The following is a 72,089-nucleotide window of genomic DNA, read 5'->3' on the forward strand; positions in this document are numbered from 1 at the left end:
GAACCAGTTCCAGGGGCACCAGCCCTGGCCTGGGGAAAGTCCGGCAGGGGAGAGGGGTGTAACTACCCCCCTTCCTGGTCCCACCCTTAGGGCAGGACCTAGTCATGTACCCACCCCTTTTCTTTAGAATAAAGGCCGGAGCGGGGACCCTTCCAAATTAGATCATCTTTGAATCAAGAACTACTTTCTACGAAAGGACACTCAAGACTCTTCTCAAGATTTCTCCCTTGTGACTAAGGAGTAGTCACCCTGCATCAGCGGGCACCACCTAAGAACTCTGCGGTTTGCTGTAAGTCCTTCCTCAAGGAATCCGACGGCCCAGCTCGACGAGAACCGGCTTCCCTGGCACCTCTGACCTCTACCCACGTCATCAGCTCAGCTGTGATCTGTGGGTGCGACGAGACCTCGAGGGACCGGCCATCATCAGAACCTGCACGCTCTTAACCAGCACGACCTTCGAAGCAATTCCCTGGTGAGTGCTCTGGGGTCCGAGAAGCCCCGACCCTGAGCCGCTCCAGCACCGAAGTGCAGTCCCCCAGCATCTCCACGATCTGCGTGGGGCCCTTCTGCTCGCTGCTCAGCACGTTGTCTGGTCACTAGCCGCTGGCTTGTGCCCTTCCTTGACGACGACCGACAAACAACTCTGCTGGTCTGGTTGCTCCAGACTGGCCCTTGCTTCCATCTTTTGCGAGAAGCACCCCGGACCCTCCTGGTCCACTCACGACGCCATCTTAGACCCACCACGTGGCCCTGAGATCTGCCAAGGCTTGTTGCCCCATCCTGGGCCCAGCGACGCCGACAGCATCATCCTTCGTGGGACAGCTCGCACCTCCGCCGTGGTCGCCGACAACGCCTCCTGGTCCGTGAGACTGCAGAGCCTAGCGTCGCCCACTCACCCGGTCGAGGTGACGGCCAACCGGTGCCTTCCTGGTACCCTCTGACTACTGGCTAGTAGTACGAACTTGGTCCCCTCTGCTTTCAGGTATCATCAATCTCCGATCCAGGCTTGGATCTCTACGAACTATTCCTCACTGGTCGCCGGCCAGCAACTCCTTTTCTTCCGGCTCCTGGTTCGTCAGCGAAGACCCCGACGCCTGTAAGACTTGTGCAGCCGCAGCCCTCGTGGCTAGGTAACTCGGCATTTCGGTGCCTGCATAGCCTCTTTACTCTAGGGTCCCGAGTCCCTCGCTTCCGACTTGCCTTATCGGGTCCGCCCGAGACCTTAAACTTTCCGTGTCCTCGGACACTTGTTTTAATTGTGCACTTGAAGTATTTTCCTAAGAGATTTGGTTTGTGCTTAGTACCCTGTCCTCATAAAGAGTACCGGGCTGTTGTGATTCTTAATAAATATCCTGTTTATTTTCATAACACTTGTGTGGTGTCCTTTCACTTGGTGTTCAAGGGGTACATGTGTGGTAAACAGCTGGCTTAACACGCCCTCTCGAGTCTTTAGCCTTAGACTGCTCGTATCCACGCTACTAGGATAGCTGGTCTATAGGTTGACTTACAACCAAACACCATAAGGGTCGTTGGAACGATACATAGCGGTCGCTAGAATAGCGAACGTTGCATATCGGGCCAACTTCTCACATTGGTGAGCAGCGGTTGGGATTTGAGCTTGCTGTTGTTTTACCACACGTATCCTAAGAATATCTTGTTGAAAGATCACATAAGTACTATTAGTACATATAACTAAAGCTTAAAATACTCTGAGTTCTACTGAACCAGCTGTTGCAGCTCCTCAAGGCTTAGCACACCTTGGCTGCAACTCTTAGCAAGGGAACAGTAGGTAAACCCATAGTGTAGGTAGGTGCATCACTTACACCACACTAGAAACAGTATGTCGGACAAAGGAGGAAACTCTGAGTCTCCCCTTGTGTCAGTTGACCCTCCACAGGTCATCCCTTCAAGATATACTGCGCTTAACTTCCATGAGTTACGACAAGTTTGTACCTCTAGGAAGATTAAGCAAGGGGCTAACCCCACCACCTCCTTTCTGATTGGTCTCCTAGAGACTTATGATGCCAGAAAGGCTGAGAAGCTTCTTAGCCCTTCTAATCCAGAAGGAGACATGCCTCCCCTCGAGGGAACCAGAGACGATCCTGACCTCATCCACCTCGCAACTGAGAACGAAGATGTGGAGGATGATGAGGATGAGGATCCCTCTGGGGATGAGGCAGATAAGGGACAGGTAGAAGTCGTCAGACTAAGCAGGTCCAACTTAAGCAAACATGACAGTGGTACTGGGGGACTCCTGGGGCCACTATCAGGTCAGCTTAACATTGGGAATGGACGAGCCAGATCTCTGTCAAGAGGCTCTGGCAGATCCCTTCAAACCAATGGCTCTCACAACTCTTCGCAAAGATGGGATGACGTCCCCTCAGCGGAGAGTGTACGAAGCTAAGGAAAGGGCAGCTAATCTGAGGATCGAAAGGGAAGAACTTGCCCTGGCCAAAGAGAGGCTTGCCTTTGCAAGAGAGCAACAGTTAAGTGGGGCGGTCCCCACTGGTGGCAGCATTATACCTAGCAATAGGGAAAGGAGTTTTGATACAAAACACCTTGGTAAGATAGTGCCCCCCTTTAAACAAGGGGACGACATCCACAAATGGGTTACTGCTTTGGAGAGGGCCTGCACTGTGCAAGGTGTACCCCAGAGTCAGTGGGCAGCTATCTTGTGGCTCTCCTTTGAAGGAAAAGGAAGAGACAAGCTCCTCACCACAAGGGTGGAGGATGCGAACAATTACCAAGTCTTGAAAAATACACTCGTTGAAGGGTTCGGCCTAACCACTGAGCAGTACAGGGTGCTGTTCAGGGATACCCAGAAAACGCAGTCTCAAGATTGGTCTGATTTTGTCGATTGTGCCACTAAGGCTTTTGAGGGCTGGTTGCTGGGCAGTAAGGTTACTGATTACGAAGGATTGTATAATTTGATGATGAGAGAACAAATTTTAAACAATTGTCAGAACCAGTTGTTGCATCAGCATCTTGTCGACTCGGATCTGACCTCTCCCCAAGAATTGGGAAAGAAGGCAGACAGATGGGTTCGTACGAGAGTTAAACAGAACCAGGGCCAGAATCAAGGTGGTCAGAAGAAAGCAGACCAGAAGGGTAAAGATTCTAAAGGGGAACAAAATGACCAGAAGTCTTCGACAGGTCCCCAACAACCCAAAGAGGGTGGGGGTCAGGCTCCCCAAAAGAAGAAAGAAGGCCAATCCAAAAGATGGTGCCAGTACTGTAAAAGTAAATCTCACTGGTTTAGTGAGTGCACCAAGAAAGGAGGAGGGCAGACTCCTGCCACTGCAGCCCCTAAGGCACCTGTGCCCCCTAGTACAGTCAGCAGTGGTAGTGCGCCTCCCAAGGGTTTAGTAGGGTTAACCCTGGGTTCTGAGGGGCGTGACAACTTAGTTGGCACACTCACTCAGGCTGTCCTTGTCAGTACAGGGGACGCGGACGTGTCCCCTGACATAAGTCCCAATACCTTGGGCAAATACCGACAGACGCCTTTCATAAATGGAAAGATGGCTCAGGCCTATAGGGACACTTGTGCCAGCGTCACCATGGTGACGCCTAACTTTGTGGACCCTGGACAGATCATGCCAGGTACGGAATTCCTGGTGACCAATGCAAGCAATGTCACTACCAATCACAGTATGGCAATTGTAGCTTTCTCCTGGGGAGGGGTAACTGGCCAAAAGAAGGTTGTAGTTAGTCCAGACCTCCCAGTGGATTGTTTGTTGGGCAATGATTTGGAGTCATCACAATGGTCAGAAGTGGAGCACCGGACTCACATGGAAATGTTAGGTTTGCCAGCACATGTGTTCGCTGTGACCAGGTCACAGGTCAGGAAATGCCCCACTGAACAGGTGCTGGATCCTGGAACAACGGACCAGACATCTCCCAAGAAAAAGAGCGGTAGGGTTAAGGCTGCGCCTTCCCCCTTGCCCCAGGTCGTGGATCAAGTCTCAGAGGAGGCTGACCTACAGGAATTGAGGGAAACTGAGCCTAGGGAGTTCGAACTTGATCAAGTTGAATTCTTGGGTTCAGGGGGACCCTCAAGGGAAGACCTGGGGAAGGACCAGTTAGACTGCCCTTCTCTTGAACCCCTCAGACAGCAGGCTGCTGCTGAGGCTGCTGGGAACGCCACAGGTACCCACAAGGTATACTGGGAAGATGGACTCCTGTACACTGAGTCAAGAGACCCCAAGCCTGGCATGACCAGGAGGCTGGTTGTACCCTTGTCTCAGCGTGGTTTCCTACTTACCTTGGCCCACGAGATTCCCTTAGCAGGTCACTTAGGCCAGACGAAAACGTGGGACAGGCTTGTCTCACACTTTCACTGGCCTCATATGAACGAAGATACCAAGGAGTTTTGCCGCTCCTGTGTCACTTGCCAAGCCAGTGGTAAGTCAGGTGGCACGACAAAGGCCCCCCTTATACCAATGCCTGTGGTGGGGGTGCCCTTTGAACGGGTGGGGATCGACATCGTCGGTCCCATGGAACCACCGACAGCATCAGGGCACAAGTTTATACTGGTGGTAGTGGATCATGCCACCAGGTATCCTGAAGCTATTCCCCTTAGGACCACTACAGCACCTGTTGTGGCAAGAGCCCTAGTTGGAGTATTCTCCAGAGTGGGCTTCCCTAAGGAGGTCGTTTCCGACAGAGGTGCAAACTTTATGTCGAGCTACTTAACTGCTATGTGGAAGGAATGTGGTGTCAACTACAAGTTCACTACACCCTATCATCCACAATGCAATGGGCTTGTTGAGAGATTCAACAGGACCCTTAAAGGGATGATTCATGGACTACCTGAAAAGCTTCGGCGTAGATGGGACGTCCTGATCCCCTGCCTCTTGTTCGCCTACAGAGAAGTCCCACAGAAGGGGGTTGGCTACAGCCCTTTTGAACTTTTGTACGGGCATCCTGTAAGAGGACCCCTGTGTTTGGTGAAGGAAGGATGGGAGAGACCTCTCAAAAAGCCTGCAGCCAACATAGTGGACTATGTGCTTGGCCTCCGCTCGCGGATGGCTGAATACATGGAGAAGGCATCTGAAAACCTTAAGGCCAGCCAAGAACTCCAAAAAGCTTGGCATGACCAAAAGGCTGTCTTGACTGTTTACCAGCCCGGACAGAAGGTGTGGGTGTTGGAGCCGGTGGCCCCAGCAGCACTCAAGGACAAATGGTCCGGGCCCTACACCATCCTGGAGAAAAAGGGAGAGGTCACCTACCTGGTCGACCTGGGAACTCCCCGGAGCCCCCACAGGGGGCTTCATGTCAACAGGCTCAAGGCATATGTCGACAGGAAGGACATGAGTTTGCTCATGGCCCTAGATGAGGGACAGGAAGAAGAGAGTGACCCACTCCCCGACCTGCTCACTCAGAACCCTGACGATGGATCGGTAGATGGTGTTGTCTTTTGTGGCAGCCTCTCCGAACATCAACAGAGCGACTGTAAACAGGTTCTTCAGTCGTTCAGACATATGTTTTCTCTAACACCCAGTCAGACCGATTGGTGCACCCATGAGGTTGACACTGGTGACAGCTTGCCCGTTAAGAGTAAAATCTACCGGCAGCCTGATCACGTTAGAGACTGCATCAAGAGTGAAGTGCAGAAAATGTTGGAGCTGGGAGTCATTGAACCCTCGGATAGCCCTTGGGCTAGTCCCGTAGTTCTAGTGCCGAAACCTCACACCCAGGGTGGTAAGAGAGAGATTAGGTTTTGCGTAGACTACAGGGGTCTCAATGCAGTCACTAAGACTGACGCCCACCCAATACCAAGGGCAGACGAGCTTATCGATAGATTGGCTTCGGCCAACTACTTAAGTACGTTTGACCTGACCGCTGGGTATTGGCAAATCAGGTTAGCTGAGGACGCCAAGCCTAAAACCGCATTTTCAACCCCTGGTGGGCATTATCAGTTCGTGGTGATGCCCTTTGGTCTGAAAAATGCACCTGCCACCTTCCAAAGGTTGGTGAATCAAGTCCTTACTGGGCTGGATGACTTCTGTGCGGCATATCTTGACGATATCGCTGTCTTTAGCTCCACCTGGGAGGATCACCTGGTCCACCTGCGGAAAGCGTTAGAGGCTCTGCAAGCAGCAGGCCTCACTATCAAGGCCACCAAGTGCCAGATAGGGCAGACACAGGTTGTATACCTGGGCCACCTTGTAGGTGGAGGCCAGGTTCAGCCACTGGAGAGCAAGATACAGTCAATCAGGGACTGGGCTCCTCCAACCACCCAGACTCAGGTTCGAGCTTTCTTGGGCCTGACTGGTTACTATAGGAAGTTTGTCAGGAACTATGGATCCATCGTGACACCATTAAACGAACTGACAAGTAAGAAAATGCCAAAAAAGGTTCAGTGGACAGCGAGCTGTCAAAAAGCATTCGATGACCTAAAGCAGGCCATGTGCACGGCGCCTATCCTCAAGAGTCCGGACTACTCCAAACCATTCATTGTCCAAACAGACGCTTCTGAGTTGGGTGTGGGAGTAAGCATGAGCGAATTTTGCGGATCTCGCGTTCGCGAATTTTGCGGATTTGCGGATTCGCAATCCGCAAAATCCGCGAATTCCCGCGAATTTGCGGATTTTTTTTTTTTTTGTGTTCGCCCGTGTTTCTGCCAGTTCGCGAGGGTTTTGTACACTTTCGCAAATTGCGAACTTACCTGTCGGGTCGCAAGTTTCGCGAACTTGTTGTTTCTACGTGTCCAGCCTGTTTGGGACACTCTTCTTCATCACTGCCACTCTCTGTCACCACTGCCACTCTCTGACTACTCATGCCACCCTCTGGCCCACCCATGCCACCCTCTGTTTCATCACCACACCCTCTGGTTGTCCAGTGTACATTATTTTCGGCAAAGCAAAGCACACCTTCCCTGCCTCAAGTGACCTGAATTAATTTGGGGCTGATTCATGTGTCACAGAATATTTTTTTAGCTGGCACCTGCTTCCTTAGTGCGCCCTGATTAGTGATCTTTTGCACTTGCTAAGTGCTTTCATTGTTGCAAAATTAGTTACAACACCTGCCCTGCCCCAACTGACAATAATGAATTAGGGGCTGATTAATGGATTTTAACTTCCAGCCTGGCTCCTGCTTGTCTCCCTTAGCTGTAATTCAGGACCTTTGTGGCATATGTGTAACTATTCTGAGGTTCAGAGCAGGGTCACATACTAGTTTCAACTGGCAACTGAACTCTGGAGGGGCCCCTCAGGAAGCACTCCAGGAAATGGCTACTAATGATGAGCCTGAACTTTTGAACCTGGTAAGTAGTTACTTTCAGTTTTGCTAAAATCGTATTTCTGCAATTTTGCACTTATTCGCGGGGCGCGAACTCACGCGAACAGTGCGAGCAGTGCGAGCAAAATCCGCTGCTCGCGGATTTGCGGATTTTGCGGGAAATTCGCAAATCTCGCGGATTGCGGATTTCCCGAAAATCCGCAAAATCCGCGAGCGGAACGGATTTTCCGCCCACGCCTATGTGGGAGCTGTTCTTTCTCAACTGAATTTTGATGGTCAAGACCAGCCCATTGCTTTTATAAGCAGAAGGCTGACCCCTAGAGAGAAGAATTGGTCAGCTATTGAGAGGGAGGCCTTTGCTGTGGTTTGGGCCCTGAAGAAGCTGAGGCCATACTTGTTTGGCACTCACTTCAAGATTCAGACCGACCATAAGCCCCTCTTATGGCTAAATCAGATGAAGGGTGAAAACCCCAAACTGCTTAGGTGGTCCATTTCCCTACAGGGGATGGACTTTACAGTGGAACATAGACCTGGTACTGATCATGGCAATGCCGATGGGCTCTCCAGATATTTCCACTTAGAACAAGAAGACTCACCTGGTCAAGGTTAGCTTATTGTTCCGACGTTTGGGGGGGGGTCATGTAGGAGAGTAGGGTCTGCAATCCTATGATCACCCAGATTTTTTGCTTTTGTTTCACTGGTTTACGACTTTCTCTGGCTGTGGGCCTGCCAATCAGACCCACAGCCTGGCTGTTCTCTTTCTAAATTACGATATGTACCCTAGGTGCATTTACCAATTGGTACTGGGCCACCTTATCAGACCCCGTAACGCAGGGCATAGGTGTACCCAGGGCCGCCAGGGGCTGCAGCATGTATTATGCCACCCCTGGCTGGCCTCCTAAATTTGACACAACTGGCTGCATGACAGCTGGGGCAAAGTCGTGTAATCACCCTTTGCTTTAGGTATAGTAGCTCTATATCTAACCATACAATGGACACCCGAGTTCCTATCAGTCACTCCTATGGCAGGCCTTAACAATCCTGAAGGCAGAGTGCGTGGGCTCGTGTGAACTAGGTTCTGGCCCGAGCCGAGCCCGGTTGCAGCTTGCGGAGTCAAGATCCAATGGCTGTTCCATGATAACGTGTACCACAGCGGTAACTTCGGTGTCGCGTTATCAAGGCATGTCGAGTAAGGTGTCATACGAATCGGGATGCTGCCCCCTCACCAATTCTGGCGACGAGGTTGGCATTCCGCCCTTCTAGAGGGACACGACATGTACGTAACTGTGAACCCCGGTTAAAGTTAACTAAAGCCTCAGCTCCACAAAATGGATGCTGCCACCACAGACACGAGTCTGACCTCCTGCTGCTGGGAGTCCTTCCAGCGAGGAGAGCTTGGACAAAGGGTTTCCTGTCGAGGGCGGTGTTCGCACCGTCCCAGACAGGGTTTGTGTATTCTGGGTAGGTAGGGCTTTTGCGAGAAGGTGACTGCGGAGTGGCACCCCGGTGCTCACTACGCATCTGCCGGTTAGAACCAGTTCCAGGGGCACCAGCCCTGGCCTGGGGAAAGTCCGGCAGGGGAGAGGGGTGTAACTACCCCCCTTCCTGGTCCCACCCTTAGGGCAGGACCTAGTCATGTACCCACCCCTTTTCTTTAGAATAAAGGCCGGAGCGGGGACCCTTCCAAATTAGATCATCTTTGAATCAAGAACTACTTTCTACGAAAGGACACTCAAGACTCTTCTCAAGATTTCTCCCTTGTGACTAAGGAGTAGTCACCCTGCATCAGCGGGCACCACCTAAGAACTCTGCGGTTTGCTGTAAGTCCTTCCTCAAGGAATCCGACGGCCCAGCTCGACGAGAACCGGCTTCCCTGGCACCTCTGACCTCTACCCACGTCATCAGCTCAGCTGTGATCTGTGGGTGCGACGAGACCTCGAGGGACCGGCCATCATCAGAACCTGCACGCTCTTAACCAGCACGACCTTCGAAGCAATTCCCTGGTGAGTGCTCTGGGGTCCGAGAAGCCCCGACCCTGAGCCGCTCCAGCACCGAAGTGCAGTCCCCCAGCATCTCCACGATCTGCGTGGGGCCCTTCTGCTCGCTGCTCAGCACGTTGTCTGGTCACTAGCCGCTGGCTTGTGCCCTTCCTGGACGACGACCGACAAACAACTCTGCTGGTCTGGTTGCTCCAGACTGGCCCTTGCTTCCATCTTTTGCGAGAAGCACCCCGGACCCTCCTGGTCCACTCACGACGCCATCTTAGACCCACCACGTGGCCCTGAGATCTGCCAAGGCTTGTTGCCCCATCCTGGGCCCAGCGACGCCGACAGCATCATCCTTCGTGGGACAGCTCGCACCTCCGCCGTGGTCGCCGACAACGCCTCCTGGTCCGTGAGACTGCAGAGCCTAGCGTCGCCCACTCACCCGGTCGAGGTGACGGCCAACCGGTGCCTTCCTGGTACCCTCTGACTACTGGCTAGTAGTACGAACTTGGTCCCCTCTGCTTTCAGGTATCATCAATCTCCGATCCAGGCTTGGATCTCTTCGAACTATTCCTCACTGGTCGCCGGCCAGCAACTCCTTTTCTTCCGGCTCCTGGTTCGTCAGCGAAGACCCCAACGCCTGTAAGACTTGTGCAGCCGCAGCCCTCGTGGCTAGGTAACTCAGCATTTCGGTGCCTGCATAGCCTCTTTACTCTAGGGTCCCGAGTCCCTCGCTTCCGACTTGCCTTATCGGGTCCGCCCGAGACCTTAAACTTTCCGTGTCCTCGGACACTTGTTTTAATTGTGCACTTGAAGTATTTTCCTAAGAGATTTGGTTTGTGCTTAGTACCCTGTCCTCATAAAGAGTACCGGGCTGTTGTGATTCTTAATAAATATCCTGTTTATTTTCATAACACTTGTGTGGTGTCCTTTCACTTGGTGTTCAAGGGGTACATGTGTGGTAAACAGCTGGCTTAACACGCCCTCTCGAGTCTTTAGCCTTAGACTGCTCGTATCCACGCTACTAGGATAGCTGGTCTATAGGTTGACTTACAACCAAACACCATAAGGGTCGTTGGAACGATACATAGCGGTCGCTAGAATAGCGAACGTTGCATATCGGGCCAACTTCTCACAAGGAGTAGTTGTAGAAACTGACTCCAATGTATGTAATTCTCCTATCATTCCGATTCTTAAACGAACTGACCCAAATGCACCTCCGGTCTATCGACTGGTGATCGATCTTCGAGAACTCAATAAATGTATAGTACCACAGTATCCAGTAGTCCCAGATATTTCGTCACTATTGACTGCCATTGATTCCGAAGCTGCGTTCTTTACTGTAATTGATCTTAAGAACGCCTTCTTTAGCGTCCCCATTCATCCTGATAGCCAATACCTTTTCGGATTCTGTTTAAATGGCCGAAGCTTCAAATTTGCACGTGCACCTCAAGGGTTCACGGAAAGTCCGAGTATTTACAGTCAAGCATTGAAAAGACAACTAGACAGTATTCACATGCCTACTGACACTGCTCTACTACAGTATGTTGATGATCTACTGATCACAGCACGGACCGAACGTGACTGCGAGCGCGCGTCACTGACAGTTTTGTATTTTCTGGCCGAAAAGGGGCACAAAGTGTCCCCTTCGAAGCTCCAGTTCTGTGCCCAGCAAGTGGTATACCTTGGGCACTTGCTGTCCAAGAGGGGTAGACAGTTGACACCAGATCGTATCCAGTTAATTGCACATCTGCCACAACCCAAGACACAAAAGGAAGTACGGGCCTTTATTGGCCTCACTTCGTACTGCAGACAATGGATTCCCCAGTATGCATTTCTAGCCAAGCCACTCATACAGTTGACAACACAGGAGGCAGCGACTTCGACTGTCCTCCCTTGGACTCAGGAACATACACAAGCTTTTAATGACTTGAAGAAAGCATTATGTCAAGCACCAGTTTTAGCGACACCATGTTACAGTAAACCTTTTACACTTTTCGTCACAGAACGTGATGGCACAGCATTATCTGTTCTCACACAAGATCAAGCAGGACACCATAAGCCTTGTGCTTATTTTTCTAGTACATTGGATCCATTAGCCCAGGCTCTGCCTGCGTGCTTGAAATCAGTTGCAGCAACAGCTCTAGCTATCAGACAAAGCGATGCAATAGTGTTAGGACATCCCTTGACAGTACAGGTTCCACATTCCGTGGAAGTTCTTCTGAACCGCACCCAGACTCAGCACTTGACCATAGCACGACTGACAGGTTATGAATTGACACTGTTCCAGCCACACATAGAAATCAGACGCTGCAACATACTTAATCCTGTCACATTGTTACCCTCGAGTACAACCGATCCAGCACCACATGACTTTGTAGAAGTCATTAATACAGTGACGAAGCCCCGACAAGACTTGACAGATATTGCCTTGACCGATCCAGACCTGACACTTTACGTGGATGGTTCATGTATTATAACAAGTACAGGAGAATTAGTGGCCGCATATGCAGTGACCACTGAAACTGAAGTCATAGAAACACACCGTATTGACACCCTATCTGCTCAAGCTGCAGAGCTCATTGCTCTGACTCAAGCCTGTATAGTAGCCAAGAACAAGAAAGTTAACATATACACAGACTCACAGTATGCATTCGGAGTCGTTCACGACTTCGGAGTCCTTTGGGAAGAGAGAGGTTTTTTAACTTCTCACGGTACCAAGATCCAGCATGGTCCCCTTATTCAAGCCCTGTTAGAAGCAATACACTTGCCTACAGCCATAGCCATTATGAAATGCAAGGCACATACCAAAGTCACTGACACTATTTCCCAGGGTAACGACCTGGCAGATCGTACAGCCAAATTCACAGCTCAGACAGACATTCCGACTGACATGACAAAGACTGATATAACTACACTGACACATTGCCTGACAGTTAAGGATCCCACTCTAGATGTACTCGACATACAGACACATGCCACGCCCGATGAGGTCAGGAAATGGACTGAACAAGGAGGGATCCAAACAGATCAGGGATGGATGACGAAGGGAAGGGCCACGTGGTTCCTCCCCGACTCTATGGTTCAAGTCATAATTAACACAGCACATAGTCCAGCACACTTAGGAGAGAAAGCCATGTTAGACAGTTTACAGAATCTCTGGTACAACAAACATTTACGAGCAGCCGCAAAACAGAAAGTGCGTACTTGCATGATCTGTTGTCAGTTTAATCCAGGAAAAGGTGTCCCCGTGGAACAGGGTGGATTTCATCCTCCTGACCATCCTTTTGAAGTCCTCCAGATGGATTATATCCAGATGGACCGATGTCGAGGATTCAAGTATGTCCTCGTAGTTGTATGTGCTCTATCCCGTTGGACAGAAGCATATCCAGTCCCCGATTACACTGCTGTAACCACTGCCAAACAGCTGGTACGTGAGTTTTTCCCGCGGTACGGTTTGCCCCGTGTCGTGTACTCTGATAATGGACAGCCATTCTCGTCCGAGCTTATGAAGCAGGTATCACTCCTGTTAGGTTACCAGTGGAAGTTCCATTGTGTCCGACATCCTGAAGCCGCAGGTCTTGTAGAGAGACATAATCAGACCCTGAAAACACGCCTAGCCAAAATATGTGCCGAGAAAGGTGTAGATTGGATAGTTGCCTTGCCAGTTGCACTCTTTTACATGCGAATGGTAGCTCATTCTAGGACAGGGCTATCCCCGTATGAGGTGGTCTTCGGTAGGCCTCCGAATATGTGGGGGACGCCTATGCCCCGTAAAATTACTGATGTTGACAGTTGTATGCTGACAGATTACCTGGCCTCCTTGATGTCTGCACTACAATCTTGTCATTCACAGGTCGCGGCTGCCTTTCTGGACAACACCCAAGTAAAACCGCATGAAGTCCGCCCTGGTGATCTGGTCCTCATGAGGAACTTCGACCGGAAGAGTCCGCTGGAACCCAGATGGAAACAGCCAAAATTGGTTTTATTGTCAACAAGGACTCTAACTAGAAGGAAGGAAGGGATGGCTGCATTCGAGCCATGTGAAAAAAGTGCACGGACTGTGTCCAGACTCTCCGATTAAGGACTGCCCACTTTCAGAGACTGATTCTAAACTCCCCCTGCTAGAGAAAACTCCCCAAGAGGAGTACCGTGCTAAGCTAAGGTCTAGTAAGTCAGACAGCGTTTAATTGTTTAAGTCCCCCCCTGGGTGAAGCGGTTAGACAGGTTTCTGACATGTATAGAATAGACCCAAGTAGTCAGAGAGATAGGCCTATCGAGAAAAGAAAAAAGTACTGTAAAGTTTTGCACAGCAGATGCATAATTGCCTTGATCTCGATGTTTCTTCTGAGTCTTACGATTATATGCATTAGTCTAATGTTACACGTTTTTTTCCCTCTTGATTCACATGTACATGCTTCCTCTAATGACACTGTGGAGCACACTTTTAGTGATCTGCCCCCACATGAACTATCCTATCGTTTAGCCATGCGCAACAATACATTCATCCGTATGTTACATCATTCACACCAGACCAGCAATGCCACTAATTGCTGGGTATGTGGCCGACTCCCTCCCTATCAGAAGTACAAGGGAGCTCTGCCCCTCTTTCCTTATCCGTTCACACATAATGGTTCGTGTGGTGCATGGTTTACTTTAATGTCCTCTCTAGATAGTAAGTCCACGGTTTCCCAAGGCAATTGGATATGGGGGAACCTGAATACAGTCATGAATAGAATATGTTTCCCAGACCAAGAAGGTTTTCCCCAGAGGACAGGGACCGATCTAGAAAATGAAGTGTATGGATTAGGTAATTTTACACTTACCCTCATGATCCTGAACGTGCAGTCTGAGACTAATTCGGACTCGCCGTTTATTACAGTTCTGCCAGTGAAAGGTGAATTATGTGTCAGAAAGAATGGTTCAGTACATCTAGGACACAGTGATTGTAATACTGTTGTCGAATTCAGTGATAAAGGAAAGTCTACTTTCAAAGCTTCTCGCCATTCTTATTTCATATGTGGCCAGACAGCCTATGTACGTCTGCCATTGGATTGGGATGGGACATGCTATATTGCGTTCCTATTGCCACCTGTTTTCCTAGCCCCGCCTGATTATCACAGAAATCCAAACCTTGTGCATGTAAGACAAAGAAGGGAGATCAAGACCCCGATTGTCGACCAGACTGAAACCACATGGGAGCAATATACAGATTTCAATAAAGGATTCTTTTTCTTTGTAGGTCCTGTCCAGAATAGTAAATTGATACGCAAATTGACTAGGACTTTAGAGGCAGTAGTGAACGAGACTACTTCTGCTTTAGGAAACCTGACCGAGGAAGAGTCTGCTATGAGACTTGTTGTTCTCCAAAATCGCCTTGTCCTTGACGTCATCCTGGCAGATAGGGGCGGGGCTTGTAGAGTCATCGGATCCAGTTGTTGCGTGTTTATTCCAAATAACGCGCCATCCGTGTATAAGGCCATTACTCGGCTTCATGAAATAGCTCACCTGATACACCAGAATCCAGGCTCCTGGACTTGGTCCGGTTGGTTCTGGAGTGTGATATCCGCCTGGGGATGGAAATTGTTGTCATTCCTAGGAATAATATTGGTCATAGTATTCAGTTGTTGTCTCTGTCTGCAATGTGGGCCAGCGATTTGCGGCTTGTGCGCCACAGCTTGTATTCCCCGTCCAAGTACACGTTCCCGTTCCCGAATAAAGAAAGAAGAACAAATGATGTTTTATGAACAGATAGATGGTCTCATGAATATAGATATATCCTAAAGGGTGTAGTAGGGTCCAAGGAGGGAATGAGGTAATAGAAATTTTCAGGTAGCTAATGTGTCCCCCACTCGCACCCTATCCATGCACCCATGTTCCATGTATGTCGTGTAACTTCTGTTCTGTACATGCTAGAAAGACGCAAATACATTTGTGTCCATCCTTAACATGTTAGCTATCCAGTCATGCAAAGTAATCCCGTTAATTAGGCTTCTAGGCATACGGTGCCAACGTCTCTACATGGTGCACTTCTGAATTTCGCACACGTTTTCTCCATGTTTCCTGGCCCAGTCGAGCTAGGCCCTTAAACGAGGCCTCTTTGCCTCATCTCTCCTGTCTCCGAAAGCTGTACGCATCCCTGACCCCTGCCTTACTTCCTGCCAGCGCAGCGGTGCCCGGCTCGGCCTGGACTACCTGCCAAATTCATGTTTTGCCTACAGTTATCTGCTCAGCCTCCTCGAAAACACATTCCAGTCTAGTGAAATAGGTAAACATATTCCCGGCTGCAGAGCAAAGGGCCCGGCTTTTTCTGTCCTCCTTGCAAGTGATTTACTGAATCCGTTACCATGGTAGGCCCATGGCTCCGCACGTTGCACCAAGACACGTATGCACGCACCAGCTTTCAGTATTGGATGGCCCCTGCCCGAGAGACCTTTTACTTCAGACACTACATCCTCCAAACATAAGATACTAGATATGTTATAGGTACAGGTTGCCCTGACACTCCAGACACCAGTCTCCTCCACCAGTGCTAAAGTCAAAGCCCCCCAGTTACACGTCATGCTAGTTGCGCGCGCATGCAGGTCAAGGGTTTCTGCTGATCCTGCAACTTTCCCTATGCATCCACCCACATGTGATGTTTCTTGTGACGTTTCTCTGACATGTACAGTGCACGCCCATGTGTACGCCCTTTTTCACGCCTCCTATTACGCACATGTGTTCTTATCTCTCTCTTTTCACCTGCTACGCCTACTGTATTGGATTCAATTGTGTCATTATACTATATATAATGTGTAATGCTAATAAAACGTTGAATGTCCCTTCCTGAACCTTAGAGGTGATGGAACATGATATCCCATCCTCGAGGATCATTGTCCATTGAAGCCCGTATGACTCAGATACCACGGACTCTGCCTCTCATTTGAATGAGCTGTCTTGTATTGATAATTATACGGAAAAATGCGTAGGTAAATTTATTTACCACAGGCCGTAGGGGGTAACTGGGTTATAACAGAGGTTCTAAGTATGCATGAGCTAGACAGCTATGAAAAAACCAACAGGCAATGGAAGGAACACATACGCCCGCCAAGGAAAAAGAAATTACAAAAAAGACATTGGGTGCGCCCAAAACCCAAAATGAAAACCAGGGATTTGAATACAAAAAACTGTCTGCTACATCACTAACTCAACACAATCTTGTGACACTCCACCCCAGCGAACGGAGCAAACTGGACGTGAGCGATAATCTGGATAATCTTTCAGACTTTGACAAGGAAGAATGGGAGGCACTCCTTGAAATCTACTCTCATGACAACGGTAGGAACAACACCAAAGCAGATACAGAGGTAGAGGAGCAAGTGGGGCACATGTCCCAGAATAGAGAAGAAATGCCGAAAGCAAAAACAAACATACCTGGATGTCTAAAGAGTGCACCCGAGAAACAATCCGAAAACATGCATCAGTCAGATAATGGGAATGCCTGGGCAAGTTTGCTAAAAACAGTGCAATTCCTGGTAGAGGCCCTGCAATATCAGTCCGACAAAATGGACACCCAACTAACTTTAATGAACACCTTGGCAGTGTTTGTGGTTGCAATCAATTGACAGCTAGCTAGGTACACTGAACACCTCTCTGCAGAACATTCAGGATTATGCTTTAGCCAACAGTCAAAGCTGCTGATGCAGCCCGATTGTAGACAAACTAGCCACTCTCCCGACAATGTTGAACGATCTATGAGTACAAGTAAAAAATGTTCAGATAATAGCCGCTCTGACTCGATAGTGGAACAGCCCTCAATTAGAAACTAAAAAGACATGACAATTTACCAACTTGCTTCCATTAAAGGTGAGAATTAAACCACTATTACTAAACCAACACAAATCAATAGTAATAAAATGATCGGTCAAAGAACACAGATTGAAAATAAAGTGCCAGAGACTTCAGGAGAGGAGAAAGGGGAAAACAAATTGAATGCAAAACAAAGACTAGCACAAAAGTGAAAAGGTCAGAACCAAAGACAAATCTGTGACAAAAATGGATTTATGCACCTCTTCGGTAAAACAACAACTGAGAAAGAGCTTGACCAAGAAAATCCATTGACACCGGAGACAACTAAAACTAAAGGATTTAATATGAAGGCAGTAATAAGTCATAATCCCAGTTCCCGGTTCCTGGTTCTAATGCTCGCCCGCTCAGGCCCGGCTCGACCCAGCTCAACCCAGCTCAACCTGAAAGGCTATGGAGGGTTCCACCTTCCCACCGATGCAATATACTGAGATTGAATTAAGGTTAAATTGGAGAGTGGCTGGGTTAGACTCATCGGAGAATGACTTCACTTGGCATTTATTTGCTTAGCACTGCACTGCAGCTTCACCACACTGCTCCTGTGCTGCTCTGCACTACTCCTGCACTGTTCCTACTGCTCTCACTGCTTTAGGAGATAATCTGCAGATTTTTTTGCACACCAAATTCAAGGCTTTTCCAGCTCCAGCTCCTGATGCACTCAAAGAAAGAACTTGCAGCTCCTACTGCCCCCGTGAATTTTTCTTTTGCGCCAGAAAAAGGGTTAGCAGCTCCTGCTGCACTGAAAATGAACTGGTGGCAGATGTTTCTGCCTGTGAGTGTTTTTTGTCCACAGTAGTGCCGCCTCGCAGCTTTTCCGGAAGTAAGAGGCGCTGTGCGGCCCCGGGGGGGGGGGGGGAGTCTTGCGGTGTTAGCAAATGACCGCTAAAACCCTCCTGCTGCGCTCCCCCTCCGCAGGTGGCTCCTGCTCTGGGGAGCTCTCGCCGCATCCACCCGCACCGGGCAGCAGGCAGCAGGCAGGCTCCCGCCGAGGACAAGGGTGGGGGTCAGAGGAAAGGAGCTTACAGCAGCGTTTTAGAAAGGTTCGCGGCTCCTGCTGCGTCACAAGAACACCCTCGCGGCTCCTGCCGCGTCTGGAAATGTTCGCGGCTCCTGCCGCATTACAAAGGCACCCTCGCGGCTCCTGCTTCGGCCGCATTTGAAAATGTTCGTGGCTCCGGCAGCAGTTTGGAAATACTGTGGCTCCGGCCGCGATTTGGAAGTACTTGCGGCTCGCGGCTCTACCGCTATCTGGACTCCTCGGCGGACTGAACGGTCTCTGCTAGAGTCACTTGGTAAAGTTCCCCAAGTATAATCTGCTCAGGAGCCACAAGGTCTTGTGTCTCCATTTAGACACTAGCCCCTGTGTCTCTATAGGCCATAGCCTACATTCCATTGATCAAAGGCTACTGTCTGTATTTGCCCTAGATATTGGGACTAACAAAGGAGGACATATCCATGCCTCCATCACAGATCAGTACAGCCTGAGTTGGAACTCTGACTAGGCCAGAATCCATCTATGAACCCAGGGTCAACCCGACTACACCCTTATTCCGAGTACCATCAACTGGAGCTGAACTAGGGGGAACAGTTGCCTAAGGGGCAATGGTGGCTGGAGTTGAGTCTTTCGGCCTAGTGCAATCACTAGTCCAGTGGATGTTCTGTTTACAGATTTTACACTATGGTTTCTTTTGGCCTTTCTTCTTTCTCCCTTCTCCTGGGAGGAGTCCCTCCTATGAGAAGAGACAGAGGTCCTATAGATACACCATAATGGTCAGACTGCACAGAAGGAGATCTGGGCCTTCTAGGTGTACCCTCAACTCTTCCTGGGGGGACAAAGATAGGGCCACCTTGGCCTTCTTCCTCATCTCCAGTAGGAGCTGCATTGTACAGGTCAAGGTTATTGTTACCTTCCTGGCCAGCATCAGAGTCTATGTCCTGTTGGTTTGTACCACTGGGCTTTGCCTCATCTGCGCCCCATCCCCATTGCCTGACCCTTCAGGCTCTGAAGCCTTTCTAAGATGATCTAACAGTAGTACCTCCTTGAGGAGTTGTGTATTGGCACTTTTGCCTATCTTCAATTTCCTCATAGTACACAAGGCCCTCAATTCTAAGAATGGGAATGTGTCATACTTGGATACCAGTAACATACTGACATCTGGCAGGGACCCACTGGTTCCTGGCCTTGAAGACATCACTAGTGAGGTGTGGTGTATGCACCTACCTACTCTAAGTTGTCACCTACTAAACTCTCTTGAGTTGTAGAAAGAGTGTGCTAGGCCCTTATAACACAACTCTAAGTTCAGTAGAACTTACTGTATTTAAGCTTGTATTATATGTACCTCTGGTACCTTTAGTGGTTTTCAAATAGTTAATTACTTGAGATTATCTGGTAAAACAATGGCAAGCTGGAACCCCACACGCTGCACACCAATGTGAGAAGTTGGCCTGGCATATGCTGTCCACTATTCTAGTGGGCACCTTGCACCAGTCCAAATGACCCTTATTGATGATAGATTAAAGACAACCTTTATAGAAAGCTATCCTAGTGGTAGCTGTGGAGAGCAGCCTTCAGGCTAAGTCTTGGAGGAATGTAAAGCAGCTTGTTTTACCAGTCTATAATCTCGTGAATGACCAAATGAAAGGAGAACCACACCAAGTATATATATAAAATATATGTGTTTATTCTAAACACATCCCACTAGTCCCTTTATGAGGCTAGAGGCAAAAGTACATTCAGTAAACTTGATAACACACAGCAAATTAGCACAATACACGTTGAACCCTAGGGGCATACCAAACCATATATTAAGAAAGTGGTATAAGAACCACAACTAGCATAGACACAAGGCCTAGAGCCTGTAGTACCACTGGGGCCACCAGGAACCACCCAAGGAAGTGACACAGGGGACCCACGGGGACGCGTTTAGTGTGTGAACACAGCCGCGAATCACCATAAACTTCTATGGGGAAAGTCGCAGTTGGAATTTCAAAGAAAAAGGACACTTAGGAGAGGGCTTGAAGCAGACCACCTAGACTTAAGGGGTTCTAGAGCCAACGCCTATGGGAGCACTGGCGTACTCGAGTTACCGGGTGCATAGGTGCCGAGTTTCGTCGTCGTTTTCAATGGCAATCTGCTGCAAAGTGCTGCTGCCGTCCAAGTGGAAAGTGTTCTGGATGATCCAAGCCTGGATCGAGGATGAGAAGAACCTGAAAGCAGAGGGGACAGAGTCTGGGTCACTTGCCAGTGACCATGGGCATGATAGTTGAATGTCCACCGATGTCGGGTGATTTCAGTTGAAGGTGAAGCTTGACTCTTCAGCCACGAGGACCTGGAGGCGTAGACGATGACCAGGATCTGGAATCGATCTGTCCCATGAAGGATGTCGAGTCTTGTGATGTCGGTGCCCGGATTGGACCCAATGAGTCTTGGCAACAGCAACCCATGCAGGAATCAAAGAAATGCTTCAGTGTGGACCAGCAAGGTCCGAGGGACTCACAATGTGGTTAGGAGAGTCAGGGCACGTCTGGAGCAACCAGGGAAGCCCAAGGAAAATCAGACTTGCCTTCATGGAGACCCACCAGTCGACAGACCAGGGATCGTGAAGGAGCCTAGAGCTGAAATGCAAGCAGTAGGCTCATGGAACACTTGTGGAATGTAGGTCCACAATCTTTGGTGCAGATGGTGCTCGGGCTACAAGTAACCCAAAGTAAAACTTCAAGGAATGTCAAGAAGTCAATGCACTAGCAAATGTGCACGGTGTCAGGAGTGAAGTAGTGTAGTAGTGTGGCTCACTGGTTAGAGGCGGCAGACCCGAGAGCAGAGGACGGCCCGGGACCAGGGTTCGATTCCCGGCGCGGCAGGTTTCTGGACCAGGGTCAGCGGACTCGATAATTCTCTCGCCTCGGTGCCCACTCTGATCAGCGATCACACTCGGCAACTCTGGGCATTAGCTTGCCTCATCTTCACTAACGGCCCCACCAGACCGCCGGGGATGCCTGGTCTCACCCTGGAGATACCCATTAAGGGACCATCTCTCAGGGAAGCCAGGAAGGGTTTCGCAGCGGTTGAAGCGCCTTGGGACCCTACGGGTAAGTAGTGCGCTATATAAATGCCAATACATTTACATTACATACACATACACAAGGTTCCAGTTCCACGTCACTTGTGAGGACTGCGGGTCTCAGCTTGGCTGGGGACTCGTGTCTGCCTCTGAGAAGTCTGGAAATCCTCTTCCTGTGTTGCAAATAGTTCAGAGTCCGGCGGGAGCTTCGGAATTGCAGACTGGCAAAATGCTTTGTTGGTGCCTGCTTGAGCGGGGGAGTCACTCCTTGACCCCAAGGGAGATTGTTCTATCCTCTAGCCTTTAGTAGAGCGTCGAAGTTCCAGGATTCAGTTTTAGAGTTTGGTCCAGGTGTAATCTAAAGTCCTGTTGTCAGGGGTCCCTTACTTATACTAAAGAAAGGGGTTGGACATACTCTGGGGACCCACCTATGGGAGGGTCTGAAAAGAGGGGTGGTTACACCCATTTCCTTTGTCCAGTTTCACACCAGAGCAGGGGCTGGCAGCCCCTGCAACCGGTTTGAACTGGACTATGCACAGGGACACCAAATGTGCCCCCAGTGCAGACTTTCAGAGTACTCATGGAGTGCACCCACCCAGCCCCAAAACACTAAAGCCTGTCTGGGAGGTGGTTACACCTCCCTGTGACAGGAAATGTATTGTCCAGGCCTTCCCTGCCGGAGTTTCTGTCAGCAGCAGGAGGCAAGACTCGTGTCTGTGTCTGCAGCATCCATTTTGTGATGCCAGGGCTCTTTTAAACTATTACTGGTTAGACCAGTGTGTACATGTCTCTCCCTCTAGAAGGGTGGAATTCTACCCCCGCCGCCAGGACTGGCGGGGGTAGGATTCTAAAGTGTTTGACACCAGAACACAACATGTTTGCATGTAGCTATTCCAAAGTTAGCATTTACCGCGATGGTATAATGCACTTAAGAGTATATGGTCTGGCTGCATCATAGAAGAGCCTCAGAGAATAGGCTCCGAAAGCTGCAGAGGGGCCCAACTCATGCATGGGCACCCTCTCACACAAAACCAAGCACTCTGCCTTCAGGATTAATAAGGCCTGCCATAGGAGTGACTGATAGGTTTATATGTGTCAGTGATTAAAGGTAGATGTAGGTAATATACTATATCTTAGTAAGGGATGCATGCACTACCTTACCCAGGCTACAGTAGCGGTCCTGTGGTGCCATTTTGGAAGGCTGCCCAGGAGTGGCATAATACATGCTTCAGCCCCTAAAGCGCCTCTGGGGTACCTATGCCCTTAGTACCTAGTGTACCATATTCTAGGGACTCACAAGGGTACCCTAGTAACCAAACTGGAGAGTACCTAAAGTACATGCAATCAAATTATAGAGGAAGCAGCTAGGCTGAGGTCCTGGATAGCAGGTCCCTAGCCAGACTAAAGTCGAAAAACAGTGAAACACCAGCAAAAAGTGGGGGTAATCATAGTAAGCAGATCCTACTCTCCTACAGACAGCATACATTTCTATTTCTATTTCTATTTTGGGGGTTTTGTAAAGCGCATGGTGACGCAACAACGGCGTGTCCCCGCGCTGAGGAGCTACTTTATTACTGGACCATACAAAACGGCACACCTACTAAGCGAATAGAGCAGTTTTGAGCTTAGCTCTAAAAATTGACTCAGATGGCTCTAGTCGTAACACCATGGGCAGCTTGTTCCATCTAGCGGCTGCAAGGCATCTGAAAGATCTACCCCCCATCCGAGCTCTGGATACCTTAGGGACAGCCAGGAGTCCAGAGCCAGAAGATCTCAGAGAGCGGGGAGGCTCATAAGGTGTCAAAAGTCCTTGTAGAGGAAGAGGGGATTTCCCATGAATGATCCGATGGCACGTGCAAAGTGCTTTAAATTCTACCCTGCTTCTGACCGGGAGCCAATGCAAGGACCTGAGAGCCGCTGCAGAAGCAGCTCTTCTGGGTAGTCTAAGCACCAATCGTGCAGCAGCGTTCTGTAGGACCTGTAAGCGGCTGAGATTCTTCTCCAGGGTTCCTAAATAGAGAAGGTTGCTCTAGTCCATCCTCGATGTGACTAGTGCATGTACCAAGGTCTGTCGGCTCTCACAGGCAGGAACTTCAGCGTCTTCCTGAGGCTTTTAAGGGTCCCAAAGCATTGTCCTACCACCTGGTTAATCTGAGGACCAAAGGTGAGGGCGGCATCAAACCAAATGCCCAGATTCCTCGCTTTTTGGCAAGGAATGGGTGTTGGGCCCAGGGAAGATGGCCACCATGCCGACGTCCACGCAGACTGGCAGCCCCCCACGACCAGCACCTCGGTCTTGCCCCCATTAAGCTTGAGGCAATTGGCGGACATCCAGGCAGCCAGGTCTTGCATGCATGCTCTGAAGATGTCCGCCGAAAGACCGGGTGCGCGCGATAGGGAGATGACCAACTGCGTGTCGTCGGCATACGACACCAAGCTGAGGCCGTGACTCTCTACTAAGGTGGCAATCGGAGCGACATAAAGATTGAAGAGTGTTGGACTCAGGGACGAGCCCTGCGGCAACCCCTGGTCCAAAGGAATTCGCTCCGAGTAGTGGTCACCCTGCCTCACTTGGAAACCCCGGCCAGTGAGAAATGAATAAATCCATTTCAACGCTGCCCCTTTCACCCCGACCTTGTCCAGACACTGTAGCAAGATGGAATGTGCCACAGTGTCGAACGCGGCGCTAAGGTCTAATAAAATTAAATGAAATGTTTCTGATGTGGCTTCCTGGGACCTAGTAAAAAATCCCTGAAATCCACATCCTGTGACCGTAAGGATAAGTGTTGTTTCACCTTTGTGAGTTTTGAGGTTTTTAGCCAATCAAGGCACAACTTCCCAACACTGTAGGATGTCACTACACCTGGATGTTCTCTCTGTACATAATGTGGATCTGGCCTATGGATACTAAACCCTTCAGTTTTACCCATGAATCTCGCCTGACAACTATTAGTGTCTGTGGGTCAAATCAAACATTTCTTCCAATCGGGTCTGATCTGTTGTATTGTATAATGTCATCTACTGTAGTCTCTTTCTGTGATGTTAAGTTACCCTCAGTGTGTGATGGAGTTGGCAGCCGAGGTGTGTTCAAGTCTTTGTTCTTGGCTAGTCCAAGGCAAGACGTCTGTTGCATTGTCTCATTCATAAACATGAGCTGTTGAGGAATAAGGCGTGCTCTAAACAAAGCTTCCGTTCCCTGAACTTGCTATTCCCTAGTACCCCAGACTGATTTTAAGTCTATGGTGTCTTTCCATAAGTCGAAACCTTGTTCAGAGAACTGGGTAATAAAGGAAGCAGAGTAAATCTGTTTGGTGTTTGTTAACATATTTTTGTATGCTGATGTTGGTGCAACCTTATAATAATATGAGGCCGGGTCAGATATATTAAACCCTGAAAAATATGGAAACTTTTGTGCAAATGTTTTTGAACTGCCTTTTGGCGGTGTTGGACAATGTTCCCACTGGTGTTATGTTAACATATTTCTAGGGTTAGCAGATTTATGCAAAAAATTATGACCATAGTGTTGATAACAATACATTGTTTCAAAATCTGGTGTGCTTTCCAATGTTTCACTATTAGAAAATGAACCAGATTTTTGTAAGTCAGACAACATATTATTTACAGTTTCAAAGTCCCAATCATCGGAAAATGTACTTGAGGTAATGATATCACTCAATGATATTTTAAATAAATGAGGAATTCTTAAAAGTTCGGTCTGACCAACTATATCGAAATCAACCTTGTCCCACACTATACCATCAGGTATAGGAACTGCTGTAATGTTCACTGATGACAAGTCTCTTTGTTCTCGATGAGATGATTGGTGTGGTTTAAAATTAAATTCACCTTTTAGGCTGCAGGGCTTTGTCGAAGGTACTTTCCATTAACAAGCATGCTAAAAACTATTACTAAGCCTAACAAGAAAAGAAAGAAAAGTGTCCCGATAATTACCTATTGTTCTACCTAAGGTGATACCAAGTAGGTATTTTTAAGAATGTTCAGAAAGTCTTTAACTTGCTGCTTACGTGATTGTTGGGCTGGCAAAGTTTCAGGTTTTCTTGGATCGAAATAAAACGTATCAAAGTTTATGAAGTGGCCAGAAGCAGTTCAATAAATTGTTGGTATTGCATCAGGATTTGTGGAAATCGTAGTTTGCTCTTGTCGAGGCATGTTGATGTAGACATCAATATTTGGTCGAATTGAAATTTGTCTTACATTTTGATTCTGAATTTGAACTTCAGGTTCAAGAGGAACAAGTTCCATAGCATTATTGCATAGTCCATCATTCTGTGCAGGGTACTCTTCGAACGTGATGAGTCTTTCCGTTTGAACTTCTTGAATTGTAGCGAGTGGAGGGTGTCTTCTACTTTGGAGTCCACGTGGCCTACTTCGCAGTATTGGCCACATAGTGTGGTTTGATTACGTCGATTGAGACAAATCTTTCATCCTTTTTTCTGGCAAAAGGCGGTAGAAGTACAGTGCTTGTTTCTTCAACTGCTTGGACCTGTACAGGATTTCTGTATGATGGCCCTAATTATTTAAGTCTGCTCTTTTCTCTCTGACCAGATCCCTGACTTTTGGGATCCAGCCAGGTCTTGCAGTGACTGATTTGACTTCCCCAGTGGTCGTCTTCTTCATATGGATATTACTTTGTTGTGTCCTGGATTCATTTAGAGCCTGTAAAACAGCAAACGTTCATGGATGTCAAAAGGCATTGCATCCGCCACTGCGCCTTCACAATCAAGATCATGTACCCACATTTGTGTCCCAAATAGGACCTCATATGGAGTGACCCCCCCCGGAGAACTTCTTGGCATGTTATTCATTGGTCGCTGCACTTGTATAGATGTTTTACCAAACTCTCACCCGTGCCTAATACTCTAGCTGTTAAAGATTGTTTTAAGTCTCTGTTTTTCCTCTCCACACCCAAATTTCCCTTGGGATCGTATGGAGAGGAGTACCAGAATGCTACACCCAATCCTTGCATGCATGGCCTCCTTGTAAGCCTGAGAGCTAAACGCAGGACCCTGGTCAGAATGTAATGTGCCAATTGCGTATGTCCCTATAAAGACTCACAAATCCTTTATAACAGTTCGAGCATCAGCCAAGCGTTGGGTCCACACCCAAAGGAATCTTTAGCAGGAATCCACTGCAAGCATGATATACCTGTAAGCCCCATCTCTTTGTAAGGGGCCACAGTGGTCCAGGTAAACACACGCTAGTGGTTTGTCTGATATCAATGAAGGTGTATTTGCTGGGCGTGTTACGGGGGAACCTTTCATCTGTTTGCAGATGTCTCATTTCAAGACATAGGGGTCGATTAGGATGGCGGACGGAAACGGGTCCCGTCCGCCAAGGACGCGTACAAAATACTCCCGACCGCTCCAGGGATAAACCGCCGGTGCGATTAGGATAATAATGTCAAGAAACTCCGACCGCGGCGGACGGACCACATCAAACTCTGTCTGCGGCGGACAGAGCACACCAAAGACCGCCGCAAGCGGACGGAACCAAAGAAACACCCTCCGCCGCGGACGGACATGACCGTGGGAACAGGCACAGCCACCGCAATACCTGCGAAGGCTCCGGCCTCGCGATTAGGATCACGCCGCCAGTCCAACGAAACTCACCTCCATCTCCGACCGCAGCGGAAACAATGCATCGAAAAACGGAGCATGCCAGCGGAAGGACCACACGAACACCATCCCTTCCGTCAAACCGATTACAAAATGGCTGACGGAAGTAAATACAAAACACACTAAACAGGACACCCACCCACCTGAAACACCCACAGCAATTACACGCTACAATGACACCCCCCATGCAACCAAAAATGCACACAAGTCAACACACCCACCGAACACCTGACTGGCAACAACCATTGGGACACAACCACGACACAGAGTATAACATGGATCCCTCCCACCACCACAATCCTTTGCATCACAGCACAGCTGCTAGCAAGAGGCTGAATACCACGAACAGCAGACACACAAAAACACACATACAACCTGCACACAAAAACACCCACCACACAAACACCCACCATACCATCGCTACATACCGAAAACCAGCACATCCCACCCAACTCCACCAACACCTTGCACATCACACACCATGGCACCAAAGAAAAATCCCAAATTCACAGACAGTGAGTTGAAAGTCATGGTAGATGAAATCATCCGTGTCGAACCCCACCTCTTCGGCACCCTAGTCCAGCAGACCACCGTGGCAACCAAAAGCAACATGTGGGACAGGATAGTCAACCTAGTGAATGCGTCAGGGACCGTGCCACGAACAAAACGTAACATCCAGAGATGGAGGCATGACCTCAAGACAAGGGTGAAAGGCTTCAGGGCAAAGAATCACCTGCGGGCACACCACATTGGTGGCAGCACTCCCCCGGAGCCCCTACCATATGCAGAATGGGAGGAGATGGAGCTGGGCATACTGCACCCTGAGAGCCTGGAAGGAATCGAAGAGGGAGAAGAGGCTGGTAAGTACAAACCAAGCGCCACTATCACACCAACATGGTCTGCCCTTCACAACTGACAAGACACATCTCCAAGGCTCCAATCCATGCATGTGGGCCACATAGTATAGTCACCAAAATGTGAAGGCCTGTGCACAAATGCACCCACCATGACCAAACACAAATGTTGCCTCATACGTTTCCAGCCATGCATGTTGTCAAAGCACCCAGCACTACAACTCCAAATAGGCCCCCATGTTCACAGGGAGGGTGGTGGTGGGTGGGGTGTGTGAGAGACCAGCACTACAACTCCCAACAGGCCCCCATGTCTACAGGGAGGGTGGTGGCGGGTGGGGTGTGTGAGAGAGCAGCACTACAACTCCCAACAGGCCCCCATGTCCACAGGGAGGGTGGTGGCGGGTGGGGTGTGTGAGAGACCAGCACTACAACTCCCAACAGGCCCCCATGTCCACAGGGAGGGTGGTGGGGTGTGTGTGAGAGGTGGGTGGGGTGTGTGTGAGAGGTGGGTGGGGTGGGTGAGAGACCAACACTACAACTCCCAACAGGCCCCCATGTCCACAGGGAGGGTGGTGGCGGGTGGGGTGTGTGAGAGACCAGCACTACAACTCCCAACATGCCCCCATGTCCACAGCGAGGGTGGTGGTGGGTGGGGTGTGTGAGAGACCAGCACTACCACTCCCAACAGGCCCCCATGTCCACAGGGAGAGTGGTGGGGTGTGTGTGAGAGGTGGGTGGGGTGTGTGTGAGAGGTGGGTGGGGTGTGTGAGAAACCAGCACTACAACTCCCAACAGGCCCCCATGTCCACAGGAAGGGAGGTGGGGTGTGTGAGAGGTGGTGGGGTGTGTGAGAGACCAGCACTACAACTCCCAACAGGACCCCATGTCCACAGGGAGGGTGGTGGTGGGTGGGGTGTGTGAGAGACCAGCACTACAACTCCCAACACGCCCCCATGTCCACAGGGAGGGTGGTAGCGGGTGGGGTGTGTGAGAGACCAGCACTACAACTCCCAACAGGACCCCATGTTCACAGGGAGGGTGGTGGGGGTGTGTGAGAGGTCAGTGAATTGTAATGTTTGTAGCAGAAACCTGTCATTTCCACACCATTGATCATGAAAATCTTGTCCCTCAGGTGATCGCAACTCGACTGGCGAAAGCAGCAACCGCCAGCACCAGTCGCCCCACTCACAGCACGGACTCTCCGGGAACAATCCCATTGCCAGCTCGGGTGCAGAGGACGATGTGGGCCCAAGCAGACTCCCAGGGCCATCAGGTTCCCAGGACATCCCTGCCTCCACCACCTTGGCCTGTGTCACTACTCCAACACCTGCCATCGTGAGCTGTGCAGCCACCACCACCACCACCACTCCTGCCTGTGCCACCCTGCCTGACCCATCGCTCGATGCTGGGCCATCGACATCCCAGGCAAGCAGGGAGAGTGGACGGTAGAGGACACAGGTGAGTGCACAGCTCACAACCAGGAGTGCAGTTGTCCAGCGAGGTGGGGAAGGACACCCACCCCATCCTGGCACCGAAACCCTAGAAGCCATTGCCCGAGTCCATGCCTCCTATGAGCGGTCGCAGGCACAGTCCGATCGTGCCCCCCAGGACTCACAAGAGAGCAGTCATCTGTTGCGGTCCATTGATACCCGCATAGGCCAAATTGTGGACCTCATGGGCCAGCAAACTGCTCTGTGGAGGGACTGGTTATCCCGCGCCCCTCCACCACCCCCTCACCCAAGTGCCCAGCGGAACCGGTCACCAACACCACCGCCACCCACACCTGAGCCCACGGACAGGCAGATGGCCCCTGACCAACCTGCCCCCACAGCTGTCTCCGCTCCGGCTCCAAGACCGAGGGGCCGTCCGAGGCTGGAACCAGGTGAGAGCAGTGGAAATGCACCATCTACCCGCTCTAAGAGGGGCCGCAAATGACTTCACCCTTGATTGAGCCTGCCATTCACCCTGCAAACTATCCTGCCCCACAATGCCAAGTATTGGCACACGTCTGTTGGACTAGCTGGACATCACACAATGTGGTGTCCCCACGGTGTTTTCATCTGCCATGACCTTCAACTCTCACTCCCCCCCAACACTTCATTGTAAAAATCCACCAACACCAATCCTCAACCTGTAAATAAACATCACGTAAACACTCAATGATGTGTGGCCTCCATGTTTTAATCACATGATTATCAAAGAATTAGACGTTACCAGGTGCAGGGATCAATGTTGTTGAGAATCATGCCTCTGTGGGAGAGACCTAGGGAAAATGAGAGACAATTGTGAGAAGTTGGCCTGGTATATAATGCTCACTAATTCTAGTGATCACTTTGTACCAAGCCAAGCAACCCTTATGATGATTGGTTGTAAGTCAACCTTATAGACCAGTTATCCTAGTGGTAACGTGGACAAAGCAGCCTTAGGCTAAACTCTGAAAGGCATGTGAAGCCAGCTGTATTACCATACACAACCCCCTTGAATACCAAATGAAAGGACACCACACAGATATATATTGAAAATATATATTGATTTATTAACTATAAAATCCCCTGGACTCTTTATGAGCACAGAAGCACAAGCGTTAAATCACAAGACAGTTTAAAATACACAAAAGTTGCACAATATGGATGAGCCCTAGGGGCCACCTAAACCATATACTAAGAAAGTGGTATAAGAGATACCAATCAGAACGGGAACAGGCCTAGGGCCTTGGGAATCGCTGGAGCTATTCGAGACTAGCAGTGATTAAGTCGGGAAAGGCCCGCGGGACTCGAGTGCAGTGTCTAAAGTGCACGCACTTCTCAATGTAAAGTCTATGGTGCGTAAAAAGTGCAAAGTTAGTTAGTTTGGAACCTTACGAGTGACCTAGAACGCTGAAACTTAAGACACAGGCCCTTGAGATGTGTACCAGTGTAGGAACACCGGTGGAGCTGAGTTACCTCACCCACAGGAAGCAGGTGCACAGGGTCGAAGTAGTGTCGGGTTTCGTCACGCTGGTCGATGGTGCTTGGAGCTGAAGATGCTGCAGGCGGCTCGATGTGAAGAGTTCCGGTGGATCCAAGGGTGGATCTGAAGATGTGAAGACCTGAAAGCAGAGGGGACAATGTTCAAAGTCACTAGCAGTGACTACCGTGGAACCAGATTGGAACCAGGCTATGTCGGGTGCAAACAGGCGTTGAGGTGTAGCTTCTCTCTGCAGCCACGTGGACACCGGGGGTTGAGGACGTCCAGGAGTCGGTCACGAGCTGTCCCACGCAGGCTTCTCGCTGTTGGCGGTGTCGGCAACTTGATCGGAGCAAACAGGCCTTGGCTAATGCAAGCCACGGAGGAATAAAAAAATGCTTAACACTCGGACCAGCAAGGTCAGAGCGAGTGCTCCTTTTCACAGGAGCTTGAGCAAGTCTGGAGCAACCAGACCCGCAGTGTAGTTTGTCGGTTTCGTTGCCAAGATGGCCGCTGACCACGTGGCTAGTGGCCGGGATGGCGCGTCGAGTGGCACAATGCAAAAGGGCCCCACGCAGATCGTGGAGATGCTGGAGGGCTTTTCTTCGGTGCAGGGGCTGCTCGGTGGTGGGGGTTCTCAGTCCCCAAAGCACAACATCGAGGATGCCTCGGTTGCTGCGCAGTCAGCTTTTCGAGTGTCTTCCAAGAGGTCCGGTCCCACGTCACTCGGTGCCTCCACGGGTCCCTTCTTTGCAGGGACTGTGGATCGGGCTGTGAGAGGTCTGGGAGTCTGGGTCTTGTCAGGCTCTGGGCTCGGGCTCTGGCGGGAGGCGGCGGCAAATTAGACGTCGAGTTGCTGGTTGGTGCCTGTGTTCACAGGGTGGCCACTCCTAGGCCACAAGGGAGATTCTCTTCAGTCTTCTGTGCAGCAGAATGTCGAAGTCCAGTCTTCTTCTTGTTTAAAGTTGATTTCAGGATGATCTGCTGTGCAATGGCACTGCTCCCACTCTTATTCCCAATCTGAGGGGGAACCAGGAAGGGGGGCGGTTACACCCCCTTTCCTTTGTCCAGCTCCTCGCCAGGCCTGGGTCTGGAAAGTCCCAGGAACGGTTTGGACTGGCTTATGCACGGGGACACCTAGTGTGCCCCGGGCATGTCTGATTCTATTCAACCCTGTCCTACCCAATACACAAAACCCTGTCTGGGGTGGTGCTCGCACCTCCCAAGGCAGGAAACCCTTTGTCCAAGCCTCCCTCGCTGGAAGGACTCCCAGCAGCAGGAGGTCAGACTCGTGTCTGTGGTGGCAGCATCCATTTTGTGATGCTGAGGCTCTGGTTAACTTTAACCGGGGTTAAGGCTACACACATGTCGTGTCCCTCTAGAAGGGTGGAATGTTATCCCCGTCGACAGAACTGTCGAGGGGATAGTATTCCAATTCGTATGACACCTTACTCAACATGTTTTGATAAAGCCAAACCAAAGATAGCATTTAACCGCGAGGATTATAATGCACTTAAGAGTATATGGTATGGCAATATCCCGGAACAGCTTAGGGAGTGGTTCCCGACAGCTGTAGACAGGCTCAGCTCATGCTAGAGCACCCTCTCACATATTTCCAAGCACTCTGCCTCCAGGATTGAAGAGGCCTTCCATAGGAGTGGCTGATAGGAACATATGTGTCCAGTTTAAGGGTAGATATAGGGATACTATATCTAAGCAAGAGGTGATTACACCAACTTACCCCAGCTGAGTGATCAGCCAGTTGTGTCAAATATGGAGGCCAGGCCAGGGGTGGCACAATACATGCTGCAGCCCCTGGTAGGCCTTGGAAACACCTATGCCCTGGGTACCTAGGGTACACTGTTACAGGGGCCTATAAGGTGAACCAGTTCCAATTGTGTATGCACCTAAGGTACATGGAGTCCATTTTAAGGAGAGAGCAATCAGCCTGGGGCCCTGAATAGCAGGATCCCAGGCCAACTATGTCAAAAACCAGCTAAACACCAGGCAAAAAGTTTGGGGGTAACCATAGTCGAATATCCACCTTCCTACAACAACAAACACACGTCAGGAAAGTCATTCACACCCATCACAACACACTGTACTGCAACATCCCACAAACCACACTCATCACCATATCAGTGGATCAAAGGACACACATCAGGGAGCATTGCATGTACACAATCTACCACACACATTTGCAAACAGAACACACCAGAAAAGGCAGCATAGACACACCACATCCACACTCCATCAGCAAACATACATCATGCATTGTCAACCTGCACAAGAGGTAGTTACTCACATTCAAGGAAAATAGCGATCAATGAGCTGACGCCTCTGGTCCACACCTTCTTCCTCAGCACTATCCTCATCAGTTGACATGGGTGGGATGGGAGGACGAACAACCTGTTGGTCTTCAGGGTCCAGGATCAGTTCAATGTCATTGCGCACGGCCAGGTTGTGGAGCATGCAGCAGGCAATCACGATTTTGCATACTTTGCCTGGTGAGTATGATAGGGCCCCTTCGGTTTTATCCAGGCAGCGAAACCTAGACTTCAGCAGTCCAAAAGTACGTTCCACCACTCGACGTGTCCTTCCATGGGCATCATTGTAACGCATTTCACCAGCTGTAGTCGGATTACGTATGGGACTCAGCAGCCACGGCCGGTTTGGGTATGCAGAGTCGCCTATGTGGGGGGATGACAGACACAAATATCATAACCAGGATTGGTGGGTACACCATGCCACACAAAACAGACAACTGTCCTCACAGCATACTCACCTACAAGCCATACACGTTCTGGACGCAGATTAGCCATCAGTTGGGGGACAGTGCTGCTCCGCAGGATGTGGGAGTCATGTGCGGAGCCTGGAAATCTGGCACACACATGGGATATGATGTTGTCAGCCAGGCACACCACCTGCACGTTCATCGAATGGTAGTGCTTCCGATTGCGATATACAGGCTCACGTGCCTTGGATGGAATGAGACCGATATGGGTGCCATCAATGGAACCCACTACGTGTGGCATCTGTGCCAGGGCATAGAAGTCCCCTTTGACTGCTGGCAAATCTGCCGGCCGTGGAAAATGTATGTAATCATCCTTGTATAGCATCATGGCATTCAGAACATCCCGCAGTACCATGCTGAACATGGATTGTGACATCCCCCCGGCATGTCCAACTGTGTACTGGAAGGTGCCAGTTGCAAAGAAATGAAGTGCCGCCATCACCTTTGCTGTGGGTGTAATGGCTCCAGGATATGTTCTGCGTGGCTGCAGATGAGGTGACAATTGGTCTACAAGCTCCAGCAATCTATGTCGATCAAGGCAGAATTTTCGGATCAGCTCCTCGTCAACCATGTCCTCCAGCACAGTGTATGGGCGATGCACATTTGGAGCCCTCCTGTGTGGGAGTAGATGGGAGTAGATGTCAATTTCCCAACAATGCATTGCTGTTCCACACTATCACATGTTGACCAACACAATACAAATAAGACATGTTGATGACAATGAACATATGTGTGACGTGACCAATATTTCATGCAATACAGTTACTACAAAAACTATGTTCAGCCACAAACAACATCATGTGTGCAAACAAGTCCAATGTAACGTCCACACATGTCTAACGAACTGCCAACAACACATGACTGAGGACCCAAATGTGGACAAAGGTCACCACAGACACACATGCACGTGCACACACAATACGAACATGGAACACACCCTCCTTGTCCTCATGCACCAATGACCCCACCTACAATGCTAAGCATCCTCACATGACATGCATGGGCACACAACAGGCTACACACATACGCATACACAGAATGCATGTATAACCCCATCATTGTTACTTGCACACACAAACCACACACTCACGACAGCTTCTGAATGTGGTTAGACACCCTTGATGTACTGCGTAGATGTGTATAAGTTCAAACGTGTGTACGCAAAACCAAGACATCAACACGTTGACATGCACATGTGTTGCAAATTAGATGCACATCAATAGCCATAGTTAACCACTGGCAAGTTCAATAGTATGACCACACTTTAAAAAAAGAGGATACGAAATACACACGTGGCCACGGGCCATTGACTGCACATCATAATAGTTGCAGCATTCTGTACATGTCCTAACACACATGTACAACTATCAGCATTACATGTGTGCGGAGACATGTATTGTGTGTACATATGACATGTGTGGACGCCTTCCACATACACAGAGGATGATCGTCGTACATGATATTATGCATGACATATGCTGTTTGGACAAGTACCATCACGGTCACACCCCTCATAACGCATGTGCGGACTACCGCGACGGAGCATCATTTGAAAATTAACACTCAGTGGCGTCGCTATGGCGGTGCACGCATTCCGCGTTGGCGGTGCAGGCCAACACATACTTTTAAACATGAAAATCGAAATGGCAGTTGGTACCCCCCCTTACAGTCACATTGCAGAACCCACCGTAGACCGGCCGTTCACCCACCGCCGGGTGGTGGCCGTTCACCCACCGCCGGCTACAAAAAAACAAAGTCAGTGAAAACAGGAGGAGTAAGGCAAAACGAGATTACCACCCTAAGGCTGACAGGTAAACCACCTCTCTACCAACACTATAGTCCACCCACTCAATTTAAAATCACGTGACCACAGTTTGATGACAACAAAAACTACTCCGTCTCTGTGGTGGTCAAAGTTCTCAGATGACCTGATGGAGTAAGGGCCATTGGAGAACAGGCTATATGTCTGCCCACCTAATTTAGATGTGTGGTCACGCAGCCGGTTTTTAACGCGCGTCACCGCCAAGAAAAACCTGGTGGTAAGATGTAGAGAAAAGTGCTCAACACCCATGACGAGAGACATAGTTTTTTGATTTTTTTCCAAAAAGGAACCAGTTTTTAGGCTCTGCCGTTTTTGGAATGTATATAAAAATGTTGGAGTTACACTTACGTACACACATCAATGTTGTGTTAGAGAGGCCTAAGTTTTTGGCAAGAGTACAAGAACAGAATGAGAAAGTGGGCAATTACATTGCATCTTTAAAAAGACTTGCACCCACTTGTATAAAAAAAAGTTGTGGGCGTGTATTCCTCTTTTCCAAATACATATGTTCACCACCATAAATGGGTCAATCTTCTTTTTTTATTTTTTTGAAGACAGCACAGTACAAATTTGTTGGAGTGAGGATAGTTCTTTTTATTTGTATATCTGACTGACATTTCCAAATTTGGTCATCAGGACCTACGCCAGAGCGACGGAGTAAGGCACTATGTCGCCCTGGCGGAAGACAGCACAACAGCCAAATGATAATTTGGGCCCTAAATTGCTTAGGAGATATCTGAGGCGCCACATTAACAGTTTAATGGGTTTTTTACTTCACCCTTCTGATGGATATTTCTACCTGAAGATTCCTCATCTCGTGAATATTCCCCAATCATCAGACTGGATCTGGAAAATTCAAAGCAGTACTCCTGCATGACAGTAGGTGGAGTTGTGCGGCTCTGCACTAATGTTTTGGTCCAGAAGTGACATGCGTTGCAGCATATAAGTGCTACCTATACGCTTTGATGTCAGTTCCTTTTTTCACACCTTCATATGCAGATCCCTGATCTTTTTGACCATTTGTACTGATTTATTTTAACAGTGTGTAAGAGGAAATACCACCCCCTAAAACAGGGGTACTCACAAACATTTGCCTAGGAACCGCAAAGTACAGTCTGTGATGTGACCTAGGGCTGCACTGATGACAGCCTAAAGGTGGTAGGGGGTCTGGGCGGGATAGGGAATGTGACCTGTAAAGAGGTCTAAACAAATGTTAAATAAATGGGCAAACATTTATTTGCAGGTGGTTAATAAATGCTTGCTCGTTTATTTAATAATTTTTTTGAATATTAGTGCTCAGCAACTAAACAGCAGCTCATGCTCCTGTTCACCAGAGAGGGCCGCAAGTGGTCCCCGGGCCGTACTTTGAGTATCACTGCCCTAAAACAACATGATTCAAGCCGCTAGGGACTGTTGCAAACAGATGTCTGTTACAGACTCTCACAAAGTAAACTAATGGTGCCGGTGTCGAGAAACGATTCCAGAGCCTACGACAATTACACTCAGCCCGGATGCCGTTCAAGACCGTGAAATTGCCAAACATCGATCAGTCCAGAGACTCGGCTAGAGGGCGCGCTTGCGGAATGGCTGCCTAGTCCTGCAGCTCCCGCTCCTTGGACATTAATCCTCCACTGATCCGCTGCCACGGGGTGCCGTATTACCCCCAGAAGCCCGGTTCCTACATTACGAGTGTGCTCCCTACACTCGGTCAAAGTTTGGGGTGGCTGCGAGCCTCGGCGCCGGAGATACAGACTCCTGAAGATTGCCCGTCGCCTGCCCTGGAGCTCACTGGGGAGGAAGACCGGCCGCTGCAGCTACGCGACCCCGAGGCCTGCCACGAGGCATCCAGGCCACACAGCCCCCTTGCCTGCCTCACCTCTCCGAGCCGGACTGCTGTGTAGGTCGAGAGGGTGAGAGGCACCAATAATCCTACGCTCGATCCCCTCCTGGACACAGCTCTACTGGCACAGCACACGATCTGCTTTCACTGGGTCGCCTGCTGCCTCGGCCTTACCAGCGGCCGTGCCTGTCCCCGGCGCCGTCACTGACCCGGGGCTGCGCGACTCTGCCCGCCGGCCTTGACCGTCGGCTTCAGCGACCAGGGGACGGGGCTACTGTGATTGCGTGGAGTCCCCTTGCCACTGCCAGCACTACTCGCCCAAAGGACGCCACGGAGCCTCCGAATATTGGCAGCGCAGACGACTGCAGTCGGAAGGCCTGACTGCCCTTCCACATCGACGCAGATGCGCCCGGGACCCAGCGAGCCGCCCCCGCAGCAGCCCCACCTGATGCCCCTTCTGCGGACATTATAAACCTACTACAGGAAATGCGGCAGGGATTCGCTACCGTGGTGGAAAAGGTGGACGGAGTCACGGCCCGGCTGGACGCGTTGGTCCATAAAGTGGACCGTCATGAGGAATGCCTGACGACGGCGGAACAAAGAATCTCCGACAACACCGACACCGCCACGACCCACGCGACACAGTTGGCGAGAATGGATAACCTCCTCCGCATAATTGCGGCAAAGAATGAGGACTTGGAAGCGCGAAGCCGCCGCAACAACATTCGCATTACCAATGTGCCGGAATCCACTGCCACGGGCAGGATGGAGCTCTATGTGGAGAAGTTGCTCAAGGGCTCTATCGGGGAGGAAGCCTTCTCGTCCCAGTTTATAGTCGAGAGAGCTCATCGATCACTGGCACCTATGCCCCAGCCTGGCCTGCCACCGAGACCCATAATTGCTCGGCTTCTGAATTACCGAGACCGCGACACGGCTCTTCGAGCAGCCCGGACACAGAGATCGCTGAGGTATGAGGGCATCACCTTCTCAATCTATCCTGATTTTACACCGATGGTTCAGGATGAGCGTCGCAAATTCCTTCCCATAAAAAAGAAACTGCGGGAAGCCCAGATAGACTACGCACTTTTGTATCCGGCAAAGCTGAGGATTACTCATCAGGGCAAACAACGCTTCTTCACCAACCCGCAGAAAGCCGAGGACTACTTTAAATCCATCCGGAGAGCACGCAGGGACGACCAGGCGCCTGAGAATGACCTAGAGAATGATGATCTGCCTCCTGAACACCAAGAGGATTAACTGCCTTCATGGACTTCGACCTACGACAACATTGTACTTCCTTGCTGGTTGGCGCTGACTCATCGTTGGGAGATGGGCAGAAACACGAGAACCGGACTTACTGGACATCGCACCCCCAGTGGTAACGTATACCAAGGACCACTCTCTCGGCCCTAGCCTCAACCAAGGGCGGTACAGTCTGGAGCTACGGGCCGGATAGTGGCAGCGCGCACCTTCAGATGAGCCCTTATTGGGTATTCCCCACTGATTTATTGCATGTTTGGCTATTTGCCGCTCTGAAGTTGGGGGGGTGGGGGTTGAGGGGGGGCAGTTTTCGGGGATCTCATGGCTGCTGGCATGTTTGGGATGCTGGGGTGGGTGGAGGGGGTTTGGACTTTATGAGGTTACCATCGCATAAACTGTGTACATATCTACTGGTGTGGTGTAGGGCTTGGCGCCTCTGGTGCGGATGTGACTCCATGCTTTGGCCCGATTGGGCGCCTTCTTCTTTAATATCGATGGGCTCATGGCTGTTGTGAACTTGACTGCGAGATTAACATGTCTTTCATGGAATGTTCGGGGGTTGAACGATGCTCGAAAATGCAGGAATGTTATCGCCTACTTGAAAAGACATCATATACAAGTAGCCCTGCTGCAAGAGACACACATGCCTGTGCGCAGGGACGCCCCGTTTGGACTGAAATGGGCGGGAACCCGCGCTTTTTCTTCCTATTCGACTTATGCCAGGGGTGTGGCGATTCTTATCGCCCGTGATGTACCTTTCCTTCACATGGGGGAGGTGGCGGACAAAGAGGGGAGATATGTCTTGATGTGGGGGAGAGTGGGACATGATACCTATCTATTTGTCTCGATGTATGCACCGAATGTTGACTCACTTGTTTTTTTTTCCACATTGTGGGGCAAAATTGCTTCAATTGGGGCGAGACATGTCATCTGGGGAGGTGATTTTAATCTGGCCCTGGTGCCCTCATTAGATAGGGCGGATGGTGTTAACTCTTACAAGCCCCGAGCTAGGGAGGTTTTGGAGGGAGTGATGGAGGAGGGTGGGCTACTTGACGCCTGGCGACAGCTTCATCCCCACGGGCGGGAGGGCACGCACTTCACACATCACACCGGGACCTGGGCGCGCTTGGATTATTTTTTGGTAACCCGGGGCGTCACTAGGGAACTGTTAGAAGTCGACCATTTACCTAGAACCTATTCAGATCACAGCCCTGTTAGACTGCAGTTCCGCACTCCTGGGTGGGATGATCCAAGACCGCAGTGGAGGCTGAGCCCAGACACGCTCCTTGATGAGCTGTTTCGCACTGAGTTGGGTGAGGAGATCAGGGACTTCTTCCCTAGAAACAAGGGCTCAGTAGAGTCAGTGGAGTACATATGGGAGGCTTTCAAAGTCACTATTAGGGGCTTCTGCATTTCTAAGAGCCACGGGGTCCTGCGGGATATTCTGCGTACCATTACCACATTGGAAAGTGAGCTGCGGACACTAGAGCTCCAAATGGTGGCGAGCGATGACCCACACCTACAGATGACCTTTAGGGACACCCTATCCAAGTATGAGGAGGAGGCTGCCAGAGAGGCGAAATACCGGGGTAAACACTGGGTGGCCAGGAAGTACTGTGAGGGGGATAGGCCTGGTAAGGTGCTAGCCTCGCTCACACGCACGCCACGGGAACACAACAACATATTAGAGCTTACTGATGGGACTGGCACTGTCACTAGAGATTCGGATGAGATACTGACTGCATTCACGACGCACTATTCAACACTATATACTTCCAAGGCAGAGGCGGATGCTCCATACGCTGACTATATGAACGACGTAGCACTGTGCTGGCTTAGTGATGGCGACAGGGAGTTCCTGGCGGCGCCTTTTGAACTCGAGGAAGTTCGCGAGGCTATCATGTCCCTACAGAATGGGAAGGCCCCAGGGCTCGACGGCATCCCAGCCGAATTCTACAAAGCTTATATTGATATCATGGCACCTGTGCTTAGCGAAGTCTTCACTGAATCGTTAGATGACGGAAGGTTGCCCCGGTCTATGCGCGAAGTGGTTATCACCTCCCTTCTGAAACCTGGCAAGGACCCTACTTCCTGTGACTCTTACCGCCCACTCTCCCTTCTAAATTGTGACGTGAAGATCCTTGCCAAAGTTCTCGCCACGAGACTGTCATTGCTAATGACTAGAATCGTCCTGCCTGACCAATCTGGCTTCGTAGCAGGCAGATCCACTTCCCATAATCTGCGCACCCTTTTCTCTCTGCTTCGCTCGGTCCATCCTGAGGTCCCAGTGGCGGCTGTTTTCCTTGACGCCACCAAGGCGTTCGACTGTGTCGAGTGGCCCTACCTCTTCTCGGTCCTGGGACGCATGGGGTTCCCTAAGCTGTTCTTGGACTGGGTGCGCCTCCTCTACACGGACCCCACAGCGAGAGTACTGATCAATGGGAAGCTATCGTCACCTATCAGTCTCACGAGAGGCACCCGCCAGGGGTGCCCGCTCTCACCCCTATTGTTCGCCATCGCGGTCGAACCACTAGCATGCCGCCTGCGCCAATTGCACCGAGAGGGAGCGGTTCAATGCTTGCAGAGGCAAATTGATGTGTCTCTCTATGCGGATGACATCACACTGTATGTCAAGTTCCCGGAGCTACACCTTAACCCCCTACTCCGTGAATTCGTCCTTTTCGGTGGACTATCAGGTGTTCATATAAACTGGTCCAAATCACAATTTTTTCCCCTTACCGATGCGGTGCGTGCTTTCCCACTGGATTACCCGTTGGTGTGGTGCCCAGACGATCTTCGCTACTTGGGGATCCGTGTGGCACGAGATAAGGATGAGACACTTCGCTCCAATTATGGAGTGGCCATAACCAAATTGACCGCCTCCGTCGACAGATGGGTCACGATGCCACTCTCCATGGCTGGCAGAGCCTCCCTCATAAAGATGGTGATATTGCCCCGCTTTCTGTACTTTTTCCTAAATATCCCTTATTACCCAGGCGCTTTTTTCTTCAGGACGCTCCGCGCCGAACTGCGCAGACTTTTTTGGGGTGGCAAATCTCCCCGACTAAAGTGGTCCACGTTGACCCTTCCTTATGACCAAGGCGGCTTCGACATCCCTGATTTCGAGGCGTATTACCTGTGCGCACAGGCACATTTTGCCTACCACTGGATGACTCCTACCCCCTTCATGCCTCACATAGCAGTGGAGGATTGGATACCACACCCACTCCCACTGAACGGTCTGATACACTGTCCCGAGGCTTCCATCCCTACAGCGAATACAACGATCTCCTGCACACTAGATGCGTGGCGACGCATCGCCCGGTGGCTCCTCTGTGTGCTGCCCTACTCTCCTAAACTTCCTCTGACCTATCACCCACAGCTTGCCTTGCTATCGGAACTAGGCTTTCGTCGGCTCTGTAGCAGACTCCATGTCACCTTATGGGGTGACCTGTTCCACAATGGCATTTTCAAAACAGCGGATCTTTTCTTCAAATCGCAAACCCACACGCCCCTTGAGCTATTTTACTATATTCGTTTGCGCGCGGGGATGCGGGATATCCTTCCGGATTACCCCGCTGAACCTGCAACCTTACCACCGCTACACTACCTCCTAGAATCGCAAGATGGGGCCCATTTGGTCTCTGGGCTCTACCGTCAATGTCGCGGAGCTGCTCCCCTACCGGTCTCTGCTGCCAGACAGCACTGGTCAGCGGAACTTGACACCGAAGTCTCGGACGACCAATGGAAGTACTGCTGTACATTGACTTCCCGCATTTCTGCCAGCTGCAGGTTGAAAATAATTCATTATAAATACCTGCAGAGGGTCTACTACACACCGGTCCGGAAATATAGATTCGGGCTGGCCGATAGTGACCGCTGTGAACGATGTCGCGCAGAACACGCTGACTTTCTCCACTTAGCATGGTCCTGCCCCCGGGTTGCTGACTACTGGCGACAGGTCATCGAGGCTGTTGCACAGATGGTGGAGGAGGAGATTCCTTTGGACCCTCTGGTGGCCATCCTTGGATACACAATGCATATACCTAAGGAACGCAGGAAATTCGTCGACATAGCATTCCTCCTAGCCTAGCTTGCCGCTGGAGCAGAGGCAGAGCGCCCAAGTTCAAAGACTGGCTAACCGACCTAACATATTGCCAGGATCAGCACACCACCTTTTCTGAATTGCTACCTCTCACGAGTAGACCTAGGAACGTTTGGGACCCGCTGGTACACTACCTGCTCAAACGCTCGGATGATGATACACTGTCAGGCGGTGAACTCATCGCTTCCCAATCACATTAATACTTTTGATTACCTTATTGATAACTGGCTAGGGCAGATACATGCCGTTTTCCTCCATTTGAGTGGCCCCTACGCCCCCTGCAGTCTCCTCGTGGAGTGGGCGGCACTGGCCTCCACGGCACTACCTCCCTTGCCTCCCCTTCCAGTGACTATCTTCCCCTACAGACACGTTACAGGGCGCCCCCCCCCTCCTTCCGGAGAGTACTGTCCTGCATCCCACTAGGAACTCTACACTGTCACCCCACGGACTACCACTGGCCTAGATCCCTGAGCCTGGGACATTCATCGCCCCCGCACACTGACGCCTAGCTGAGCCACCGCACTACACCACTACCATGCATTGTTGTCGCACGGTAATGCATCACCACATACACGTAACCTCGTTGGGGAGTTGGGGTTCTTTTTTTTTTTTTCTTATTTCTTGGTTCTGGTTCTACTCGTTACAAAAACTAGGAGTGAGATTCTCTTCTTGCTCACACAAAACCTGTTCGACTGCAGCACATCCTTCCTTGGCCCGCTCCACCGGATAGCGCTGTGATAAGCTTTATTCTTGTGAAATGCCGCCGGGCCCCCGGGATACCGGCTACCAGGCTGTGTAATGTTGCTCTACTACTGCTGCCGGCCTCCGGGTTGTAGGCACCTCAAGCTGTGTATCCTTGTGTACTCTTATCAATAAAGCAGTTTGAACACCAAAAAAAACAACAACAAAAAAACATCGATCAGTCCACATTGTGACCGGTCACAGTCAAAAGGAGGGGCCCGTTCCCACTCCCAAAGTCGTTCCCACGGCAGATCATCATTGCGGTTGAATGTTTGGATTATGCCCTAAAGAAGCATAAAGCATCAAAGTGAGAATCGGCCCTCTCTTGCCGCTCTCAAACTCAAGGGAAGGCGCACCTTCCGGTCTCACTTGCAATCTCCATCAGAGCAGATTCTGAGGCTAGAATTTCAGGGTCCATCTGTGATGTTGCAGTAAGTAGGGGCCTTTAGGGAGGCCATGCTTTGCATTTTTGACACTTTATTGGTTCCCTCTGGCATGCATTTGGGCCTCAAGGTTCTGCAGGGGCCTCAAATCAAGCTTCAGTCAGCAGGCCTGCCCCTGACATGGTCTTTGCCCCTCAAACCCGCATTGTGTTCCGCACAAGCTCCAGTGCTGACTTTTAATCAGACGTCACCCGCTACGCTGGCCTCCTTTGCATTGACACCAGTGCTGACATCACCACAGAGGGACTTACAGCCCATTGTACTTTCCAACTCAAAGCAAAATCCACCACCTCCTCGACAGAGGCCGTGACCAGTTCATACTGGAGTGCAGCATGAGTGCAGTCGCTAGGTACGAGTGTGGCACTTCAGTGCCATGCGTATATGAGGCCTATGGGCTGCTCTGGACATGTCCACCTACCTTTGATAGATATGCTGTTTGATGGCTCTCACCTTTTTTGGCGACAAGACAGATTCAGTGCTGGAATGATTTCAAGGAAAGCAGAGCCACAGCATGTTCCTTGGGTCTTTCTGTGGCCACCAAAATTCCAACAATTTCCTCCCCGTGGCAGTGGGTTTCAATTTCGCCAAAGTTTGGCTCTTCGAGGGGCCCAGTAGTCTTTTCACCCCTGTTGTGGCTTTGGTCACGGCTCACAAAAACAACGTCCAGGACAACAGAGACAATGCATAGCTCAGTCCCCCTCCCCTTCAGATGCCACTGCCCCAAAACAGCACTTTAGTGTGTCACTGTCTGCACACAGCCACCCTGTTTGAGGCAGGATCTGATATTTCCTCAAAGGGGGGGTAAGCTATCATTTCAAACAATTGTACTCAGAGAGGGTTCCGACATTGGAGGAAGAAGCTCGGTTTTACTCCAGCTACTTCCTGGTGCCATAGAAGGACTGAGGCCATTGTCCTATTTTAGATATGCTCCCTCTCTATGCTTTCCTATGGCAGGAAAATTAAAAACGCTCTCTAGCCCAGGTCCTGGCTACCATAGACCCAGGAGACTGGATTTCTGGAGACGCTTATTTCCATATCCCTGTCCTGCAAACTCACAGATGCTACCTGCAGTTCAAAGAAGACCACAATCATTTTCAGTTTGAAGCACCACTTTGAGTATCACAAGTGCCCATCGGGTGTTCAAGCAGGTGATGGCGGTGGTCGAAGCACACCTTTAGAGGTTGGGGGTGCCAGTATTCCACTCTTTCGATGACTGGCTGTTGAAGGCAGGCATGCACTATGCGGTGGTCAACCACCTCCAGATAGTGGCAAACTTCCTCAAATTGTTGTGGTTCACAATCAATGTGCCGAAGTCACCTAACACCCTCACAGACGCTCCTTTTTTATCAGAGCCTATTCTGGATACGGTATGGTTTCCTGTCCTTCCCCTGGAGCAGAACGTCTAATATATTTGGGGTATGATACAGAGGATTCAACCCGTCCTAGATCTTAGTGCAGATAACTCTGAGGCTGCTTGGATTGTTTACCCCCTGCATGCTGCTGGCGTAGCATGCCAGATGGCATATGCAGGCTCTACATTGGACATGAAATCCCAATGGGCACAGCACCAGGAGAAACTTTTGCTTTGTATCCATATTTCGAAGGAGTCTGTAAAAGACCTACAGATGTGGCTGCTGGACTGCGACTGGGTCAGTGGCCGGTCCCTCTCCTTATCCCCCCCCATATTTGACAGTAGTGATGAATGCAGGTTTGGGAGGTAATCTGGAAGAGATGGAGATAAGAGGTCTCTGGTTGCCAACCGAAGCTTGACTCCACATCAATTTGTTGGAATTGAGGGAAAGTCGATAGGAGTTGAATGCATTCCAAGAGAGGGTTGATGGTGTAGGTGTTCATGGACAACCCCACTGCATTGTAGTATGCCACAATCAGAGTGTCGTGGGGTCTTGGGTCTTGTGCCAGGATGCTCTGAGCCTTTGGTAGTGGCTGGTACCTCAGGGATCTTTCTGGTAGTAAACCACCTAGCTGAAGCTGTAAATGCCAGAGCGGATGCACTCAGCCGCCAACGCTTAGTGGATCACAAATATCAGCTACACCTGAAGATGTGGGATGATCTCCTGTAGCATTACAGCATTTTGTACCCAGGCCTGCTCAATTTATATATCCATGCTTGGAGATTGAGTGGCAACAGTTGATCTCCTATTATCTTCCTCCTGAGATCATCTTGGTGGTGAGGCATCCCTCTACGTAATGCCAGTCATTGGATTTGTGCAGTACCCCTCCAAATTGACCCACTGCAAACCAAGTTGTCTGAGGTTTTGCTGTTTGTTTTGTCCCTGGTTCAGGAAAAACTTGCTTTGGGCACTATTAAAGGTTATTTGTCAGTTTTATCGTGGTTACCAGTTCAGCCTTCTTTCTTTAAATCGTCTATTGTGATGAGATTTTTGGAAAGTTTGCATTATTTATTTTTACCAACACCCTTTATGATACCACAGTGGAACTTGGATGTTGTGCTCACTTTTTTGATGGGAACCCCTTTGTGGCCAGTAGGTCCTTGACATTCAAAACGGCCTTCCTCATTGACATAACATTGGCAAGATGCAGGAGTGAGCTGCAGGCTCTTTCTGTCAACCTAACAGACCATTCTTCTCAGATAAGTTGGTGCATATGACCAGAGCTTCATTTATGGCAATAGGGGCCACTCCATATCATGTCAGGTAGATTGTCACCCTTCCGTGATTCTTTGCCCCATCTAGCCCCTCTAAGGAGGAAGAGAAACTCTACTGTTTGAACCCTAAGTGAATACTAAGCTTTTATGTCTATCACACCAAAGAACATCAAGTGGACGATCAGCTCTTTGTAGGGTTCTCTGAGGAAAAGAAGGCCAATGCTGTGTAAAAGAAACTGAAGAAATATTGATGGATTCTTCTCTGCATACATTTCTGCTACTACCTGGCTATGCAGCAGCCTCCAGAATGCTTACGGGCTCATTCTACCAGAGCCAAAGCTGATACCACTGTGCTGTTTACTAGATTGCCCGTCCTAGATATTATTCAGATGGCTATGCGGGCATCGGTACACATGCTCATGAAGCACTACAGTCTCAACAATCCAGTCTGTCAAGAGGGGCATTTTGCCTGTCTGGTGCTACAGGACTTTTTGGTCTGAACCAGTTCAGATAACCAACGCTTGGGAAGGTACTGCGATGGTATCTATTCACAAGGTGAGGAATTTGCTGTTGGAAGTATTAATCAAAATAACAAGTTACTTGCCTTCAGTAACAATCTCCCTGTTCTGTGAACTGGGCTCTTTTACATTTAAAAATTCCAAATTTATAGATCTGCACACTAGTCCTTCCAATCTGCTGACAAGCTCTGTGTCTAAGGGTGCAGACAGCATAAGAAAGAACCTGACGTCAGAACTCATGGGGGTGCTAATATGTGGCTATGCTAGTCGCTTCAAGAGTAGAATGGCGTCTGAACGGAGAGGCCCTGCGCCACCTACGGGCCCGCAGAAGTACTGCTGTGAATTCTCCGGATCCAGTGTGATGCCTGTGGAACCCTCACATGGTGAGGAATCTCCAGTTAGACATCTTATTTACCAAAAAAGTTCATTATTGAATGCAAGTAACTTGTTCATCAAGGTTACTGAATCACATCTGTGAACATGGCTGGACTGACCATAGTGGGTACCGGGCGCTTCCCCGGGGGACCGGAACCGTGGGGGCCTGTTTTGAACCGGTGGGAACCATTTTTGTTGCTAGGGACCGGCAAAATCAGCCCCTTGTGACAAAAGCGCAGCAGCAGTGTTCCACCCGTGCTAGCAATTACGTCCACCCGATCCTCCTTCCTCGCCTCCCCCCAGGGGGTTGGTCGTAATGTAATTCCAGGGATGCTTTTCGATCCAGTCCGGCCCTGTCTGTGAACCCTGCCCCAGCCTTAGGGATCATTTGTACACTATGGCCTAAGGCTTCAGAGAAAATAGTGGGAGATCTGGATTGCACCACCAATCTGAAGAAGAAACAGCTAATAAGAATGGCTCCAAAACAGCAGATGGAATGTATTACATCATCTCGGGATGCAGTGGATCTGGATCTCAAAAATCTCAGCAAGTATGTGGTGATGATAATGTTCAGGATGGATGGAGAGACTTCAGGCAGCCATTCCCTTTGTTGCCTTTGGAGAGATCTTGGAATCATTGGATCTTTTTGATTTTTACTTCCAAGTGTGACTCAATCCAGGCAACCAGAAATGTCTGCATTTGAATGTTTTCAATGCAAAGTCAAGCCACTTGCATAAAAGAGAGTTTCCACAGTCTTTACAAACCTGCCAGCACTGTAGGTAGCTCACTTACACAAGCAGCCCATTTTCCATATGATGTTCCCATACCACAGCAACATGCTTCTTCAAGCGACTTCACCGTAAATGTTGGACCGAGGGATACAGATCATCTGTAGCAGACTGAAAGGGCATGACTTTGTGATCATTTGGGAAGTATGTCACTTGACTGTAGCCTCATCTGCAGTTAACAGGGACCTGATAACACAGGCAACGTCAGTCTGACCCCTTCATTTCAGAGAGTAGTCAACAAGGAAACACATGCAGATACAGGGGCACATTGTGTTTTGTCTATTACTGTTACCATAGGTCATATCTATCTGCATCCACCGGTGGTCCTTATGTTAGCATTGAAGTGCTTCACCACAGAGACATTTTGGATAGATTTTTATTGGCACTTGGGATACAATAGATAATCTTACAAGTTGGAGTTTGATCCAACCTCAGTCACTAATCAATGGTATGAGACGGAGATGCAAAACATGTGATGTATATTATCAATAACTTACAAGGGCATTGCCATGAACTTTAAAGTCATAATACGTCCTACAAAATCTACACTATTCCATCTTTCTTTGAAACCAACACCTGATAAATCATTTAATGAGCCTTTGAAGTTGTTCCATGTACAGATTTTGTACTTTGCAATCTGATACAAGTAGGTTTGCTTTCTCCATTAAAAGTGCAGATTATATGTCCCAGAATACATATAAAACAATCAGTGGTAAAGTCAATAGATTTGGATTTGGCAAGCAGGAGCAATGGTTATTTTTTTAAGTTCTATTGTAAACATATGCCAAAAAATAAAAAAGACAAAAAATAATAAAATATGCCACCATCTAAACATGGCACAGCCATATGACCGCATTTTTTAAAAATTTAAAAATAAACCAATCATTGCATGTAAAAATTAAGCTCACAGAATAGATAGTAAAAAACACTTGAAAAGTGGAGCATTGGCCCACCTGCTCTGATACTACTCGCATGCAAGTTTTTGGAGGCAGATGTGCACGTGATCAGGAAAATATACGGTCACTCACAGTGCAAGACAGCCAGTGGCTGAAGTTGGATATGCATCTGCCTTGTGCTCTAGGCTACGCTGGCAGAAGCAAAATGTGAATGATGGCTTAACAGATTTATGAATAAATTAGGGTGAACTGATGCCTATCAATATATGTATGTTTTTAGGTCTCGGCTAGCGTAGGCTGCGCACATGCGCAGTCTCACTGGCGACATTTAATGAGATAGAGTACGTTTCACTAGCGCGGTTAAGCCCCGCCCCTCTTTTCCATTTGCTGACATCACTGTTCATGCTAAACGGTGGCCAGCCAATGGAAAAGAGGTGTTAGTGACGTACTCTTTTCTCTTTTGAAGCCGTCCCACTTGGACTCGCTTCCTTGACTTACTGCTGTGGTAAAAGGTTTGTTATCTTCTTTATGGGGCAAAACAGCTGGCCCCATAAAAAAGAATAATAAACCTTTTACCACAGCAGTAAGTCAGGCCAAGCCTGTCCAAGTGGGACGGCTCTAAAAGAGAAATTCCTTTCATTTTAGTATAATCGCGGCACCCACGCTTTACTTTTAAAATGCTACAAGTAAAGCGCGGGTGCCGCGATTATACCAGAATGAAAGAAATAGAAAAAACATCTATTTCTTTCATTTTGGTATAATCGCGGCATCCGCGTTTTACTTGTAACATTTTAAAAGTAAAGCACGGGTGCCGCGATTATACCATAATGAAAGAAATAGAAAAAACATCTTTTCCCTAATGTTGGATCACTTTTTGTTAAGCTGCATTAAAAATACAGCCCACATTAAAAAGTTGAGTTCTTTGAAAGAAAGGGAATATACAATGTCTGCTTAGCACAAAGGCTAACATTATGAAAGTTTGGAATCTTAATTTGATTTACCTTGATCCACATACAGAAATATTGTAGAAAAACATGAAGGTGAGCGCTGTTTTTAATATCTGATAATTTGAGCTTCCATGTTTTCAATGTTTTACGGGTTTATTGAAACGAAATGTATTTTAATATTGCCCTGGTAAATTTACTGAGATAGCGGGAAGTAGCGGGAGAACATGAGAGAAGGTCGGGCAAGTCAAAAAAGCCTAGCACTTTTGTATCCTTATGTGCACTTTTTGCTTAGCTGCACTACCAGCACTTTTATCAAGCAGTGCTTTGGGGCAATTAAGGAGGTAGGCTCTACTCTGCCATGTTCAGAGAACCAATCTATTTGTTAAGGAGATTCAGAGTAAAAGAACACAGCTTCATGCCTACGACCACTGGCCGGCAGCGCTTGCATCAAATGTGATTACACAGCTGGCAGCGTCAATATAATTGTTTCTTGATTTTATAAACACTTGTTCCCTTAACGAAAATATGAAGAACAAAACTCTAAACAAAGAAACCCTCCCACCCTCTCACTAAGACCAGCACCAGTCGTCTCTTCCCCCCCCCACGCCCTCCTAACCTAGATAGGGCGAACAACCATTACCGTGCCGGCAACACTACGCATAGCTTTACGTCGCATGCGTTACAAAGCATGCGACGTTACCACGCATGGACATTGCGACGCATACCAAGCGCATGCGCGTGCGATGTAATGGCGATGCTGGAACTGAGAGCAGAGACAGCAACGCTGCACAGGAACCGCGAGGAAACAAAGGTAAGGGTATGTTTAAGGTTTAGGGTTTGGGGTAGTGTCAGGGGGGGATAGTGTATATTACTGTTTAGGGCTTAGGGTTTGGAGTAGTGTATGTTACGGTTTTGGTTTTTAGGGCTTAGGGTTTGGGGTAGTGTTAGAGGGTGGTAGTGTAGGCTACTGTTAGGGCTTAGGTGCAGGGGGGTGTAGTCTATGGTCATGTTTGATCGTTTAGGGTCAGGTTTTTTTTTATTTAGGATGCAGAGAAATGGGGTCCGTTGTAAAGGCATTTAGTATGCATTTCTAAGGACATGCAAACTAATGCCATACACTGTAATAACATGTGTTGTTACGTACAACGTGAACTAATAACCCCATTGTAAAGGCACACAACGCAATGTTTTGGTTCGTGATGTATCGTCATACATCCCTAGATAGCAGTGTGTGTCTCTAGACGCATCCTCATAGCATCGACCGTGATGTATGTTGGGGAGTGCCTTGCGCAAGCAATCATAGAATTTGAAGATATTTGGAACATATTATTTCCCACAATTCTTTGGAGAGCAGTTGTAGAAAAGGGACCCATAGCTCCGCGTATGATTATTCTTTGCAATCAGCCACCAAGGACATATGCTCCATAGCCAGCATTAGCCATGATTTCTGAAGCCAGGGGGGCGGAGCTAGCCTGCGACGAAGATGGCTGCCTAAGCCATCAGCTCCTGCGCCACTATAACGATCCTTACATTTATCCTGTAGGTAGCGACACTTTTATGATCCCGCAGAACCAGCCATAAGCTCCTCAGCTGAGGGGGAACACTCAACGTGAGTCTCGGGCGCCTCTATTGCCCCTGGCCCGCAGTGAGCCGACCTGTGAGGCAGCGTGGCCTGTGCCGGGCCGGAGCCGGCGCGCGACCTGCGTACGGTGCACCCTCGTCTGGAGAGAGTGCGGGACGACTGGAGGGAGTGCCCTGAGTACGGAGACGGTGAGGTGGGCTGCTGCCCCGGAGCCCCGGCGAAGACTGGAGGGTGCGTGCTCCGCCGGTAGCAACTGCCTGGTGCTGGTGCCCAGAGGCGGGGGAGGAGATTCACGCGAGCCCCAGGCTCCTGTTGGGCCTGTGGGCCTGTTGCTGTGACCGCAGCTGCGGATCCCCGGAGACGCCCGTCACACTGCCTGCTGCTTCCCACGGTAGAGGGGCCACTACCACCGCGTTGGGTGAAAGAGTCGAGGACAGGTAGTAGCATCAGCGGCTGGCTAGTTGTGGGCAGCCGGGACGGTGTGAGATGCGGACGACCATGTGGCTGCGGTAAGTCCGATTGAGGGTGAAGACGTCACGGTGGTGGTCTCCCTATCCTGCCCTGGACACCTCATTGCTCTTGAAGCTCCCTACTGGGAAACACCCACTTACAGGCTGATTCTTTGTCTGGCAGCTTTGCACGCGCCCTGTGGAGTCCGGTTTGTGACCTGCCCCACTTATTGCGTCCCGATAGGAGAGCGCCGGGGCCTACTGCCCTTGCCTATTGCTTGGCTGATTTACACTCCGCCTTCTGGGGTGACGAGGACACGTTTCGGAACCTGCACGAATCCTGCCTGCCACCATCCTTCTCAGTGCACGGTCTGGAAAGACCAGCTTGACCGCTGCTTAGGCCAGATTTGCGTTTAGGGACTATTGGGAGTGCCGGTGCGCTCTACACTTTGTGGCAACGTCCTGCTAAGACGCCATGGGTCGCCCTGATCGCTCACAGCCCAAACTCAACTTTGAGCAGAGCAGGAAGACTAAGGCCCCGGATCCGCCATCTTGCGACACGAACGATGGAGCGGAAGGTTCGGGGGAAGGCGGTTCGTCCGAGTCTGATATTCGCGGCATCCTCTTGGCAATGGAAAAGAACTTGCAGGGCGGCCTCACCTCCCTAGGCACCAAAATGGACGCTCTCACATACCGCATGGACCGGATGGCGGAGCGGTTGGATAAGCATGGGGAACGCTTGGATATGGCGGAACGCAGGATAGGGGAGGTTGAGGAGTCACAGACGACACTAGACACGGACCACAAGCAGTTGGGCAAAGTGATTCAGCTGCTGCAAGACAAGGCGGAGGATTTGGAGGCGCGGTCGCGCAGATGCAACATACGCATCACGGTCTTCCAGAGACTACCCAAAGGGGCAATATGGAGCCAATCGAGTCGCTACTGAAAAAGCTGTTGGGTGACACTGACTTCTCCAACTTGTTCGTGATAGAACGTGCCCATCGCACCCTTGGTCCGAGACCCAAGCCTGGGGCCTTGTCGCGGCCCATAGTGGCCAAACTTCTCAATTATAAGGACCGGGACACCGCTTTGAGACTGGCAAGAGCGAAGCAGCCACTGTACTACGAGGGCAGCACGCTGTCCCTGTTCCCTGATTTTACGGCCCGGGTGCAGGAGGCAAGGCACCAGTTTGTACCCATGAAGCGTCAACTACGCGAACTTGGCATAGACTATGCACTGCTTTACCCCGGTCAAAATACGGGTCAACAGACAAGGCCGCTCTACTATTTTTACGGATCCGAAGGCACTGCAGAAGGCCATGAAAGACTGGCGTAGGGCTACTCAACAACCACGGTGAGATCACGAAGCGGAGGATGTGGCCGGAGGGCCCTTGGAGGAGCTGGAATGAGTCCGCTGCCGACTGACTGGTGAGGTGCCTGATCTTTGGGGACTACCCCGCTGCAGGATTGTTTGGATTTGCCACTGGTGGATGTGGGTTGAGGGATGCCCCTACTGTCACTTGGACTTACTCGCTCATGCTGTCCCTGGTCCTGATGGAGCGCAGCTGTACTCTGCATGGCGACACTAGGGCGGGGTGCCTTCCTGCTAGTGCTTCGTATGCTCTGGTGGTTACCCGCCTTTATTAGACCTGATTACTTGCAGAATGTTGCCCAAATGTATCGTGTGCAGTATTTATGCTTCTGTTATTATTTTCTGAGTTCCATACGGACAGATACACTGCCTTAACTTGTGTAAAAACAATTCAGGTGGGGGATGCCCTGGGGGGCTGGTATGCCACGTTGGGACTATTTGTTGTTCAGAGACTGCTACGGGCTCTGCTGGGGTCCACTGCCCAGTATGGATAGTGGAATTGATATTATGCTACCTTCTTCCATGTAGTGGCGGGGGGGGGCAGGGCACAATGGCGACAGCACTGTTGGATACTGTTATACATTTGCAATGTGCATGCTACCTTTGTTTCGGTGTGTGACCCACAGGTCTCTGCCCTATTCTCCCTATTTGGGGGCTTGTTTTTGTTATGTACTGTTTTACTTTATTCAGATAGTTCTGGGAGCTGGGGATGAGGGGGGGTAGAGGGGGGGTGGTTGAGGATCACTGGACGGGGAGGGTGGGAGGTAAGGGGGGGTGGAGAGGGGCGCGGCCTAGTTGGGGAAGGGCAAGCGTGGGTGGAGGTTGGGGTGCAGTATGATGTTTTGTCCTGCTTAATGTTTTTGTGGGAGGGAATTTGGTTGTTGATTTATTTGCTGTTGTTTCCGCGTATGGCAGAATGCATAATACTTAATGCAGAGTTAGTTACTACTGATGACATGAGTTTTGGCAGAAGTGCGCGTTGTTTATCGTCAACTGAGGATACTCTAGCTTGTGCCACGGTGCGGTACCTCTGTAATGACTCTACATTCCCGGAGCGATGAAGCATCCCCTACACCCTCTACTGCTTCTTCCCTGACACAACAATCACGAGACGGTGACACTATAACATTTATGACCTGGAATGTCAGGGGTTTAAATGACCATAGAAAGGTTAGACGCATACTCCAGTACCTCTCACGCCATGCGGTAGACATAGCGTTATTGCAAGAAACTCATCTGCGGCCGGACAGCTCGACACTACGTTACAGAGGTCTTCATGGTCGTGTACACGCGGCCGGCATTACTTCCAGCGCCAGAGGGGTGCTAACATGGGTGAACCCGCGCTCCACTTTGACATTCACGCCGATTGACACTGACACTGAAGGACGATATGTTATTACTAGGTGCACCGGGAAGGGGATGACATTTCATGTGATCAATGCATATGGCCCTAACTTTGACTGCCCCTCGTTCTATGTATCACTTGCCAATAAGATCAGGGAACTGGGGGAGGGACATGTTCTGTGGGGCGGTGACTTCAATCTGACTTTACAGCCATCATTAGATCGTTCAGACGGACCTTGCAGACGCCACCTCGGCTGCATCTCGTGTTCTTGACGCGGAGATGACCCGTTTGGGACTACAAGATGTTTGGAGAACTACTCACCCGAGTCAAGGGGGCTACACACACTACTCCTCGCAATATGACATACACACTTGCATTGACTATTGGCTCCTGTCCTCGCATCTCCTCTCCAGTGTGCGGGTATGCGCGACTCTTCCGCGCACTTACTTTGACCATTCCCCGGTACCCGCCCCTGCCTCTAGACCTAGGGACATGCTATTTGCTCCTGAGGCGGAAGCCGGGAGCTAGTTTCCTTTTGCTAATAATTTTAAAACTGTTCATTTCTCCGCACTGTTTTTAAAATAAAAATTGTCCATTCCACTCACTTTGCTGAAACCCCCCACTTGTGAGCTAGTAGGCTCACCTTCTTTGCGCCGCACTAGGGACCTCACTTTCTGCCCTGTAGCCGATTAGGAGCTATTTGTTTTCGGGGCTTGGAGGGGCCCATTATCCATAGCGGCCATCTTAGGGGAGGACTAGGTTGCCGCGCTAGTGGTTGGGAGGAAGCGCTGGACCCACCGCGCTAAAGCGCATAAATTGAGCGGGCGAGTTCGGTTTGGTAAGACCTAGGGACATGCTATTTGCTCCTGAGGCGGAAGCCGGGAGCTAGTTTACTTTTGCTAATCATTTTAAAACTGTTCATTTCTCCGCACTGTTTTTAAAATAAAAATTGTTCATTCCACTCACTTTGCTGAAACCCCCCACTTGTGAGCGAGCAGGCTCACCTTCTTGCGCCGCACTAGGGACCTCACTTTCTGCCCCTGTAGCCGATTAGGAGCTATTTGTTTTCGCGTCTTGGAGGGGCCGATTATCCATAGTGGCCATCTTGGGGGGAGGACTAGGTTGCCGCGCTAGTGGTTGGGAGGAAGCGCTGGACCTGCCGCGCTAAAGCGCATAAATTAAGATGGTCTTTCCTACGCGCAGTGTAAGCGGTTGCGTATGCGTCCTATCGCGCCAAAGGAGCGCCTAAGGAAAGCCCGTCTGTGCCCGTCCGGGCTAGGACGTGGACAATGGGATCCCTGGTACCGGAGAGGGTACGTTACAGTGGCGACCAGCTCCGGCCACTGAGAGGCAGTCTGATTGTCCCCTGCCCCAGTTGTTCCCCTGCAGAGAAGGTATGGATCTTTTACCCATATTGTAATCCTAGTGGGGCAGCGACCCGTAAAACCAAATCATACTCATTGGCCTTGATAAATTGTTGGTCCCTCCCAAAGCATGCAGTGCAAATTCACCTGCTTTTGGAGGAGCGAGACCCAAATGTCCTTTTCTTGACCGAGACATGGTTAACTGAAACGTCTGAGCCTGATATAGTTCGGGTTTTACCACCCAGCTTTTTAATCTGTAGGCATGACCGCCAGACGGGTAGGGGAGATGGGGTGGCTATTATCTATAAAAACTCATTTGTGTGCGAACCTCCGAGAGCCCTCTCGCGGAATGTGAGAGTTTAGGGTTCTCCGTCTCATTCTCCCCCACCTGTCCTTTTTCGGGTATCCTTGTCTACAGGCCAACGGGAGCATATAACAGCTTTTGCAACAATCTCCTTGACAAGATCACCCTCTCCATTAGCAGTACACCTAATTTCTCCATCCTAGGTGACCTTAATATTCATCTTGATAACTCTGAGGCCTCTTCATCGCAAGATCTACTGGACACCCTAGGGGTAGTCCAACTTAAACAAATCGTGTCTGGATCCACGCATCTTGCAGGGCATTTAACCGATCAGTTTTTCACTAATCTTGGAAATATTATTTGTGATCAGTCCATTTTCGCTCCTTGGTCTGATCATGCTTTGCTGTCATTTGTCTGGGCCCCACCCGATCATAATCATATAGTTAGTCCTTGCAAGAAGTTTAACCGGACTTGGTCGAAGTTATCCTCGGAGGAATGGGGGGCCGCTCTTAAGAAGTCTCCTCCAGTACATCAGGATAACCCTGTCAGGGCTAACGCAGCCTTTAACAAGTGGCTAGATACTACTTTAGATTCTATCCTGCCCAAGAAAGAAGTGTGCCATAGGATGGGCCTAAATAAAAAGCCGGGGTACTCAGGAGAATTAAGGGTTCTTAAACAATGCTGCAAACGGGCTGAAAGGAAATGGAGGAAAGATTTCTCAACCATCAGCAAAAATGAATACAGAGTCGCGCTCAGAACTTATAAGAACCAGTTAAAAACTGTGCAAGCTGTGTACTTTCAGGAACAAATCTCTGACGCAGCCAACATGCCATGGGAAATCTTTAAAATATTTCAATCCTTGGTCAGCCCCCCACCCCCCCCCCGAAGATCTATCCAACTATAGGCCCATTTCGCTGTTGCCTGGGCTTAGTAAAATAGCCGGAAAACATGTTAACCAGGTACTATCCTCTTTTTTAGAGACTAAGGGAGCCCTCCACCCCACCCAGACGGGATTCAGAGCCAATAAAGGTACGGAAACTGCTTTGGTGGCGGTGGTGGAAACGACTAGGAGTATTGTAGATGCCGGAGGCTGCGCTGCGGTGGTCCTATTGGACCTCAGTGCAGTCTTCGATATGGTAAATCACCCGCTCCTGTTACACCGTCTGCGTCAGGTGGGAGTTTCCGGAATGGCCCTCAAATGGCTCCAGTCCTTCCTGTCAGAGAGATTTTTTTCTGTCTTTGAGGATGAGGCGTCATCAGAACAACATCCACAGCATCACGGCATTCCCCAGGGATCCTCTCTTAGCCCTACCATGTTTAACATCTACATGAGACCACTTGCTGAGGTGGTTCTTCCCTGGGGAATTCAGCTTGTCACCTATGCCGACGACACGCAGTTGGTCGGACTCGTTTCCCTGTCAAGGGAGGGCACCACAGACGAGGGGATCAACAACCTCACACCTTGTCTTACCAAGGTCTTAGATTGGATGACTGCCTCATTCCTCAAGTTAAATGGGTCCAAAACTGACATCATGCTGGTGGGATACAAAGCCCCCATCAATCTTGATCCCTGGTGGCCAACTTGTCTGGGCCCTCCCCCCATCCCCAAGAACCAAATTAAGAGCCTGGGGGTTTGGCTTGACTCCACTTTGGGATTTCAAGTGCAGGCCAAAAAAGTTGCTGCTACCTGCTATGGTCTGCTCCGGGTCCTCAGGAAGATCTTGACTCTTCTTCCTTTCGAGGCCAGACGCCTGCTCGTCCAGTCTTTGATTCTTTCGCGGCTGGACTATGCAAATGCTGTCTATCTTGGGGCCCCTGCATGTTCCATCCAAACACTGCAGTCTGTACAGAATTGTGCAGCCCGGCTACTTATGAATGTACCCAGACGTAGCTCGGCGAAGCCCGCAATGCGGGCTCTCCACTGGCTACCGATACAGGAAAGGATCCTGTTTAAAATGCCATGTGTATGGCTCATAAGTCCATTTTGAATTCCGGCCCTATCATTCTTCGCCCCCTGTTTCGTCGACATCAACCTCTCAGATTTTTGAGATCGAACCAGGGTAACCTGCTGGTAGTACCGAGGGTGAAGCGGGCACGTATGGGTGGCCGCCAAATATCCCTTCTTGCGGCCAAATTCTGGAACCTCCTCCCCGACAACATCAGGCTTGAAACCAACCATCTGGCCTTCAGGAAGCTATTGAAGACGTTCTTCTTTCATTGAGTGTCTTTTTCTACGTTCTCAGGGCACACAGCGCTGGGATGCCTCAGGGTAGCCATGCGCTATAGAAGAGTGTACTCATTCATTCATTCATTCTCTTGGCGATTGCCCCCTTACGCGTTGCTGGATGACGTTTTTCGTGAAGAACTAGCTACTACTATAGAAGACTTTTTTATTAGGAATGAGGGCACGGTGGACTCCTTTACGGTATGGGAGTCCTTTAAAGTGTATATGCGTGGGGTTATTATTTCTAAGCATGCTGGAGTCCTCAGATCTATTCGTGACCACTTGAAGCTCCTAGAGAATAGATTGAAAAGTATCGAGGCGCGCCTCATACGAAATCGGAGCGAGGATCTGATGCAGGAACTGGCGCAGACGCTCAGGGAATACCACGAAGAAGCGGACGCTGATGCTAAACATCTCGGGAAGTACGCCATTGCCCGAGCATATGGGGAGGGGGAGCGCCCAGGCTCGGTATTGGCTAGAATGGCTAAGCAACGTCGGCAATCCACGTCTATTCCCGCTATGCGCTCTCCACTCACGGGCGTTGAGTTAACTGACGATCAAGTTGCGGACCGTTTTCGAGACTATTACGCCACTCTCTACGCTTCTAGAGGGCTGGTGTCGGAGGAACGTATCATGGATTATCTTAGATATATCCAACTCCCTTGGCTAACGAACACGCATCGGGAGTTCCTTGTGAGGCCGTTTGAAAGAGAGGAGATTGTCTATGCGTTGTCATCCATGAAGGCAGGTAGCGCCCCAGGCAGTGACGGGTTTCCAGCCTCTTTTTATAAAGCGTTTTCGGAGTTATTACTCCCTAAGTTATTGATGCTTGTTGAACAGATGGCGGACAGTGGAAAAATGCCTCCCACAATGCGGGAAGCTATTATTGTGACCTTATTGAAGCCGGGAAAGCCTCCCGAGGACTGTGCTTCTTACCGCCCGCTGTCGCTACTAAACGTTGATGCGAAGATCTTCGCAAAGATTATCGCCAATCGTATCATCCCCTTAATTCCAACACTTGTTGCCCCAGAACAGGCGGGGTTCGTCCCAAATCGTATGTTGACCTACAATCTACGCACAGTTTTCGCAGCCTTTCAACACAATAGACAGGAAGTTCCGGCAGTGGCGGTCTTCCTGGATATGGAAAAAACGTTCAATTCAGTCGAATGGCCGTTCCTCCGTGCGGTCTTGCGACGCATGGGAGTTGGAGAACTCTTCATTCAGTTACTAAATACGCTTTATGCATTCCCCACGGCTAGGGTTCGCCTAGGGGCACTGACGACTGAACCCTTCTCCATAGGACGTGGCACCAGACAAAGCTGCCCCCTCTCTCCCTTGCTGTATGCCCTAGTTGCAGAGCCCCTTGCCTGCGCGTTGCGGGAGTATCATGGGCATCGCGGTATCCGTTTTCACGGTTATAACTTAATAGTGTCCACGTATGCGGACGACACCTTGCCTTACGTGCGTGATCCGGAGGCTAATCTTTCGAGAGTACTGAGAGAAGTGGTCCTGTTCAGCTCTCTCTCTGGTATACATGTCAACTGGGGAAAAACTGTGATGTTCCCACTCACCACAGCCACGTCCAGGGTTGACTCGGACTACCCCATTCAATGGACCACAGACTCCGTTCGTTACCTAGGTATTCGACTTCACACGGATGCGGAGGTGGTTCTTCGGGAAAATTATGGGGTGGCTGTTTCCCAACTGGAAGATGATATAGAAAAATGTATAGGCCTCATCCCTCTCCCTTATGGACCGTATATCTTTGCTGAAAATGGTTGTGCTTCCCCGGTTTTTATTCCTTTTCAGTAATAATCCGATGGTATTGTCTAGCGCTTTTTTTAAACAACTACATTCCTTAGTACTGCGGCTGGTTTGGGCTGGTAAGCAACCTAGAGTAGCTTGGGATATTCTCATCCTTCCCTACGAGAGCGGGGGCCTGCAGGCTCCTGATCTGGAGTTATATTACCGTGCCGCACAGGGCGCTCATGCTTATGGCTGGATGCACGGCCCGTTCACTGCTCCGCACATACGCATTGAACAGATAGTGGCCGACCCTACGCCGTTACCGGCATTACTGACCCACCCCGAGAACGACGAACGGGTCTATTGGATTCGCTGAATGTTGTTATACACGCCTGCCACCATCCTATGGATGCACAGGCCTGCTCCCTGCTATATGCCCCAGAGGCCAAGTTGGAGTGGTGTTCGTGGCTGGGCCCATGCAGGGATCGTGGGGTTCTGTTGGCCCTTACTAAACTGGATTTACGTACAATGGGGGATCTGTTCCTTAACGGCACGGCTCGCCAATGGGATAAGGTTGACACAGGGGACGGCCCAGGTGCTCCCCCCCTGGCTCGCTTTCAGTTCCATAGGGTGAGACTTGCTCTCAGAGATTTACTGGGTGAGGACATGTCTGAACCCCCTACGGTATCGGTATACGGCTATGTAGTCACTGCTAAATCTTCGGCACGTCTAATATCGCGACTCTACCATGACACATTGGCAGAAAAGACAGCGCATTATGCCAAGCCCAGATTGGCGTGGCAGACAGATTTAGATACCGATCTCCCCAAAGATATATGGAGATATTGTTGCGCCAACATCAAGAGGATATCCCTTAATGGCCGACATCGGATTTTACATTTTGAATTCCTCAATCGGGTGTACTATTCCCCTTAACGTTTGTGCAGATACGGTTTACGGGAGTCTCCTCATTGTGAAAGGTGTTCGGCGCCAATAGCGGACTTTCTACACCTTGCCTGGCTTTGCCCTCGGATCGCAGAGTTCTGGCATGGGGTGTTTGTTGAGGTGAACAAGGTCACTGATTTATCGCACTCCCCCTCTCCACTGATTGCGTTGCTGGGGTACTCGAAAGATATTGCGCCTGATAAACGCAGATTGGTGGACATAGCTTTATTAGTGGCCAAGCATTGCATCGCACTCACGTGGATGAGAGGCCCAGCTCCGACGCTGTCTAGATGATCTCGGGATATGTTGTACTGCTGTACGCAGACGGGACTGTACAGGGAGCTTTTGCCCCCCGTAACAGGCCAAAGAAGTACTGGTCACTATACATGGAGAGGAGATCTGTGGCGGACGACAGACACAGGAGACGCTGGGTCGGACCTGGGGACGGCACATGCGCCGTAGACCACTTTTGGGGAGATAGCGGTTGCGTCCCGCTTTGATAATTCCTCCTACACTTATCCTACGCAGGTGGCACACAATGCTGGTTCCCGATTACATGTCCTGATGATGTTATTGCAGTAGAGATGCGTTGCGTAAGGAAATGTAGAAGTTGCTGGAACACAGACATTGATGTTGGGGTACTGATTGTGCACATGTTGACATGTAATAGTGCTACTCTGCTGAAACTAATTGCTATGCCTTTGTTGACTGATTTTAATTTTGTATTTTCTCTTTGAAATGCCAATAAATAAATACATTAAAAAAAAAATGATGTCAGGATCGTCAGCAGCGCAAGAATATATATATCTCCACTAACCTGTCTCTTGTGACCAGCAGAGACGATGACAGACAAAATCCCTCCCTATTCCCCTTGTCGCAACTCCCGGCAGAGGAGGAATACCTACTGCTTGAAATTGCGCCCAAAGGGAAAAGGGAAGTGGATAAAATAATAAACTAGCCGTAGTCTCTGTACTCCCCTCAAGGTCTGGTCAGGTAGGCAGCACGGTCGAGGAAGGGGGTGTGTACTGCAGGACAAGGAAACAAGTAGACAAACATTAGAATTCACTCTCTCTATAAGAACTGTCTCGCTCTCGCTCTCAACTCTAATCCTGCTCCAACTCACCAGGAGATATACAGCCTCGGCTGGAATACGACATACAAGATACGAGGAAATTCCAAAGTAGATGAACCTGGGAGTAGGTACACACATCAATTGGTTTTTCGAAAGGAGGCTACAAGGATCCTCTAATTATAAGTGTTGTTAAGTCATAACATGAATAGGGATAATCCAGCAAGGAGGATCACCTGTTAATTAATCGTCTACACGTAGTACGTCAGCAAGCGCTGATCCCTCTGAATACATAATTCGATGTTCACGAGGAAACGGCAATTATCAAAAGCGCACTTTGGAACAACCTGAGACAGTTCCGAAATACAAGTGCTAACTAGCTCCTAGTCAGAACACAGCAGAGACCCCACAAAGTATAAAGAAAAGGAAAGGAAAGTACATGGGACTCTAGATGCGCTCCATCGCTCTCTGAGTAACGATGAAAAGAAACAAGAAGTAATTAAAGGGAGGAGGCGAGCCCGCACTCCTTCCTCGATACCTGGGAATCACCGCGGAGCCCTCGGGGGAGGACGTAGATACTCGGTTATCCAGGAGCAGAAAAGCCGCAGGGCGGCAAGGAACACGGAGAAGAATGATCACGCAGGCTTTTGATCGGCGTCGGGAAAAATGGCCACGCAGGCTCTTGATCGGCGTTGGTTAGACTGACCACGCAGGCTCTTGATCGGCGTTCGTTAGACTTCTGGCTGAAATCCGGAGGGGGCATACCATACCGCCATTCCTGGTACTGGGAGGCAGGGCGGCAAGGAACACGGAGAAGAATGATCACGCAGGCTTTTGATCGGCGTCGGGAAAAATGACCACGCAGGCTCTTGATCGGCGTTGGTTAGACTGACCACGCAGGCTCTTGATCGGCGTTCGTTAGACTTCTGGCTGAAATCCGGAGGGGGCATACCATACCGCCATTCCTGGTACTGGGAGGATTGTCAAGCACCGTTCCGGTGTGGGTGAGGTGCTTATATACGACTCGCCCAATGCTGGTAATAGTAGTTCCTTATCCCATGTTTCAGCGCAAAAAAGGGAACTACCCTAAACCGATTACTCCGACGGTACGAAATCGCTACAAATGATTTCTGAAGCCAAGCGCTTAAGTCAGGAATAGCCGTTGTTCCCCAGTGGGCCAGAATCACCTAACGCGCAGCTAATAAGACTAGCGCGATCTGTCTACCCTTCAGAGAGAGAAGGGGAAAGGTCAGATGGTTTGACAGCCCCAGAATAGTGTATGCTGGAAATCTAGGAAGGGAAGTAGCCAATCTAAAACCTCCTCCCAACAGCTCTGTAGTTTAGGACTAGGCCATAATAAATGCACTAAGGATCTGGTCATCCCGCACTCCCTCCAACATTGCTCAGATCTGCCTTTATCCCATCTGTGTATGCGTGCAGGCGTAAACTAACAATATGATATCACTTTATATGCTGATTCCGTTCCCGCTGTGTTATGCGCTATATGGTATGCCTGATACTGTAGGTCTGCCCATTCTTTGTCGGAGAGTGTTTTTTCTAATTCTGCCTCCTATCACAATTGCCCCTTAGTTCGCCCCCCAATATTGCCTGCAGAAAGCATTGAGTATAACTCAGAAATGAGGCACTTATCTTTTTTACATACTAGCCATTTTTTAAAAGCCGTGAGTGGTCGCGATGCCCCCCTTTGGCAGGAAGGTGATGTAACCTACTGTCTTAATTGGCGATAGGGAAACTCATCAGATTGAGAGAGATCATAATTTTGCTTCAACTGTTCGAATAGAATCAGTCCCTTTGTATCAAACAAAGATCCTATCCTCTTGCAGCCCTCCTCTCTCCACCTTTGAATCACCTCTGAATCACGCCCCGGGGAAAAATCTGGATTGTCCACTATATGGGACATTGGAGATGGAAAAGAGGTCCAGCCTTTCTTGCCCGCAACCGCATCCCACACCTTCATGGTTGAAGATGTAACCAGGGAGGAATACAGTCCCCATGCCCTGGATTTACGGTGCAGCCTGATCTCTCGCCATATGTTTGCCCCTGCTACAGATTGGTCCATAAAGTTCCAGTGTTCTTCAGAGAGGGGGCGGTTCCACTCTACTATGTACCGAAGGTTTGATGCCTGAAAATATCAGTTAATTATTGGGAGACCCATACCCCCCTCCCTCCTGGGGATCGACATTTGGGCAATCGATATGCATGTTTTTTCCCACACCCCATACAAATGTATTAATTAGTGTCTGCAGTTGGTGGGGCGTGGCTTGGCCGGCTGCAAGATGGCTGCACACTGAGTGGGCTCTGCCGACCAAGCATAAAAATCCACCATAATCCTGTCTAAATCCTCACCATCGTTGCACTTCGAAACTAAATTTTGGCTCCTGACCTGGTGTGGCGCCGTACTATCGCGCCACCGCTTCCTGTCCGGTCCTGTGGCGGTGATGCATCACACTATCCGGGATGCCGGGCCTACGACCTCTGGCCCGCGAGGTCGGGCCTTTTCTGCTGGAGACTGCCTGGAGGCGCTGGGAGCTGCTGGTCGGCTGTGGGTGAGTGGGGGCTGCTGTCACAGTGTTTCGGGTGGGGTTGGGGTCCGATCCGTCCCGCTGTGCCCGGCCCGCTGTGTGGTGCACGCCTGATCCCTGGGACGCTCCGGGCTGCCTCATGTGGCCACCGCGGGTGCCAGGGCTCCGCTTGGTGTGCAGCGGGCCCCCCGCGACTCCCCGCTTGTTGCCGCTGCATCACCTGTGCACGCCCCTACCCCGGCAGCCTTCCGTTTCCTCGGCCAGTGCGGGCGCTGCCCGCTGCTCCCTTTGCTTTCGCCTGTCCCCAGACTTGGCCTGCTGTCGCTCCTTGTGGGACGCGCCCCCTGGGACGGGCCCCGGGCCTGCTGCGAGCCGGCCGGACCTTGGAGCATATTCTTTTATCCGCTGCTGAGATGCCCTCGCTGTTGCCCCCCGGCTGTGTCCACCCCGGCTGTCTTTTGAAGAGCTGTGTGCCCCCGTGGGGCTGTGTCACCACCTGCACCTCCTGGGTCGTGAGGCAGGGCCAATTATCCTGGCAGCAGAGGTCTCATCCATGGTCGCCGCCGGACATCTTCTGGGCCTGCGGGTGAGTGGGGGCGTCCCCTGGGGCTTTGCGGGCGGGGTTGGGGGCTTGTAGACCACTCTCCCCTGCGAGGTGCGTTGCGGGGGTGCGCCAGTCCTTTGGCCATCTCCTGGCTGCCCTGTGCGGCCGCCGTGAGTGCACAGGCTCGGGCCGCGAGTGCCGGGCCTCCCGCGATTCCCCGTCCGCTCTTGCCGCAGTCAGGTGCGCCCCCCCCCTTTTGAATGCTATTCACCTCCAGAGCTGCGGGGGAGCTGTCCTCTGCTCTTTGTAATGTAATGTAAGACATACTTTTATAGCGGGAACTGTCACCCAAAGGGTATCCTGGCGCTTTGACTCTACAAACATCACACACAGACAGGATCACGCAGCCCTAGGGAAGAGATGGGACTTCAGCCCCTTTTTGAAAAGAGATAATTCATTCAAACTCCTCAAGGAAAGTGGGAGAGAATTTCAGAGTTTAGCAGCAGTAAAGCTAAAAGAGCGGCCGCCCAACCGTGTCCTCTGGATTCGAGGAACTGCCACTAAATAAGCAAAAGAGGAACGTAAAAGTCTGGCTGCCGAATACCATGAAAAAACATGTCGAGCAGCACCAAAAATGCTGCTTGACCACTGTCGACACGCGAACGAAGATCGTCCAGAACCACCACCAGTGCAGATTCCGTACCGTGAGCTGGCCGGAAGCCGAACTGGGCTACATCTAAACAGGCATTGGTCTCTATAAAGCTAGACAGAGATTTGGTGACATATTTTTCCAAGATTTTAATTGGAAAGGGCAATAAAGAGATGGGCCTGTAATTCGTAGGACAGAGGGGGTCGAGTGTGGCTTTCTTTAGTAATGGAGAATACCACTGCCAGTTTCCAGCTGTCAGGAACCATGGCAGTGCTGAGGGGCTGGCAGCAAATAGAATATAGAGGAGGAAAAAGCTCCTCTTGAAACAGCTTCCAAAACTTGTGTGGCAACGGGTCCAAAGGAGAACCCGATGAGACACAGTTGGCCAAGATACAGAACTCCTCGTAGGAAGGAAGGGTGAAGCTGGACAGCGTTGGCTGTGCAATAACTTCCCTGGTGTCAGCTGGAGTCAAAATGGACAGTGGCTCGAAGGTGGACTGGGTGTTAAGAGTACTAGAAGCAGAGAGACGACTCAAAATAGTGGTAATCTTGTTTTCAAAAGTAAAGGCCAGGGAATCGCATAATTCCTGCGAAGCAGGAATGCTATTAGTGGCACAGGCAGGGTTAGAGAGATTATTAACAATTTTAAAAAGGGTTTGGGACTTGTTAGCTGCATGTGCCAACGTGTCCTCAAGGTACCTGGCTTTGGCGCATTTTATCTGTGCTTTATAGCCCAGAAGTGATTGTTTAAAAAGAATTGTATCTGCCTCAAGATAGTGCTTCCTCCAAGTTCTTTCAGCTTGTCTACAGCGTAGTTTCAGCTGAAGGAGTTTATTAGAGTACCAAGGGGCAACGTGTTTGAATCTATCCTTCACTTTCCTCAATGGAACCATTTTATCTAAAGATTCCGTAATCCGTTGGCAAAGGCTCTGGTAGCTCTCCTCTACTCCTTTCTCCAGGGTAAAACCACAAGGTAGCAAAGCAGGCAAAGTAGAGCATTTCAAAAATCTAGACCAGTGTCTGCTAAGTTTGGGGTTACCTACGCAGTTATCTATAAAAGAGTCATTAGGAAGTTGTAATGAAAATTGGATAAGGGCATGGTCAGTCCAACATTGAACGGTTATATCCCCGATCTTGACCCAGGTGTCTTCAGCAAAGACCAGATCCAGGATATGACCCTTCAAATGAGTTTGGGAGAGCACCAGCTGCTGAAGATGGATGTTGCTGCAGGCCTGGTATAGATCTTTGTGTGCTGTATCCAAGGGGCCATTCGGCCAGAGATTAAAGTCACCTAGAACCATGAGCCTGGCATGAGTGTTTGAAAGGTCATAGATGAGATCCACCAGATCGTGTGGAACTGTCGTGGCACTGCCAGGTGGTCTATAACAGAGCAGGCCAGAGTACAGAACTCCCTTATGACCTTTAAGCGAGAAGCCCATCAGTTCAATACCTTGAACGTTTTTGACCTCAAACTCTGTCAGATCGAGTGTCTCACTGAAAATAAAGCCCACACCTCCTCCTCTGCCACCCGCTCGGGGGTTATGCCTGATCTTATAGCCAGGGGCGTAGGCCAGCACAAGCTCCATCCCGCTGTCAGCTCTTGTCCAGGTCTCCGTGAGAAACAGCACATCCAAATCCTGAAAATCGATTAGGAGTGATATTTCCAAATGATGTTTACACAAGGACCTAACATTGAGCAAACCGCAGGATAACACCGTTGGACTATTGGTGGTTGCTAAAGACTGGCCGACCAAGCAAGATTGCTGGCCTACCTGAATAAGTTCTTCCCTGGAGTAGACATACCGAGCCAGAGCAGGATTGGCAGCATGGCTGGCGCTGGTCGCGGCCTGTGCGCGGACGGGCTTACCTCTGGCGCGCCCGCTGCGCGCTTGGATGTTCTGCATTATAAACACCGTGAGGCGCGAGAGTCCTACGAGTCAACCTCTGGACCCGCGACCAAGATGGCGCCCGAAAACCGGCACCTTCCTGGTTCCCACACCTAAGATGGCGGCCAAATCGCCGCGACGCGGTTCAAGTAAGCCCTAGATCGGCCTAAATCCCGCAAATGCGGGGTGAGAAACCTTTTAAAGTGCGGGTAAGAGCTAGGAGTGATTTTGCACAGCAAAAGCGGCGAAAGTAAAAAATGCGGCAGCGCTATACAGCAGCAGCGTGTTTATGCAATGATGCTCCTTAAAAGAATAAAATGGTTGTCGGCTAAGAACAGGGGTTGCAGAGTGGGCGAGCGCGCTGCAGGTCAGGTAAGCAAAGTCTATCTGTGCATGGATGAGTTCCTGCTTTTGAATCCTTCTACAAGCGCGAGAGTCCTACGAGTCAACCTCTGGACCCGCGACCAAGATGGCGCCTGAAAACCGGCACCTTCCTGGTTCCCACACCTAAGATGGGCCCTGCCTGTCTCCGCTTCTGGGTTCGCGCCCCGCCTGAACACTGCGTCGCCTGGATCAGCCCTTAAGCCTGCTATGGCCCCACTGGCACTCCTATTTGCTCTCTTCTACCAGCCGCCGCCGCTGGACCATCATCGCGGCTGCTCCTTCAGCTTCCTGGCTACTTGTCGGCCTCGCCTTGGTGGGCCCGCTGGGGCTGCCTTCCTCCCGCTCCTTTACCAGCCATCTCATCCAGTGCCTGGCCGTGCCTCACTGTCCCGACTTCGCCTTACTGGACGCACCCTGGTGTGATCCTTGCTTTCAGAGTGTGGAGGTCTTGCCGGGTGGCTGGGTATGCGGGCTGTCGCCGTCTCTGTTCCTCCTTGTGGCTCCTGGATTCCTAGATTCGGTGGTGTCCTCACTTGACTCGCTTCCCACGCGCTGGTGCGCACATGTTGGCTACCCTCTCTGATCAGTCCCGTAGCCTGCTGGAGATCCTGCTGCTGGGGCCTCCCACCATGGGGAAAAACTATCCTAAGCAGCCCAAAATAGCATTCGAACTTCGGATGTCTTCCCGTCAGGATGGTGCGGGGACGGAGGGTGCAGATTCCGCCGTCACCATGGAGGCCCCCCCAGTCACGAGGATGACCTCAAGGCAATCATGCTGGACGTCAAATCCACGGTTACGGGCGTAGCCACCCAGTTAGACCAGCTCACAGCCCACTTGGACACTGTGAAATCTTGCGTTGACTCACATGATAACTGGCTCTTTCACGTCTAAACCAGGGTCTCGGACGCAGAGGATGCTGCCACTCAGGACCGCCAAAAACTATTGCAGATAGACAAGATCCTGGCCATAATCCGGGATAAGAACGAGGACTTGGAGGCCCGTTCCCGGCGGAGCAACCTCCGCATTACGGACCTTCTGGAATCCACAAACATCACCAAGATGGAGGACTTTTTGGAAAAGTTACTTAGGGAGCTATTCGGCGACGTCCTGTCCCCGGTTTTCATCGTAGAGCGCGCCCATCGCTTGCTTGGTCCACGTCCTGGCCCTGGTCTGCCCCCACGCCCCATCATTGCTAAGATTTTGAACTACCGGGACGCCATTCTCAAGGCCGCAGGAGACAGGGGCTCCATCACCAACCAGGGTAATGCACTCTCTTTTTACCCGGACTATACCCCGGCTGAACAAGCTGCATGGAGAGAATTTCTTCCTGCTAAACGCATTCTCCTAATGCACGAGGTGCCGTACTCTTTAGCCTATCCGGCGAAGCGGAGGGTTCGCCAGGGCACAAAAATGTTGGTCTTCCCTGATCCCAGAGAGGCCCTGGCATTTGCCAAGAGGCTGGACAAGGGTGCCTGTTCCTCTCCTTCCACCTCTCAACCTGATAGGTCCGGCCGCCTTAGTGACAATGAGTGAGAAGTGCAAATGTTTTTCGACTATGAGACTCTCCTTGGTAACTGTATGAGGTTGGACTACTCCACTGCTTGGCCACGCTGCTTCTTTGCAGGGGTGTATGCCTAGCCCTGCCATGCCCCCACGGGATGATTCCCTTTTCTCTCATGGTTCTTCCCCTTCCCATTTGTGGGTCCCAGGGGTGGTGTGGGAGGTTAACTCAGCCTGTTTGGGGGGGTTGGAGTGGGTGCGGGGTGGCCGGGTTTGTTTGGTTTGGGGTTCCCGTGCAGGGATGGGTCGGGGAGGGGGGGGGGGATTGCGGGGTGCTCTGCTCCTCTACTGATGTGGCGGCTTCAGTTGGACGTCCTTTTGTTGTTTAATATTGCTCTTCGATGTTTCTCCACTGACACTGTACTGTGCTTCTTGTTTTTGGTTCATTATGCTAAATTTTGCGGGATGTGTTCCTCTGTGTTTTTTAGCATGCTCTCCTTCTGTCCGCTGGTCATTGACTGTAGGGCATCTGGTCGCTCCACTGTTCCCTCCCTCCTCCACTATGCTGCGTTCCCGGCGGCCTATCCCATGTCGTGCCCTTATTGCTCATAGTGGGACCCCGCGCTGCGGGTCCTGCCTACTCGCAAGTCGCTTGCACGCTTTTCTTGCACTGCTTGGGCTGGGGCTCTCCCCCGTGGTTCCGACCTGGGATGTCTGCTTCCCCGCCCCCGCCTTGTTGGCAGGTCACTGCCCTCCTCTCTCTCTGCTCCCCATGTGTGCTGCACCCTTTTACGAGCCCCCCCGCCTGCGCCGCTTGCTGTTGCTCCTTCATGGCTGATGTAGTTAGCTGGTCCTGGAATATCCGGGGCATGAATGACCACCGTAAAGCCCGACTGATTAACTCACATTTACAAAGGCACAAAGTTGATATATGTCTATTGCAGGAGACGCATCTGCTGCCTGGGACCATCTCTAATCTTCATTCCCGGTATTGGGGGGAATCCCACTCCGCCACTTACTCGTCGTACGCTAGATGTGTCTCTATTCTTTTCCGGCGGGGCCTCCCATGACAGACCGTCCGGGTGATCCTAGATCCGGAAGGCAGGTACGTGATTCATCATGGCTCCCTATTTGCACAGCCTGTTACAATCGCTGCGGTTTATGGCCCCAATTGTGATGATGCAGAATTTTTTACTCACGTTTGGCACCTAATTACCTCCTGTGGTCCCGCTGCTATCCTTTGGGGGGGTGACTTTAATGTTGCTTTATTCTCGTCCTTTGATCGATCGGGCTCTTCCTCGTCGCACCCGCGAGCTGCTGCGGCTCTTCTATCCATCCTATCTGACAATGCTCTTTACGACGCCTGGCGTCACTCTCATCCTGATGTGCGGGAGGGCACCAGCTTCACTGGTACACAGGGCTGTTGGTCGCATATAGACCTCTGGCTGGCCTCGCCGGACGCCCTGTCCTGGGTCGCTGACGCAGCGCACATGGCTCGCACCTTTTCGGACCAAGCGCCGGTTCAAATTTGTCTCCTCCTTCCCCACTTCCCATGTTGGGCCTTTACTTGGCACCTTCCCCCTAACTAGGGCTGTCCGCTATCGCCTATGCTTTTTGCTATAACGATGGAGCCCCTGGCTGCAAGATTGCGGCAGCACCACACTCATAGGGGCATCGGCTTCTCGTCCCGTTCCCTGTTAGTCTCAATGTATGCGGACGACGTCACACTGTATGTTCGCCATCCCCAAGAGAACCGTAGCCCTTTGGTCCGGGAAATCATTTGCTTTGGTGGACTGTATGGCATCCAGGTGAACTGGAACAAGTCGGTCCTTTTCCCTCGCCACAGTGCCATTCCCACCCGATTTTCCTTTCGTGTGGGCCTCCGGCCCCACGCGCTATCTGGGCATTTGGCTTAGTAGGGACCTGGATGAATTGTGGAGAGCAAACTTTGGGTGTGCAGTGGATTGGCTGGAATCTAGGATACCATTGTGGAGCCGACTTCCACTATCCTTGGCGGGCCGCATCGCCATTGCTAAAATGGTGGTACTTCCTAAATTTCTCTATTTGTTTTTGAATATCCCTATCCCCCTCACCTCCCACTTCTTTCATAAATTACGCTCCCTAATCATTTCACTAGTCTGGGCGGGTAAACAACCCAGAGTGGCTTATGACATCCTCACTCTACCCATGTCCGCCGGGGGAATGGGAGCGCCTGACTTCAGGCTTTATGCCCTGTGTGCTCAGGCCAGCTTCCTGCACTTCTGGATTCACCCCTCCCCTTATCAGCCTCATGTTGTAGTAGAGGCTGATGTGGTGTCTCCCTGGCCACTGTCCACAGCTTTGTTCGCACCCGCAGTACGCCCTCGGGCTGAGGTCGACACAGTTGAGACGCTGCGATGGGCCTGGTCGGGCCTGCGCCAGCTATCTGGCATTCCCCTGCTCTCTGCCAACTCCATGCCCAT

The sequence above is a fragment of the Lissotriton vulgaris genome, chromosome 2_1 (genome assembly GCF_964263255.1).
Source record: "Lissotriton vulgaris chromosome 2_1, aLisVul1.2, whole genome shotgun sequence".
NCBI classification, from domain to species: domain Eukaryota; kingdom Metazoa; phylum Chordata; class Amphibia; order Caudata; family Salamandridae; genus Lissotriton; species Lissotriton vulgaris.